The sequence below is a fragment of the Paralichthys olivaceus genome, chromosome 11 (genome assembly GCF_024713975.1).
Source record: "Paralichthys olivaceus isolate ysfri-2021 chromosome 11, ASM2471397v2, whole genome shotgun sequence".
Classification (NCBI taxonomy): Eukaryota; Metazoa; Chordata; class Actinopteri; order Pleuronectiformes; family Paralichthyidae; genus Paralichthys; species Paralichthys olivaceus.
The window spans coordinates 21,856,960-21,909,002 of record NC_091103.1 but is presented as its reverse complement, the minus strand read 5'-3'; the positions used below and the strand labels follow the sequence as shown (position 1 = coordinate 21,909,002).

The window sequence follows — 52,043 nt, the reverse complement described above, 5'->3', positions numbered from 1 at the left end:
TATGAGACAACCAGTCGTGTGTTGAGAGCAGTGATTTAAAGTAGAGGAATAAATCAGAAATCTGCAGCGGATCAGGGTCAGAATGGAGCAGTGAAAATAATCACAACCCACCAGGGCTGATTCTCTGTGACTCTCCAACGTGCAGACAGACCACCTTCTGCATGACCTTCTGCTTCCAGACGTATAGACAGAGAGGCCTGGCATTAGTCAGCCTGCGAAGCACCATCACACCTGTTGGCATCAGACATTTTTAATTATTGGATAATTAAATAGCTTGAGATTTTAATCATGCCTTTTGGTAGAGAACTGCATAACACATTATTCTGTCATTTGCCAAATCATCATAGAAATAGGGTCAGACAGGGATCATTTTTTATTTGAATAACTTATTAAGGATAAGCAAACATAGATGGCCATTTGATGGAAACATCCAGATTTCCTCATCTATCTTTCCTGCTTTTCTTCTTTGTGAATGTGATTGTGTAGGGATATTATTCCAAAAACAAGTGTACTTTTTAATCAAAGAAAAGGATTCTCTGCTGCACAATGTTTTGATTCAGTAATTTTAGGCTCTAGGCATCAATCCTTCCAAACAGCTCGGGGATATTTAATAAATAAAATAGTCTGCAGAGCATTGTGCATTTGTATATTATGATAAAAATGGGGAAAGATGCTGTTAATTCTTTCCCACCACATCCCCCCCTGAGATTCAGCATGTTTCAGTGCATTATTCTCTGTGCCTGTACACGGTAAAGCGGAGGAATGAGCTTAGTTGAGGTGAGGAAATGAAAGGAGAGGAGAGGAATTTGGACACCGCTATTTGGAGAGAAAGAAAATGAAACATTGGAGGAAGGTCAAAAAGAACATAAGAAAGGAGCAGTGGGGAATGAAAGAGCAGGAGACGGAGAGAGGAGGGAGATAGAGAGAGTGAGACAGAGAGGATGAGAAAGTGAAACTATGTTGTCATGGAAACTGGCATGGATCTGAAGAGCAAAACAAGAATGTAAATTGGTTTACCCTCAGGGAATGTGATGGTGCTACAGGGGAGAAATAAGCAGGGAGATGTATTTAAGGGAGGATCTTCCATTACAATTAAATCCAAATGAAGAGATTTGAAGCAAAAATAAATGTATAATTGCAATGATAATACAATAAGCATGGATCTGTGAATATAGAGGCTTAGTGCACAGATTCCCAGCATCTCTTGGATAAAGACAGTTGCAGCAGCCCCTCTGAACAGTTAAATGCATCCCTTTGAGAGGCGCAGAGGTCAGTCTGAGTGGGTGAATTACTTATATGGATAAACAACTTATGGCTCGGCTACCGCTGCATGCAAGGGATGTCATTTTATCTCAAAAGGCTGACATTTGGTGATGGAGATGCGTGTCAGACCTCTCACGCTCAGCATTCAAGAATATTACACATGACAGGATGCAAACCCACAGATCGGCAGCTGCAAGAACTCAGGAAAAGAGAAGTTTTGATGATATTTTCCCCCTAAACTGTATGTTTTTACTTCACACTGCTGAAGTATTTGTCACCACTTTGCTCGCTAATATTCCTCTTTTCACTCAACTGCTGGAATCCCATCATTAGAGTCGAATATAGAGCCGGCTGGGGATGATATGAATGTTGCCAAGAAACTAATGGTTTCCGTGGTGACAAACGCTGCTCCTGTCATTGGGTGTCGCTATGCAGGAAGTCAAGTCTTTCACCTTCAATCTCTATCAGTGCTTTCAGAGAAGAAACAGAGCACATCAAATACTCAACAGACAATAGCATGTGCTCTAAAGCGTGTGTGCATGTGCAACAGTATCATACATCTTCAGCTTGTTTTTCTAATATTACTTACACATTAAAGAGACTGTTTTACAAATTCAATGCATAACCTACAATAATGCAGTGCGTGTCAAAAACAGGAATTTTCCGAGTCCGACAGACCACAATGAAACACTGCAGCAATGGAGATTGACCAAAGGAAGAATTCAATGAATCACAAAACAAGTGATTCCTCGGTGGCTGACACTGATAAATAGATGTTGCCACGCACAGGTTTCTTTCTTTGTTCAGTCTGATGTTGGTGTGTGTGTATGTTTTAGGTGAGGAGGGTAATTGCGGTTGCCGTGGCATCTGGTGCAGGTGCTGATGCACATGCAGGACCGGTATCTCAAACAGGTGGATCCCCAGATGGGCAAAGTCAGCAACTCTCATGTTTTCCTTCTGCCCGTACTTTGAAATCATGCAGGCTCTTTGATAAAGTGCGGCCAGCAGACAGAGAAATGACAGACTGCTCAGAGGTGGAGGTAAATCAAACCGTGATGGATGCTGAGTGGAATTGTCCCGGACAAGGATTTGGACCAAAATTTGCTGTGACATGTTAGAGCAGCAGGAAGATTCTCTCAGTCTGACTGGAAATAAAACCTGAGGGTTTTGATGTATTTGACTCTAGCGTGTGCACAAGGTATTGACATTGATTACCAGGGAAAGATGAGCATATGGGATCCTGTGGAAGCCAATCTGATCTCCACAGTCTTGTTTGTGTTATGATCAAGGCTGTTGGCACACCTGAATACCCATGAGGCCAATGCTCTGCTGTAGATGTCCAACTTGTTTTTCTGGAAGAAGTCCAGGAGGAAGGTGAATTAAGGTGATGTTCAGATGATTAGTTTAAGTTTTCATTAAAACAGTTTAATACAAAGGCTCAGTAGGAGGATTTTACACAAACATAAATAGAACAAATATAATCACACAAATAACTTCTGTTCTAATTGATTAATAAAAGACTGAATGGTACTCAGAGAGATCATTCCTCCACCAGCAGTCCCCTTATGAAACTACATTTAAATTCAAGATCCAGAGTTTTATTTGGATGTCACACAATGATAAATATCAGTCGCCTGAACATGTGTGATTTTTTTGCATCGAGATCCATGGATTATTCTTTGAGATATCAACAAAGATATAAAGGTCAAGATAAACCTAACCTTAAGTAAAAGACATCTTCTTCTAACATGATTATTCCCAGGAATATGACCACTGGGGATTATTGAGCGGATCAGTCAGTTGAGGGATAAAGGAACTAAAGAAAACTCATCACCGTGTCTCTGATGAGCTAAAAACTTCTGTCCCCTGGACAAAAAATACTCCGCAAATACACAGGAGCATGAAAAAGCTTGGCGGCAAATCCAAAATGAGTGAGATGAAGCCGAAATCAGAGCATTAACACAGAAGTTAGTGGAAGCTCAGGTTGACAACATCACTCAGAGGTTGATCAGACCTGATTTCAGGTTTACTGAAAAATTACATGGACAAAACCAACTGCTCCAGACTCTCTATTATCATCAGAGTTAAAAACAAAATCAATAATTTAGACCATTCAGCTTCTATTCTTATATAATACTGACGTCCACAGGAACTTAGCAGGGAACTTGGACTTGTCGCTGTGGACAACAGCAGCAGACAGTAGATGGCAGTAGCGTTTCTATGATGACTTTTAATCACATCAGCAGTCATTCATCATTTCCCTCCATCAGTGACACAAGCACAGGTATGACTCAGAGCAGAGGAAGTAAAAAATAATGAAGTTAGATTCCAAGAATATTCACACGAAGCTCCAGATGTGTTACACAAGCTGCAAAATCCAGATGTTTTTGGTATAATGATGAATTCCCAATCCTCTGCAATGCAGCTTGAACTGCACAAAAGTTTTCACTCTCAAGTTAACGGCAGATTTATGTCTGTCCCATGTCCACAAAAAATTAAAAACGTTTGATTTATTAATCTTAAATAGTCTTCAAAGTATTTCAGTGGAAAGTTGGAAAAAGTGAAGTTATCGGAAACCATCATTAACATGCATGGATACAAATATTCAAAACAAAAGTCTGTCCTCCAATGTAGTATCAGCACTAATCGTTAGTCCAGAAAAACATGAAATATTTGATAAACTAATATTAGATAGTTTAAAAAAAACTTAAGTGCAAAGGTAAAACAAAAAGTGCAGGTATCATAAACTAATAATTAGGATGTAAAGAAACAAATATTTAAAAGAAAAAGTAAAAAGTAGCTTATAATATATAATACATTTATAATATAAAAGTTAGCCTGTTCTTCAATGTAATATCAACACTGGTGCAAGACAGTAAAAAAGATAAATCTGATTAATTGCAGACTAATGGAAAGGTGTCATTTTGTTTAATATGAACTCTAATTGCTTTAATAAATAATACTTTTATTTGACTAATCCCATCCTGCATGTACAAATGAACATGTCGCTGCACAGTGATGTTGCAGCCGGCGTGTGTATTTACATTAGTTTGGGTAATGGGAGACACAGAGCAGGCCGAGCCCGTGAAGTTTAACGGGGCCACATGAGGTGAGGTCCTGCACTATATGTGAATTGAAGCATGACCCTAAAAAAGGTTATGGGGACTGGAGGTGTTGCTGTGACCTTTTGTGATGCTGTGAATGCCTGTCGCTGCCCGCTCAGGTCTCCAACACACACACACACACACTACCACACTGAGTGTAAATGTGCACATGGCAGCGTCTCCCGTTGAAACAGAGAGAGCTCCAAACAGTCTGGATCCTATTAAACCTTTTGTCTTTCTCCCATTCTCCCCTCCTGTCTGTTTTTACTTTGGGTTATTCATATTCATTCCACTACGACCCTCCTCCCCCCATGTCTCAAGCATCCCACAATGCATTTCGTGGACTGCTTGGCAGATGTTCTCGTGCCGCTGGAGTATATGAATTCTGGGGGAAAGCAATGTTAAAGCTGGCAAATAATCCTTAAAACTGAATCAAATATTTGCATGAGATTGGTGTATATGCCACAAAAGCTGTAAAAAAGACCACCAGCTTATTCTATTGATCCTCGCAGAAATTCCCTGCCCCAACCCACATGACAGTGCAGCTGGCTGAGAGCGGCCTCATCTGGAACTGCCATCAGTCGCTTGTTAAATGCAGTGTGCGAGCGGGGCGGGAACATGGCAGCATGCGGTCCCAGCCAATCCTTAACCAGACACTGGGAACCGTGTGCACAAGCTACAGGTCGCAGAGTAGTTTGTTTAGTGTGTGTGTGTTTGTGCTGCTACCCTGGACCAGGCCATGATACAGAATCTGCGCCCCCCCCCCTCTCTCTCCCTCTCTTTGAATCCTGTCTGTGTAATTGATCCCAGCCTGGACATTTGAGTTGCCAGGAGCGATTCATATCGTTTTTATCTTTAAGACAAACCCTGCACTGCTTCCAGATGGGGAAGGAACTCTGGGGTTCAAGTTAAGTAAAGCTTTAATGTCTTTACCTTGCAAAAAAACATGCAGCGGGAAGAGAAAGCTACAGGAGTGTAATGCAGCCTGTCCCAGATTTATGTCCCTCGGTGAAACTCACTGACCGTGCATCCGCAGATTATTTCTATTTCACATTTGATGGTGTTGTTTTCATGGCGGCTCAACGTGTGAATGGGAGCACATCACTGCACAAACACTGTGGAGAAGCCATGTGTGTGACAGGGAGTAGGCTGCAGCTTCATGTTGTCACACTTGTCCAGATTTGATTTTATTACCTCATCCATGGAGGTCACAACCGATTCTGCCGTTCAGTAGTTTGTGTGTCTAAATAACACACAAACAAAGCAAGGCAGAACAAAAACCTCCTTTGGGGTAACTACAAACATCTGGTACATAGAGAGCTATACATCTATGAGCAGGTGTGGATCTGGATCATGTGGATTTTTTTATGATATATATATATATATATATATATATATATATATATATATATATATATATATATAAATATACATATACAAATATACATGTATATAAGTGTCTGTCCACTAAAATCTGTTCAAAGGTTGTGAGCCAACCTCGGGAGAAAATCTATGAATCAGCCTACTCCACAGTAACAGACCAAGATAGGCCAACAAAATAGTTTCTTCTCAAATTCTGATGTTGTCCATAAATCTTTCTTATGTTTCACAAAAAAACGTTACTTCACAGAAATAAAAGAATCTACCCAGAGTTCCTTTTCCGACTGTGACATACACGTCTGGTTCTACTCATAAATAACGACAGGAGAACAAAAGCAACTGTTACTTGGTTAAATTACTGAGCATTTTACCGTCACCTTTCCCACCCGCACAGCTCTAGTGGCCTCCTTTATAGAACTATCAGGAACCACTTCACTGTGAGCGAGGATCTTTTTTAGAAGCTTGTAAAGTAGTCGAGGAGAACGGGAAGTCTCTCGCTAATGGTGGATTTTTACATTTACTTCTCGGACATAGAAAACATCTGTGCAGAAGTTACACTGAGGTGTTTGAGATGCAAGAAAATGTCCAGCTGAGTCATACAAACACTGATCTGTGCAAATGCCACCATGATACTTGTTGCTCATTAAAATTCTTATTATTTTAACAGAAAAAGTCTATAAAAAGCTTTATATAATGCAAATCTATTATAGTCCAGTGGTGACAATTACTATCTATCTACCACTATCCATCCATCCATCCATCCATCCATCCATCCATCCATCTATCTATCTATCTATCTATCTATCTATCTATCTATCTATCTATCTATCTATCTATCTATCTATCTATCTATCTAACTATCTATCTATCTATCTATCTATCTATCTATCTATCTATCTATCTATCCATCCTCCATGCATGCATCCATCCATCTAACTATATGTAACTAATCAGGTTTAACTTATCTAACTGTACAATACTTACTTTCTATCTGTGCAAATTCAATATCTTGCATGTGTAATCCTGTTACACTCTATATATACAGTTTATATTGTATATATATTGTATAAATATGTTTTTATTGTATTTTTATATACTTATTACTGATACAGCACATTTCCCCAAATAAAATATTGTATTATTATATCAAAAAATCTGTGTTTAATGTTACATTTTGTTGTGAATTTAGTTTTTCAAGAGAGTGGCTGAAGTAAATGACTTTATGCATTTTAAACTTTATTTTTATTGCAACATAAACTAAACTCAGACCTTACATAGCATCCTGACTTAGTAACTCTGCTGTGAGGAATCAGACTTCTCCTGCTGCTCTTGAATCAGCGAGGACACTCACACTCTATTTTTTTCCTAGACGATGAAGGAGTTAAACCGTGTTTGACAACGGCGTTACACCACTGGAAACAAAATAGTAATTTCACTGTCATGTTTGAAGCCTTTTTGAAGCTCATTTTTGGTTTAATGGAAACGTCCCAACATTTAAATTGTCGACATACAGTGGTGCTGCAGCTTCAGTTGAGAGAGTCTGGTAATTTACTGTCGTACATCTGGTGATAAATTGGATAATAATGCTAAATGTTTCTCAAACGCCCCTGCAGTATAAACAGTTTGAACAAGGAAACAGGAGTCACAGCGACACTGAAATGTGTTGTTTGACACTGGACCAAAAAAGTGCATCTGCATGTTTTGCCTACACATCACAAACTGTGCACTTGACATTACTGCTTATCACATCTAAAAAAAACATCAGACATCAGCAAAAAAAATAAATGCATTACATTAATTATTAACTCTCATGTCATTCTCAATCCGTGCATGTTTTCATGAATTATGGGAATAGATGCTGCATGAGACAAAAGATCTCGACTTCGCTGCATGAACTCTTTAAAATTATGTTTGTAAAATCAATAAGTGCGTAAACTAACAGAATATTTCAACATTTTGGAAAATACAGTTTCAGTTTCTGAGTTAGATGAAAAGATTGATTCCACTCATAAAATCTCCACGGAGTTTCTAGCGACCTGACGATCACAGGACGACTCCACGTGGTTGCTGCAGTCTAGAAACAGTCTGGTACATCTCTCCTGTAAAACCACAATATCATGTTCAAACAAACAAAAAATGATTACAGAGCTTTACAAAAACTGGAATGCAGATTTTCATGTGCACATCGGAAATGATTGAGAGGAGTGAGGAAAATATTGACAGGGCTATAATAAATAAAAAGAAAACTGTATGCATGAAGGCTTGATCTGTTTTGAACATGCAAGAACTCTGCTGTAATCACCACTTTCCAGACACTTCTCTCTCAAGGTGCTTGACCATAAAAGCAACACTATGAAGAATGGCACTCTGTAGAGATCCAACCTCCACATCTCATTTGGATTTGCACCACATTGCACACACTTATAGATATCAGTCTCCTAAATATGCATGTTCCCTGAAAAATTTGTGAAAATGTCCAAAAATGCTGTTTCTCACAATTTCAAAGAAAGTACATATTTTTTCACTCCCTAAAGTTCACCAAAGTTGAACTTAATGCGCCATGCTGCAATTTGCCAAAGCACAGGAAACAATTGTTTTATTCGCCTTTTCAGTCGCACAGATTGGCAGTGAATGGTTGGCAAGGGTTCACCGGACCGGCTCCTTCTGACAAACCAAAACAAACCAACAGACCGGGGTGAAAACATTACCACCTTGAAAGAGGTAGTAAAGGTTTCTTGTCTGTGGATCTAAACTAAGATTTAGATTTGTAACCAGTTTAATGCTTTATGCATGTTCTGGTTCAGCACCAACACATTAAATTAGGACAAAGTTGAGAGTTAAACTGAAAGTCATCAAAATCTATTCATCTAAACTTTGCTCTTGTCTGATTTTTAAGCATCTTGTGAACCTGCACATGTTTGGTTTCTGATATGTAACCTCACAACCACCGAAACCCCTGAAATTACAGTTACACTCAAAGACTGTAAAGATCAAGAGGACTCAGTTACGTCGTTAACAATAAACACACATGATTTTGTTGTAGTAATGTCATAGCAGAGCTTACTTCAGTCACATGAGCCTGCAGAGACTTTATAAAACACATGAATACACTCTTCTGTGTGAAAAAACACTAACTGCAATATCCATTGAGCTGTTTTGACCTCATCTGACTTCATGACTTCATGACCTAACAAATCAAACCAGAAAAAGAAAATAAAAAGCAACCTAAAGTGCTGGATTATTATGCGTTCCTCTGGTTCTGTGCCCTCAGACTGGAGAACAAAGGGGCCTGTGACGGACCACCTGCTCCCAGGGGACGGTGGGTATGAGCTACTGTTCGCTTAACAGCTGAACCCGGAGTAGGGAGGGTGGGGGGGCACTGGACGAGGTGGTCATGTGAAATAGTTGCATGGGGCATATCTGAATACTAATGGACAGTGGTCAAGCTCAGTACATAAATACTCCATGCTACATTAACCACCAAAGCCTTTCCACATGTTGTTTGCAGAAGGCCTCTGTGGTGCTTGAAGCCCCTGGTCCCCATCTGGCTCTTTCCAGGTCATCTCTTCCACACGTTCCCTGACACGGACCCTCTGCTGAGCGGAGAGTGCCAGGCTGCAGATTTACATGCCCAACCTAGCATGTCGCAGGTTTAATCCACTTACTCGGACCAGCGCACTGTAAAAAAATTGAGCCCGGTCAGAACCTGATGAGCATCAAATTGAGTCTTAACAATACATTCTTTGAAAACTAAAAATAAAACCTCTGTGAGGGTGCTCAGATTGTGTTTGATCCCTGTGTGTGTGCTTCTGATACAGGACTCTGTGAGTGTAAACGTCTCTAAACAAGCAGAACACAAGCTGTTTTAACTGGGAAAAAGTTAAGTAATCAAACATTTCTTCTTCTTGTTTTGTGAAAATCAACAGTAAACTCGCTATGATGTAATTTGTACACCAGTTTGGCTGTGACTAAAAATTCATCCAGAACCTTTAAACGCCAGTTAAGATAATTCAGAAGTGCAGGGCCAGTTAGCATCATTCATCTTATTGATTCTTTTGCTTATGATTTAATATGAAGACGCTCACGTCCATCAGACAGTCACCCCACAAGGAGCGACAGTGGCTCAGTAGGACGAGCGGATCGTCCATTAACCAGAGGCTTGAATTGGATTTGTGTCATTGGGCTAGACATTGAACCCTGAATTGAACCTAAGTAAAATGGAGGAGGCAGGGTTTATAACCTACACTGCAGCCAGCCACCAGCGGGCGATCCAGATGATTTGTCTTCACTCTGGTGGATCTCTCATGTCGTCTATCTTTACAAATGAATGGTGTCTCAATTCAGAGGCCACATCCTTCAGAGGACTCAGTCTATGGTTGCGTAGACCAAGTTGGTCGAACCGAAATGAGAAGGTCTGGTCTTCCCATTGTGTCACCAGCTTGTTAAGCCCTTACAGCTGTCACCTAGCAACAGAGCTTTGGACGAAAATGTTCTTCGGTCCATTAAAAACATTGAATAGAACACGTGTACCTATAGCTGTTTGGTTGAGTACTGACATTTAGAAATAAATTCTTCTGACTTTTTCGTCTCACTTTTTGCCACCATCATTTGAAAGGTTTGTCAAGTTTGTCACTGAAGCGCAATGATTCATGGGATATGCTGGGCCAGGAAGGATCCACCCAGTGTAGCCTCTGTTGCTTAAAGGGGGTTTGGACGCATTTGTCAGAGTCTTCGAATCGGGACAGTCGCTGTGACGTAATTGAGACTCCCGAAGGATGCAGCCCCGGAACTGAGACACAGTCTATGTTGTAGCACCAGATGCAGAGCTGCCGGAGGTCATCCATAGCTTTTCTGTAAAACAACATTTTGTGTATTGTGTTCTCCTGGGGCTCAGATATATAGACGAGAGAGGCCCCTTCCTGCTGCCCTTGTCCCAAGGCCAGTCAGCTGTGGCTGTGCTCTGCTTCAGGTAGAGGCCCAGCGGGGGGGGCGAGGTCTGAGGCTGCGAGATGAGAAGTGGTTCAGGAGGGAAAATCAAGGTCGGGGGGGGGGGGGGACTGCATGTGCTTTACGATCACAAGTCTCTGCACAGCCTCGCTCACCTCCACTCTCCCTGCCTGGCACATAAACGACGACGGAGTTGAAATATATGATGGGCCGGCTAATATATGTTAGCCTGTCGAGCAGAGTAGTACAACAGACTCGCTCTGCCTCCTCGATGTGTGGTCCCTGTCAACTGAAGATAAAGCAACGAGGAGGAGGAGGAGGAAGCCTCGCAGCTGCAGCCAGCATGAGGTGTTTGGGACTCGAATCTGACGACGGCAGGGTACAGAGACAATCTCACAAATGAGAGGAAGTCAAAACCAGAGGTGAACGCTGATAAAGCTCAAGTTAGAAAAGTAAACACGGTGGCTGCAGTCGAAAAGGGAAACTAAAGAATCTCATCAGACGATAAGTGGAAACACATCCTCGCTTATTTTTCTCATCCACAGACTGAATCATCTGCTGTGAAGATTCGGGAACACATTCCAATACAGGTGGTCCTCTGAAATGAGCGGTTGGCTGTGCAACAATGTCAGTGGTAATGATTGATCTAATCACAGGGGACGCTCAAGGAACCCACCTGCTCTGCCAGCTTTTAACTCGCAGCGTTGCCAAGCTCTCACTGTCTGGGCGGGTGGCACATGTTGGGGTGGTTAATGTGTTACCCAGATCCCCGTATAGTCGCAGCTATCTGGGTCTGATCCTCTTCTCTTATCTGCTGCCAAGAACAAAAAGAAAACGGGTCCAGATAAGATGCCACTCTGATTTTGTCGCTAACTCACCCAATGGCCAAAAGGCCAAGCCATTTTCTCCACGACTCACAGTTTCCAGTCGCACGGTCCTCTTCCTTCCCATTTGATTTTTCTTTTTTCAAAGCTACAAGCAGCCAGGCAGCAAATCAGGCAGGAGGCCAGCAGATGTGGCAGGACGTGCTTCACCAGTAAAGAATTTGTTCAGCTTTTACTCCAGCAGAAAAGGACTTACTGGTCCCATTAATGACAAATCACACTCCCTCTCTCCTTTGTCATAGCGGGAACATTATCGCCTGATGTAGCAGCTGCAAGACGGTTGTTTCAGCCGCGTAGCTGCACTGGCATGAACTTAGATTTTTACTGTGCAGGGAATGAATGCATTTTATTGAGGATAATTTATCTATACAATATAAATTCACTTCTGAAATGTGGGATGCAAATGCAAAAACGTACTTCTTTCCTCATTCGGGATCAACTGATTTTCCGCTCAGACCCTTTCACATCAACACAGAAATCTCCGGAGTGTGGTGGAAAAGGCAGAGGCAGGACGTAACGTATTAATGCTGCTGCAGGGATCGTGTGTGTTATTTACAGCGTTGATTCTTTTCACAAAATCTCTCTTGACATCTTTGCCGGTGTCTTCCTGAGATATTTACGTCTTTTTCAGTTTTGCATCTGTCCCGTGTTAGAAACATCTTAAACTCGCTCGCACCAGAGAATCTCCTGCTGTGTTGGACTCATTGGAAATTATCTGTTTTTAATAAACTTAAGTCCAGAGCCTCTCACTTGAACATTTTCGTTCTTGCATCTACAGCCCCTGTGGAGATTCAGTGCATGTCTGAAAGCAGCTTTGGTTTAAATGCTAAACAATCTTGTTTAAACATATTCTATTTTTGCTCTGTTTTACAAATCGGAGACGTTCAAATAGATTCCTGGCCGACTGTTAGCTGAGATACCTGATCCTGCCTCTCACAGTGAGTAACACATGTTGCTGTTACTGAACTGGCTCAGTGGAGAGCAAATAACATGAAACCGACTTCCAACAAGTTGTTTCTTTCCAAAATGTTTCTTTCCCACATTTGTTTATTCCTTGTAAAGTGGTCGTTATTTGCAGTTTTTACAAACTCTTGCATGTTGCACGCTCTTTGCATGACCACACCACAATCCTCGCTACATTTTCATCTTTCCCACAAAATCTTAAGATCTATATTTTCCTGTGTGATATACTCCTCTGCACTTTTATCTAAAACACCTCTGTGCAATGTGCTTCTCAGACACATCTTCGACTTCATCAGTTGCTCCACACTCAGAAGCCATGTTGTTTTATATCACATTTTTACTACATCTGTCTGTCCTCCAGCAGCTTTCTAAATATAGTCTTGCTCTTACCCCCCAAAGGAGCTGAGCACTCAGTCCCTACTAATTAGAGCCTTCTCCTCAGTCTGGGGTTGCCTCCAGTATAAGAGCATGTTTATGGGCTGCGTTCAGCTTCGGCCTGTTTCGCTGCAGCTAACAGGCCCAAACATTAACCGAAGCTTCTGGGAAACAGAGTTTTTACTGCTGCATGACTACAACTAATGATGCTCACTGTTTGTCTCTCCCTAAATGTCTTGTTTGTATTTTTACTACAGCTGTGTCCTACTTTACAAGCATTTATTGGAAATAATACCCATGAATAAATTATGTACACATGTATTTCTGGGCATCTACATGCACTGCTCCCACGATTCACATCGGCACAAGCTTGAAGATGACGCAATACTGTCAAGTGAGTGATGAGAGAACCAGTTATCAGTAGATGACATGAAGCCGAGGTGAATTTATTCCAGCTTCATGCATCACAGGGTAAATAATAGCTTGTGGGTGTTTGCGTGGGAGCCTCAGCGCCGCATTTCCAACCTTCGCCGGCCTCTGTTTTCATTTCACGTTGGAGGTGATGGAATTTCTAAAAAGGCTATCTCCACCGCTTCATTCAATAATATATGAGGCGATGGCATCATCCTGACACCCTACACCCCTCACTCTCAGGTCCAGCCATTAGCCCAGTCATGAGCGGGGAGCTGGAGAGAGACAGGCAAAACAGAGCGACAGCGGGGAGGTGGAAACATTGATGAATAATTTACAGTGATTTCAGTGTATTTTGAAAGAATTCTCCCCGTCAGTCCTGCAGCCTCACTCACTCTCAGTGTGGACTGGAGAGGAGACACACGGCCTGAGGATGATTCCTAATTTCTGCCTGCTCCTCTGCTGGCTGGCTCTTCCTCTACAAGGTAAGATCTCATTGTGCTTTAGCTCAGATAAATTAGAATTTATCACAAACTTCTGATTGTTGCTCGCAGCGAGGAGGCCATAAAATCTCATCTGTGCCGGAGACTTAAACTGTGAGTGTAATTAATGAGGTTTGTTCATCTTCAAGAGCTGACACAGCCGATTCCTAGTGAACTGTGAGGTCTTGTAAAAGTTTCCTGAAGACACTTGCAAATAAATCTGTTAACACGTCACCTGAAGAAGTTTTTGTCGATGTTCAGAAAGCAACACGTGAGCTTTTCTTCCCATCCAGTTATTGAAACTGACTCCTGCTTTCTTGTGTTACAGGTCTGGAGATATTCGACCCAGAGGAGGTGGAGTACATCCGCTCTCATGCCACAGCAGCAGTGGGAGGCTCGGTCACGTTGGACTGTGGCTCCACCATGCCCAACATCTTCATCTGGGGCTTCACCAAACCAGGAACTGATAGCAACATGGCAGTGGCGTACAACTACGGTCAAGGCCCAAAGCTGCAGTCTCAGACCGGCAGCCTGGGCCGCATGCAGGTGCCGGTCAACACTTCAGCTCTGGTCATTGAGGAGCTGCAGAGGGAGGCGGAGGGGATGTACACCTGCCAGGCTCTGTATGACACGGACGAAGGGGCCAGGGTAACGTTCTACTTCACCCGGCTCGATGTGGAGGACGACTGATGGCGACATCAAATGTCTGCTGCATTACTTTCTGTCTACTTTTCAAAAAACTTCAGCCCATGACCATTGTGTGCATAAAGTGATTCATCCAAATGTCCAAAAACATATTCTCGAATGTATTTTTAGTTGGTTTCAAGCCATGCAGATAATTTTGGAACTATTTACACAGGAGTCCAGGTATCTGTCTTAAACTTTGTCAAGTTATAGGTTCTCGGACTTTCACTCAGAGAAACAAAAGTTTGAAAAGTTTGAAAACAAGAAAGTGGAAAGAGGGGGATTTCTACCAAGCACAGATATAACAACTGCAATATATTTAAAACTTAAAAATATTTAAGTATTAAAAGTAAAAGTACTTGCAGAGTGTAGCCTTTTCCCTAATGCAACTGTCTAAGACATCATTACCTGGGCCTATTTGTTCTGTTTAATCGTGAAGAAAACAGACTATGTCATATTAATAAAGCTGCAGATTAATCTACTGAAAACACGTTGACATATTAATTAATGGCTGAGTCTCAGCGGAGGAGGCGGGGTTTAATGGAACCTGCCAACTCTTATTGGATCAATGAACCAATTGTTTTCTAATTATTAAAAGTAAAAAGTAGCTGAAAACAAATCTACTTAAGTGAAGTACAGAAATAAAGTAAATATACTTATGGGAATGCAAAACAAAAGTGTAGTCATCTAAAAACTTTTCCATGATTTGGTGAATCACAGGTTTGCTATGTCTTAAAAGAACAATGAAATGAAGCTGTGTGTATTTTTCAGATAAACTTCATCATTGGCTCAAGACAAACACGCAGCAGCTGTTTTTGTTAAATGTAGTTTGTGGATGAATAAGATTCTATTCAGCTCCATTTTTTTAGAGTCAAAAGAAAAACGATCTACATGACTAAAACCATTTGGGGTAAATAAGAGGATAAATATTTCTGTATATATAACTGATCCTTTAACACCAGACTGGACAGAAACACTTGTCTCCTACATCTTTGTAGATGTATAAACTTACAAAGCGTGACACTGTGTAGACCTGAAGTTTTGGTTTCAATTTCAAACACTTTGCCTTTGTGTATTGATTATTGAAACCATCTGGATTTGTGGGTTCATCAAACAACACTATATTTTTTGTGTTTGTTTTTCTTGAAATATTTTCTTCATTACGGTTTCTGCTTATTTCTAATAACCACCCTGCTGTGTTGTTTTTCCTTCTTTAAGTGCGTTTTTCTTTCTTTAAGTGGGACCGGCACATCTCGACATCTTCAAGCTCGCTCACGGCCACAAACTCTCATTCCTGAATAATTTCCAGGGGGAGTGGGGGGGGGGGGCATTTCAGCCCCTTTGAACCGACAGACACCTTGATGTAAAACGAATGTTCTCTGAAATAATTCATGCATGTTTGAATCAACACACCATTCTACATGTCTGTGCAGAGATATCCTATATGCTGGCTGAATAAATATGACTGCATGGATTATCTTTCTCAGGTTCTCAGAGTTTCTCCTGATTGCGTCGATTTCCCTCATCTCAGCAGCTCCACCCTGACTTGTCATCAATACATTCATTATTGATCTGGAGCCAGGCGACGATGCTGGAATTGTGAAGTCTGTTGACAGGGGGGAAATGGAAGCAGCTGGGATGAAGATGAGGCTGTGTTTGTGTTTTTCTTCCTGATTAAATCCAACAGGTGCAATCGATAAATGCAACGGTATCACCACCGCGACAACAAGAAGCATCAGCACCTACATGCACCAAGACCTGAGCCTGATTACAAATAAATAGCAGATATCCTGGAGGGAGGGAGGATATAGGTTATTAGTCTTGTTTTGCGTATGAGCTCATCATCTTGCAGGGACCCACAGGAACGCTCTTGGAGTTCGTCCAACGGCAACATGCTCCACTTGGGGTTTGTGACATCTCAAGGATAAAACCGCCCGGGGGCCGAATCAAGCGAGTTAACAACACACTGCCCGATTCATAAGAAGTGCATCCATTCAGGGTGTGCTGGAGAGAGGAGAGAGGAAGAATGGTGGGCGGAGGGGAGAGGGACCAGCGTTAACAGGTCGGCTCTGCAGCAAGGGGCAGAAATTCCAGGGCGGACAATGAGCTTTCTTGTTCCCATGGGCTCCTTAATGAAGGGGTGTAGCTGCGTGGGTAGAGGGTGCAGGGCCGGGCCGAGGGAGGGTGCCGACTGACAGACGTGGGAGATGGAGAACAGGTCATTTGGAGACAACCCTGCCCTTATCTTCCCCTCATCGGCCCAGCCTGCATCTGTCAGCATCATCTCTCTCTCCTCGGACCATTTCTCTTTCATTTCCAGCTTCATTTCCTTACCCCATTGTTTTGTTCCCTTTGCTTTTCAAGACTCCAATAAGCTGCTGCACAGAAATAAAACATTAGTTCGGAAAAAATAACAATGAGACTGTGAAACCAAAATCCTTGTCTTTCCATCACAATCGGCCTGGAGCCACTTTTAGTTTTGGATTCACTCCTCAAAAGCAACATCTGAAATAGTGGAGAGTTTCAAGCCTGAGAAACTGTTCCTGGGAAAGAAGTGAGTTTAAGTCAACTGGGCCGACGCCACCAGCCTCAGCAGCACAACAGCCTCCATCCAGACTAAAAATAACAGCCGGAAGACGCTGTGCCACGCCTCAGCAGCAGGCGAGTAAATCCATGTGCCAGGAATAACCCGTATACCAACAGAGAGATGCCAGGCGAGCCAGGGCCTGAGGACTGGCAGCCAACTCTGGCACTAACTCGGAGCAGACAGGCACCAGGCATGGGAAGCCTTCGCCGCAGTCATCCGTCAGTGAAGCACGGCCAGCTCTGTCATCTGCCCGCTGCAATCCTATCACGTCCAATCAGCTAGCACACCACGGAGATTATTTTAAAACCAATGAAGGGTTTAAGCCTTGAGAAAACAGGGGTTGACTAACTCAGGCTGAAACCTGAGGAGTTACAAGTGTTTTATGAATGAGTTATCTACAGCAGGAGGATCACAGCAGAGAGGCAACGCACCTCCTTCTATTTCTAATAAAACACATGTTCTTGACACAGCTTTGCATGTTGGCAGCTCAAATCGTTATTTAAAAAATGAATCCACAGAAATCATGAAGAGGCCTGACCAGTTCTTGATTGTTTTAAAGGCTCACTTCATCCAAAACACTATGGCAAGATCCACAATACTGTTTTCATTTAAAAATGCATCAACTCATTAGTTTTAGAGCCTTGTTAGTAAAAGCTGCTGGCTTAGTTTTAGTTTGAAAACTGCAGGGCTGCTTTTTACTCTGGATGGAAAGAAACAAAGACGGGCTGACGAGTGAACATGGATTAGGATTAAAACTGATACGGAGCCAAAATGTGTGTACTACGTAAACGTATATCGCATCTTACAAACCATGCAGCCAATTATGGCTTCATGCATCTTGGTTTTTTACCCTCTTAAGATTTCAGCCTCTGAAACACGGTGGAGGTGAAAAAAAATGTGTTTGTGCTGCATGAATCTCTGAAGATATTTTGCTTCTCAAACACAATGTCCCTTTTACTCTGGGTGATCAAAAACATCCACATTCAATGATTCAATGGACACAATTTCTTCTCCTTTCTCAGAGCACTGACACAAATCTATAAAGACAAGGGTTTTACCTGAAGGGAGCTGATGTATTGTTTGTCTGCCTGATATTTAGCAGGATTACACAGAAACTAGTGGATGGATCACCACAAAAATTGGTGGAAGGATGTAATATATTAATCAGGGAAGCAGTCATAAAATGTTGATGCAGATCTAAACCAGGGAGTGATTTCAGGAATTTTGTTTCACTTTTGTGAGATAGTTAATTTTTTCATTTTTGTTTATTTCTCAGGGAATAATTGGATCACGATGGAAAAACAAACATCATGTTTAGTGGGCTGATATTTATGAATGTGTGCAAGTAGCTGCAGATCCAAATAAAAATCTTGCACTCTTGAATTTCAAGGTAACGTGTGTAGAATTTTGTGATATCTAGTGTTGAAGTTGCATGTTGCAGCTAAACATCCCTCTCCTCACCCTCTCCTTCCAAACATGAAAAAGAACCTGTGGTAGCTTCAGTTGTCATAAAAACTCAAAAGGTGTTTAGTTTGTCCAGTCTGGACTACTGTAAAAAACATGGTGGCCTCTGTAGAGAGAGTCCCCTCGATGTAAATATAAAGTATATGAATATAAAGGGTCTTTGCTGGGGTAAAGAAAACTACAATTCATACAATTTAGATAAAACAAGCTAGTGAAAACATCATGAGGATTATTCTACATAAGATTTCTGCCAATAGTTCCCTTTCACCTGAATCTTACACACTGGACCTTTAAATGTGGTTTCATAAGCTGACATTTTGGCGGAGGTATGCCCTCTCTAATAAAACTTCTTCGTGGCAACTGGAGAATTTCCTCTGTGAGTAGTCTGCAAAATTAGTAATAATAATAAATATTCTGCATTTGGAGCAGTTTTTAAAATGCATATGTGTGTGTGTGTGTGAGAAAGCTGCTCACGCTTAACAACTCTGTTTAAGTGTAACTAGCCCACTGCTCCGGCAGATTGGGGCCAGTAGGTCAACAGTCCTCTCAAAGCAACGGTGCATTTTGTGTAAAGTGATGAGCTATCAAGTATTCACTGAGGCAAAGAGCAGTCGCCTTAATCTGAGCAGCGAGGGGAATGTTCACCCTGTTCAGGGGTCAGCGCAGGGGAACAGCCCATCACTGAGCCACATCAAAGAGCTGCCACAAATATGGATGGGGCTGGGAAACTCACTGTGGCAATCATTCATCAGGCTCTACACATGAAGGTGGGGAGGAAAGACATCAAAGTAGGTTGTCGTTTACTCTTCCATATCTTCTCTTTATATTATTACAAAACTTTACATGGACAATTGCTAATCTCCACGCTCGGGTGGAACAACAAAGGGACAAAACGACAAAAATAAAAAGTATTTCTCATCCAAATGGCATAAATAATATAAAAGACAAACTTTTTTCTTTAAAACAGATACATTCATATGAAATAATATTTTACTACTACAAAAAATAAATAAGTCATCTAAAGAGTTTTTTTTATCTGAGAGTCTTCCCTCCAGTGGGACACAGTCCTTTTCTCTGTAGGCCTCTTTGTCTGGCTTCGCTGTCCGTCCTCTTGTCATCGCTCTCCTTTCCCATGTCGCTCAGTCCGTCAACAGTTTTCTGTCCTTGTCACCGTAACACACAGTGTCTCTGACTGTCCCAACGTTGCTCCTTTCACTCTCCTCTGAGACATTTCCCACAGCTCTCTCTTTCCGTCTGGTTTCTCTGAACCCTCCACACTGCAGGAGAGTGTGTTTGTGTGTGGGCTGCGTTCAGACCTCCTGTGGGCCAGGCTGGATCAGCTCTCCTGCCAGGCTGCTGCTGGAGATCCACCCAGGCTTTTCGTCACAGTCCAAGTCTGGCAGGCCCAGACTCTCCCAGCACAGCACAGGCCCGTCCATGTCCTCGCACTCCAGCTCCTCCTCCGCTGCACAGAGAGAGAGAGAGTGTTGGGTTTATACTTTGTATTAAAAAAAGACGAGGACATATTCAGCAGAAGCCCACAGTGTAATTTGTGGTGATGCAACATAGTTTGTCTGCATTTAACATGAGGACTGGTAATTATATAAAAACTTGCTAGTTTGGCACTTAAAAGAACCGTCAGAGTTGGATTTCACAACTGTGCTGAACCATGTCAGCCAGGAAATAAATGTTTTCACTTAAACTTTGAGACAGAGGCTGAAAAGAGGAGCTGCAGCAATGGACACTATGAGGAAAGCAATGTATTTACAGAGAATTAGAGCATGTGAACCTTTTCCAGTAATAACACTTATTAAAAATATGAACCAGAAAATGTGCTTCTCCTTGGAAGGAATCAAGCAGAATTGGTTTTTATGTTTGATTATGTTGTGTATTTTAGAAGTGCTATACGAATAAAATGTGTTTTATTATGATCACAAGGGGATAAGGTCATTCAAACCTCTGCAGTTTTTATAAAGTCTATTTTCTATCATAATTATAATCACTATTTGCAACCTTTTAAATATTCAAATCTAATTAAATCCCATAAGCAGGGCTAAGACATACAGTACTTTGAGTCACTCACCAGTATTGTCTGCCGGACAGTTTTCATTGTTCCCAACCAGACAGCAGGAATGCTGCGAGGGCGAGGACTCCCTGTGCTCGTCCGGCTGGTACCCGTCATCAGCCTCCTGGTTGCCGGAGTTCATCTGGCTGTTGGGGTCGTGACACTGCGATGAGACCTGGCCCAGAGGCAACATCTCCAACCCGTCCTGCTGGCACGGCGCCACGCGATGCATTAGAGGCAGAGTGCCACTGGAGAAAGTGCCATTGGTCTTGTTGTAACATCTGCTCAGACGCAGGAGACAGAAGATGGAAAGAAACATTCGTTTACGAGGTGTCGGTGCGTAGCTAAGTGCTCAGCCATGGCGCTCAGCGGTGCTTCACATGGCATCTCACCCCTTCCTCTCTGTGGATATCTGCGGCTTTTCCACCAGACACAGCAAACTCTAGTGCTAATACTCCTGACAGCATGCAAAACAATGACAGCCCTAACACAACTGGAGCAGTCATGCACAGCTGCAAAAAGCATTGAAGAGTTGAACCAGAGATTAAAGGTCCGGTCTCTTTGCCTCTAAATAACTGTGACACATTGTGGTTTCGCTCTCGGGTGAAGTTCCCAAATGCAGACAGTTGCACGCAGCGATCTTCACCACGTTTCCCTAAACTCAGCTTCACTCTAACGGTACATGATTGGACGGCGACCACACCCCCTCTTTTCCCAGCAGCCAGAGGTAAATAAACACTGGGCTCATTAGGGCTGCTGGCTGGGTGCACACAGGGTAAACTGTGATGCTGGGGACCCTTAAGTACATAAACAGGACTAGCGGGAGGGCAAATCGATGTGTGTGTGTGTGTGTGTGTGTGTGTGTGTGTGTGTGTGTGTGTGTGTGTGTGTGTGTGTGTGTGTGTGTGCATGTGTGTGTGTGCATGTTTGAGAGATAGAGAGTGTTTGGGGCTGACAGGGGTCACAAGTAAAGTAGGACACTTTCGCTCAACTGCAGCCTATGAAATACGAGCAATATTAATTTACTTTTGTGATATCCTCAGAGACTTTGACAAAACAGATTCTTTTTTGTACTGTATGAATTTTGTTCCCTTACAATCAAAAGTCAAAAAATCAAAATCAAAAATAATCTGAAATAATGTCAACATCAAAGCAACTGTAAACATTGTCTATATTTACATGGACAGCACAAATCTGACTATTGATCTTATTCAGAATAAGAGATTATTTGGATTATGGTGTTTACACGAGTAACTAATAGAATATTCCATTCAAAGTCTGACTTAATTCTGCCAACCTGAAATACTTGTTTTCTTTCTAATTTTACAAAAACTATAACTCCTTTTTTATTTTTCCATCTTAATTACCCAGGGCATGTGTCATGAAGTCATACACTGATGTTATAAAATGCTGCAAAAAAGTCCAATAGGACGTTATAATGCAATTAAGTCATGTACATGGACTTCTTCTCTTACCTGTTGTTATTGCAGAGGTTCTGACAGCTCATACAATCAGAAGACTCTGTTTGGGGAAGAGCTGTGTACATGCCTCCACCCTGACGAGAGGAAACAAACAACACCTTTAGCCCGTGAATTAAACTTAATCTAATACTTGTACAGCTTGGATAAGGTATCAGGTATCCAGTGTCTAGGTTTGAGGTACTTTGAGGTATCTGAACTGTGACACTCACATTATGGTGGTGGTGCGGGTGCGAGTGCTCGCAGTCTCTGGTGCCGTGGGGCAAGGTGCCATCGTGGCCGTGTGGGTGGCCAGGTGAGAACAGGCCACCGGAGCCGTTGAGCAGCGCCAGGCCATTGGGGAGTTTGTGGTGGAGGTGGTGGCAACCTTGGGGCATCACAGGGCCGCTGTGTCCGTAGCCACCATGGACGCCCCCATTGATGCGGCTCGTGCCGGGCAGCGTGGTGTACTCAAGAACGTGGCCGTTCATCTCCGCTGGCTGGTACAGGTATCCAGGAGGGTCATACTCTTCAGCAGAGAAAGAGACAGGAGTTTAAGCTTTTATAGTCATAAAAGTGTACCGTTTGGTTTCTTTTATGCCATGAGAGACAAAGCTGTGTGTATATTATTGCAGAAATTAGCATCTGTCCATAAACTAAGGGGACATGTTGCCAAAAACGAAAACCTGTGACTCAGTCTTTGCTCTTTCTCCCAAATCTTTAAGCTATAAAATCTCAAGTATTTACTGATCCAAACGGTCTGGTAAAGAGTCCATCCAATAATGGCAAAGAGCTTTGCAAGTGCTGTGGGAACCATATCTGTGTTTTGAACACTTGGAATATTCTGCATGAGCTGTGTTGTGGCCAAATATCTTGAAATATGAGAGAACTGGGATGGAGTTAACTCTTAAGCAGTTTTCAGACATGAACTCCGGAGAACGTCCACATAGTCAGGTCCAGACGTTCTCCGGAGGTTGCACGAACAATGCAGCAGGAGATTCTGTACTCAGATGCGTTAGAACAGCATCGGTTTTTATCACCAAAAGTTCCTTCGTCTGTGTTTTCTTCCGTATGATAGAAGATATTGGTTTTCTTTTTAAATTTTTGCTTCTAATATGTGTTAGAAATGTCATCATCTTGCTTGTGGTGAATCCTCCAGACAGAGGAGCTTCTGCTGTGTCCTAACATGAGCTTATTCTTGAGATTTTACAAGGCGGCCGACCAGAGAAACTCTCACTCATTCTCACATACTGCCCCTCTGGAGAACGTCAGGAGATGATCCTGAGTTTAGTGCAATTCTGAAAGAAGGTTAAGTTTCTTTTCTGCTTTCAGCAAAATCATGCAGTGCAGGGAACAACTCTCCCTTTTATCCATAAACTCACTGTGCATATTGTTCTGCTGACGATTCCTCCACAGGCACATGGCGATAAAAGCCAGCAGGATGAGCACCATCACTACCAAGACGCAGCCCACAATCAGGTACAGCAGTCCGCCAGGGGGGCTGGGCGTCTCCTGCGGAGGAGGCCCAGGTGGGGTGATGGGGTGCTGGCTGTGCGACCCTGGGGACTGGCGTGCTGCAGCAGAGCGGAATGAGAAGATGCATTTACCCGGCAGCAACAAAAAAAATGACACAGTACCAAACTATAAAATACAGGCCATTGTTGTTGGTCTCCTAAAACTCACAAGTCCATTTATGTTGTGTGATTATGGCGATCGTACCCGTCATTTAAGACTGCACTGAAACATGCCTGGACTTTTGATGAAGCATAGTTCTGGTTGCCACAAGTCGTTTCTCATGCGGTAAAGTTTGTGTTTTCTCACCTTTGGTCTCGCAGATCATGACGTTGCTGTATTCGCTCTCTCCGCCGTTGTTAAAGCACTGCATCTTGATATCGTAGGACGTCTCGGCTTGGAGGTGTCCAATCATGTGCCAGTGTTTTACACCTGAGAGGGCAGGAGAGACGGAGGAGGAAGGAAAAAAGGAGGACAAAGGTAAGACGCCACCTCCTCTGCGAGACAGTGTTGACTCACTTTGCCTGTGTAAACTCACAATCAGTATTTCCTGCCTTCTCCTCCTTCTCTTCATATCTCACACTTTCATGGAGGTCATGTTCTTTCACGCTCTCCGTGTCTTTGTCTCCCCCTCCTCTCTCTTTGCTTCACCCCTCTCTCTTACTCCATCAGTCCCACGAGGGCCCAGACAGTTGTTTTACTCAAGATGAGCTCCATATATGGCAGCTCGGTGTTTGTCCTGGCTGGCCTCCAGTATTCCCATTACACACACACACACACACACACACACACACACACACAAACACACACAAACACACACAAACACACACACACACCGACTGCTGCCTTACCACACATAATCACACAACTACATGCTCTGAAATCACAGATGAGACGACAATCTCTAACGTGGAAATGCTACATTTCCCACAAATGGGGCTGAAATAAGCTGCCGTGTTTTGCTCGTAGAAAACGACTGCACGTGTGTGTTACTTCTGCCCTGAGCTGGATTTTAACTCTTGCGAGTGGGGACAATAAAAGAGACCTGCTACCGAGGTGAAATCGATCCGCGCTGTAAATCACAATCAATACAGAAGCGAAAGTTAATTCATATATAAACTTCGCCGTTTACCATATCATGTTGACAGATTCCCGAAAGAATAAGCACTGATTTGGTCATTTGAATAAAAAGACACTCTACATCATTGTCAAGTCTGTGTGTTTAGTTAAAAGGAAGACAACAATGTTAAAATCGGTGCAGTATATGTGCTGAATCTGCCACATTGACATTTTGGAGAAGTTTTTAGATGTAGATCTAGACAGATATAAGTTACATCTGTTTTTCAACAGCATTTAAATAACTATACCAGTGGAAGCAGGTTATAACTACACACTGAAATACAATCATTGAAACTCTGTGGAAACAGTACGCGGAGCCCAGTGGTGATTGTTTGACAAAGAATTTGCCTCTGAGGGTAACGGTCAATATTTCGGGGCTTCCAGAGTAGACAGCAAACATCTGGGCAAAGACTCCTATACTTTTTGTAGGTTATTCAGGTCCAGATGACAACAGCTATCTGTATATGAATTCAGATAAATTAAAAAGCTGACGCATGGTGGTCCAAGTGTTTCACCTCTTTTGTTCTCTACATGGACTCTTTACCTGCAGGCAACCAAAACTGCTCAAATGAAATGACCGTAGTCAAACTACAAACACAAACCAAAATCTACAGATTCTGCATATTGACATGAAGAATCTGTCTATAGAGATTATACAGTACCTAAACAAATACCTAAACTTTGTTTTACTCTGCTCAGTTTGATCTTCAACATAAACTCTACGCTCATTTGTCCCAGACAGTGAGGAGACGATGGCAGGCCAAACATTCAGATGTTAAAATGCTGGGCGGAGTAAAACGCCATCCCTCCTTCCCTTCCTGTACCAGGCTCCTCTGTTAGCATTCCACCAGCAACCTGAGCCCCTCTCCTCTGGCCGGGCTCGTATTTCAGCTCTGGCCCATTAGTTGGCAACCATTTATTAAAAACAGATTTCAGAAAGCCCTGCTGCCCAGGGACAGCACTCTCTATAAATCAAACAGCGGTATCGCCCCTCTTCAGTACACCCCACTCTTAACGGAGAGTATCCATTACCCCTCCAGCTCCCAGTTTATCTGCACAGCGTGGGCCTGACGTCCGGCACCGGATGAGCCCGTCAACAAACACTCCACACCAGCTACACACTCATGAAACACACACACAAGCAGTTTTTTTCCACTTACCTTCCACCACATCTCTTTTGTAGTCGCTGTCATTGTCGCTGTCAGTGGGTCGGTAGTAAATGTAGAAACCTTGGATTGGAGTGTTGTTGTTACTCGTGGGGCTATACTGCAGGGGGAATGGAAAAAAGATCACGTTAGACTACAGCAATCTGCTGGGCAATTATTAAACGAGAGGAAATTTTCCAGCAACTAATGGCTGAGCTTGTTATCAACAGATGTACGGGGCTGCGAGTGAGGCTGTGATTGTCTGTCTGAAGTTCAGGACATAATGACGCTGTCTGAGGTTAAGTAAATGTGGGGGGAAATATCTACATCCATCTGCCGCGCAAACTGCTGCGAGGAGGAGAAACGGCTTTGAAGAATAAAAACGCAGACGAACAGGGCCTCTTAATCTGTGTTCGAGCAGAGTCCTAATCAGCACAGTCGCTCTGATGGAGACTCAGCTGCCAGAGAAGCACCAGAAGCTCAGACGCAGGTTAGACAGCTGGAAAAGACACTACACACAGTGGTTACCGAATTATACGGCCACTGGATGGTTTGGCAAAAAATCTAAACTTTTTTATTGTTAAAATATTTTAACTTTGTCATTTTATACTACTTATACTTTTATTCTACACTTAATTTGGGCTCGAGAATGTCACTAAGAAGAGCGCATTCCTCCACCAAGGCCCAACACACTCATAAAGATAACAGTTACCCAGATCCACGAATTATTCGCAGGGAAAACTGTGAAAATACTGAAAAAGATCTCACAATGTAAAAAAAAGGGAAAAATTATTCCTGGATCCGACCTCTGAACCCGATTTGCACCAAAATGTTCACATCCTTCCACCATCTGAACAGGGTTGAAAACATAACCATGGTGGAGGTAAAAAGTAGAACTTGATAGCTGATAACTATAGGATGTGACATATATGAGACTTCTCAGAGACAATGGATGCTCAGGAAAATATGCCACATTTTACAAGACTAAAAAGATTTTTGATGCCTCATTACCCTCAAGGCACAAAGAGGACTAAGAACCCTGAGCAGTATGAACACAACCCATAGGTTTTAAACAAGCTGACTTGAAATTCTACCAATAATCCCCCACCAAAACTGTGCATAATTACGGAAAGTAAAATAGGTCACATCTGTACCAACAGTGTGTGTTTGCCTTTGTTTTGGTTTAAAACCTTTATGATCTTTTTTTTGTATGATCTTGTCTGATTTAGCAACGCTGCTTGTTTCACCAAATTAAGGAATTTAACTTTGTGAATTAAATCTCGTTATCAGAATCAGGGTGAGAATTAGGATTGTGAATTAAGCTCATAAAATTATCTATGGTACCGTGTGCATAGTGTATGTCAGTTGTGTACGCACAGTCCAGCGCAGCATGATCTGTGTGTCACTGATGGCGTCCGTGGAGGAGATGTGAGGTCCGACCACGGGGCGATCTGCCATGCGTGGGCTGGCTTGTGGCACCTGGTAGGGCTTGGAGGGGATGCTGTGGGGGCTCTCGCCGTACATGTTCATGGCGGCAACGCGAAACTTGTAGGTGGAGCCTGAGAAGAGGATGCAAGGAGGAGGTTTTGTTAGAGGACAGTGGTTCCGTGGAACAATTTAATAGCATCAATGGGCATCGATCAATAAATCGTATCAGGCCCGATAAGTTGTAATTGTAGTTTTATGTATAAAATCATATTGTCTTATTAGTTTATGTAAGTATTAGGATAAACCCCTTGAGATGTACCATGTCACGCATCACTGGACTGAGGAGAAAAGTTTTGTGAAAGCTCACCAGGCTCCAGATTGCGAACTTCCACAGACAGCTTGAGAGGTGAGATGTTATCTGCAGCCACGACCCACTCTGCCACGCGGCCGCGCCTGTATTCCACCCGGAAAGCCGTGATTGGAGAGCCGCCGTTTGCTCTCGGGACCCAGGTGACATACACCGAGCTTTCAGTTGCCATGGAGATGGTGGGGCGATCGGGGGCCTCGGGCACTGGGATATGCAGGAAAAAAAAACTTTAAATTGTGCAGAGGAATAAGAAATGGCACCACAGCATCACATCTCACATGAGAACAGAACAAGTTCACAGAGAGAGAAGAAGGAAAGATACACATCACAGTGACGTGTCGTGGAGGAATGTGTACTTACTGCCTGGGCTCTTAGCCACAAAGTTAGAGAGTGCAGGAGGAAGAGAGAGAGAATAGAGGGTTAGTGAAAAGACTAATGTGAGTTAAAGCAACATAGGCTTGTAATACGAGTAAAGCATGCACACAAACACACACACACAAACACACACACACACACATCAGGTCTGACCCTGAAGCCGTGTGAATGCTCACAGCTTTCTGGTCAGACATCCTTCATCAAAAAGGTCATTACAGGTTTCAACTGTAATTTTACTGCTTTTACTCACGGAAACAATGCAGCTCACGGCTAAACATTAAGCTAAGGCTACGTTTTTGTTTGAAAATGCATAAAATCGGCTGCTAGGGATACGCATGGCGTCCACACTACTGCTGAGTATTAGAGCTGCTAATACGAAACTGATAACTGTGCTTGTCCCGTTCTAGTTTAAATACTCTGGGCGAGACGTGTTTTGAAACGATGTGGTAGACACTCAATGCTGCCTGTTGATTGGGTCTTTAGGAAGTAGACTTTGCAGATTTGTCAGGCTCCTGTCACATGACCCCAAGCGGTATTACCCTCAGCTACCAGTATAGAATGCAACTTGCATAATCAAACACAAGTGCTGCTGACCCTGTTGTCTTTGCTAACAACTGCTATCAACATTTGTAGCTGAGCTCTTTCTGCAACTAACAACCAAATGCTTCCTGTGTGCACAGGCAGGTTCATGCCCAGCATACATGAGAGGTCACGTGATGTGCAGTTTTAGTATGGATGGGAATAATAGCTGATACGGAGCCAAAACACAGATTTAGTTTTAGTTTGAAAATTATTCTTTAAATCAAGACATTGTGGGATGGATGTGTGTGGATGTGGCCTCTGAGATCTATTCAACACATTTTAGTCATGAACCCCATAATAACTATCAGCATGAGAGAAAAGCCTTGTTACGTCATGAGGAACATCCCACAATCCACATCTGGACACGTTCAACATCTGTACACAGTCCAGCAGCTGCAGCAGCCAAACACTGTTAACACCGATTGTGTTCACATTTACCTCTGTCGTGTATGATGACTCCAAAGTGTGTGTTTGAGGTTTTGTCTTCCTGCACTTTGGGGGGCATCGGGACGACGGGAGGTTTGGATGGATTCTTGTTGGAGGTGGTGCTTTTCTCTGAGGGAGGGAGAAAAAGAAAAGAAAGGAAAAGCTGGGAGTGAGAAAACAAGGCCCAACAGGTCTTCAGGGCTATCGGTTCCACCACACGCACATGGAACAGCTCCGGATGTTGGCTCTGAAATCTAAGACTTCCTCCTGCTTCTCAGAGCTGCTCTGGTTTTATCAGGGTGGGTTTCACGTTTACATATGGCAACTCTGCCGCCTCGACTTAACCGTGTAGCTGCTTGAAGGAGTGTGTGATATGATTGTGTATCCAACACACACAGAGGTAACATGAAACATCATGATTTCATTCAATTTATTCCTAAGAAACGATACAAAATCTTGTTTATATATTCAAACAAGGTCGAAACTATGACTGAGGAGGCAAAGGAAAACATTTCAGTGGCATTAGAAAAGATTTAGATTCTCCATTTACACAAAATTTGATGAAAAAGAATCATCAAGATATTTTCGCACCTCATATTTTTCGAATTTGGATTTAAGATGAGATAAGAGATTATTTTATTGATCCCATTGGGTGAAATTCAGGTTCAACAGCAGGTACAAAATAAATACGAAAAAGATGGATTAAAACTGTATTAGTGAGTTACTGAGTATTTCTTCATCAGAGGGATATTTCTGGAAATGAGGAAGAGCTTGTGGGAGCATCATGATCATCTTTACATAAAAATATCACCAAACAGGTAATTGAAAATATAGGTAAACTGAGCAGTGAGCATGTAAATTAACTTATTAATTCAAGTATATTAAGAGTACAATTTAGCCTTAAAAGTTCAGTCGAGTTTGTCGGGTGGATAAGTTGAGTTTGAATCCACATCTGGACACAAGAGCCTGGTTTTTGACTGGTTGGCATTTTTTTGGTTGAGAAACTTTTGTAAAAAAAAAATAAACGCTCCCAGGGGATATGATCATATCCATGGTTTTTGGCAACATTTGACATATTTCTGACCAGAGAACATTTCTTTCAGAGCCGCTGTGGTATTACATTATTGTTGCAGTTGTCCTTATTTTTATTTGGCTCAAAGAACTCACTAAAACCTTTATTTTTATGATTCTTAGAATTATAACTGAAAAATGTGATGGAGGAAGATATTTAAAGGAATAATCAACTCTAAGATACAACATAAGGCTGTGTACAATACATTTGTATTGGTCTGGCTGTTATGACGATGTGTGTAAAATATTCGATTTGGTGGATCTGCTTCTCCTCAACTTGTCTCATCATCTGCTTCTATTTCATTTATTGGTTTTCTTCGATTCACTAAAAGTGGGCTTAATAGAAAATTGTGTTTCTTCTTATATTAATTGCAAAACAACCTGATTCTGTGGGTTTGCTCTGAAGGTAGAAACACAAATATCAGCCTTAAATAGCCATAGTCGATTCTCTGACAAACTCAACTTGAAAACAGCGCGATTTGCATATTTTCCGACTTGTTGAACGTCAGTGCAAAAAAAAACGCTGAGACAGGAAATGTCCAGATGCTCTGTAACTCAGAGGATGTGACACCAAAACCTGACATTTACTGTTGATGTTTTAGGCAGCTGAACATTTTCTTAATCCTCCAGTGGTTTTATTGAAAAATGGGGAAAGTGTTGTCTTCCAGTGGTCAGCAGTTCCCATGAATATGACAAGAAACACCGAAGCACACAGGAAGTAGAGTTTCGTGGCTAATAACAGTTATTTTCACAGAGTTTGAGAGTTTTCAGCCAGGGGTTGGACCGACCTTTGCCCGTGCGGAAGGTGAGCATGGCGGGCTGGCCCTCGCCCGCTGAGCTCCGAGCCACCATCAGCACCTCGTAGAGACTGGACGACTCCAGCTCTGACAGCCGCAGGGTCTTTTCGCTGCCAGGGACGCGAACCGTGTGCCAGCTCCCCACCACTGTTCCCATTTCATCGACCTGACGCAGACACAAACACACGGCCACACACAGACAAATACAAACACATGAGTCAAAATGACAAATAAAAAGCATCTGTCGCTCTACAATTCTCCACAGTTCAGTCTCTTTCCGAGTAACAACAGGGAACAGCCTCGGAAACGACGCCTGCGAGATTTCTGTCACAATTTCCAGCTCCAGCAAAACCGAGTCCTGCTGCCAACAAAGTCTTAACTAGTTTCACTGCTGTTTTATGGTCAGAGTGAGATTGTGACTGAGTCAAATGTAGGACATTAAAGAGGAAATTATCAACTTTCAGTCAGTCTAGGCCCTGGCTCTATACCTTCTCTACTTAATGAAGAAATTGCATTCGCCCATTCTCAGATGGTTTAGTCTATAACACTTCAGTGAAAGGTCGTGGCTTTGTGGTAAAACTGAAATCTGACTTTAAGAAGTGAAATGTAGTACTCACTTTGCGGTATTTGACAAAATAGGCAACAATTGGACTGCCTCCATCACGCCCCGCCCTCCACTCCAGATCGTAGATGTCAGGCTTGTGAGTCTGCGGCGGGCTGATGATGATCGGCGCCTCAGGAGTGGGGCGGTTGCTGCTCCGGTCAGCCGGCAGGTTGAACGTGTCTTCGTCGCGGCCCTCGTCGCTTTGCATAGGATGGAGAGAGGGTGAAACCTCCGGCTGCAAGGTGGCGGTGGAGCCCGGCTGTGGATCTATCAATGAGAACAAGCTAAACGTTATTGAGGTCTCAATGATACAAGATCATGGTTCAGTCTGATGCACGGTAGATTTAGTAAAACTGGGAACTGGAAAACCTAAATTGGTATCGGCCTTTAATATCCAGGCTCTATTTATCATCATCAGGGTGTTGTTATGTTTTACCTGCTGATTTATCCCTTCTGCAATGGCACTTACACACATGCCTTCTATGTAGTTGATCTTTCTATCCCCCTTCATAACTTTTTTATTGTTATTTACTTTGTTATTTATTTTGATATCACATTATTGGGTATACCTATACTCATGAATGCTTTTATTGTGAATATTTCATTTCTTGGCTATGCTGAGTTTTAAACATCCATCACAGAAATAAAGCACAGAGTAATAAAAGCTTGCCAGTGACGAACAGAGGTGGCCCTGCATGTCCACAGAGGACAAGTAGCGCTGGAAAGTTTTCCATTTGGAACAAACCTTTTAATCTACATAAAATAACTGGAATCTCTGCAGCTCTACATAATCACGCTTTGTTTGTTTTTTTCATTAAAGCTTCGCCTGAGCCAGAGAAGTCCACCTGGGCAAATCATGAGCACTGGGAGCCTTATTACAGCTGACACCGGTTTGGCAGAGCCCGGATGGAATTTTTCACAGAAGCTTGGAGGACACCGAGCGCTGCCCACAAGAGCAGGGACCTCTCGGCTCGGAGCCGCACGGCCGAGGTCAAAGAGCGACATAATTCAATATTAAAAGCTAAACAAGTGAGTAAGTAGGTTAAAGCAGCGAGGTTTGCCACAGGGGGCACGCTGCAGGGGCCTGGGTCCGGTATTGGGGAGTTTTAGGTGTGTGCGGCATCGGTTCACTCTGTAAAACAAACAGGCCCGGAGCTGGTAACACTAGACTTGATCCCGGGACTGTGGCCAGCTGCCACACATTCCACACGCCAACCATTAAAATACCGGGGAGAATCAGACCCCGGCACTACGCTCAGTCCTGCACACTCTCCTGCTCATAACGCTCACGCCTCTCCTTAGCTCTGACTCATAGCTCAACCACAGATGGAGCTCCTCCTCTGACACACTGATACAGGAGGAGGCATTTAAGGCCACGGTGGAGAGCAGGAGTATCGCTCATCCTTCCCAGAAAAAAAAGGTCAGTCCATTAGAGGAGAGCACACCTGGGAGTAAATGTGATAGTAAATCATGGAGGATTACCAGCAGGTGATAAGAGCCTCAGACCGGACAGAGCTCAACTTATTAGAGGACAAGTTGATGGATCTTTTTTAATTCCCTCTTCCAAGGAGGTTATGTTTTCACCCCTGTCTGTTTAAACTACATCAATTTCATTTTACATTTTGTGGAGGGGTGCAGTATGAACCAAGGAGGAACCCAGAAAAGTTGGGTGCCAATCTGGATCAGAGGTTCGGAGCACACACCACCGCCAGATCCATGAATTATTACCTGAGAAAACGAAAATTTTAAGCAAAATTCCTGGACTTGCCAAAGTTGTCAAAATTCTCCAATTTTGTGAAAATCGGTTCAGTATTTTTTCCGTAATCCTGCTGAGGAACAAACAAATAAACCATCAGACAGGGGTGAAAACCTCCTCGCTGAAGGTAACAATCAGATAATAGTGAAAAAAGGAGAATCCAAGGTTGGACTTTAAAACTGTTTTGTCCAACAAGTCTAAAAAGAAACAAATATACGAATACAGAAAGAAGCTCAGATTCTTCCATTTCAGCAGGTAAAAAACAGTGGGTATTGGAAATGTATGCTTTATAAACACACTTATTGATCGATTATCCAAAACTGATGATTAATTTTCTGTCAATCATCTTGTCTTTTTTAGTTCTGCAAGCATTTTCTTTTGGGAGGAGTGATGGAAATGAAGGACACCACATCTCCCCTGTGGTACATTGCACTCAGAGGATGAGAGCAGGGAGTTGTCATGGCGATGGAAACACCAAACATTAAACCAAACATATTTCAGTTTGCTGCATGTGATGAATTACAATTACATCGACTACACACACCGGTGACACCGATCACTCTGAATGAAAAGTGCATTCCATAAGCTGCGGTGCCTGGTGCCTACAAGCCGACCTCGGAGTGTTTACCTCAGCTGGACACGTCTCTGTTTTTGAATCTGATCTGCAGCCACAGATATTAAAGCTTATTCTTCTTCCTGCAGCAACTGTTTCCCAGCAAACCTCCTTCTTTTCGACTCGTCCTCCCTAACGTACCACATGCGTCTGTAATAATCACGCAGATACCGGGGCAAGCTGAGGAATGGGGCCTTGGCGTGGAGGCATGGTGGGGTGGGGGGTTCACTCAGGGGAGAGAGCAGTGGAGGGAGGGGAGGGTTGTGATGTGTTAATAAATAAAAGGCAGTTGTGTATGATGTTGACAGCTGGGTGGTCTGGTCCTCGTCATAACCCTCCATGGCTACTCCTTACATTCCAGCGTCCGGGGGCTTATCCCCGACGGCGTGCACAAAGCTCACTCTCACGCTCGGTTCAAGGCTCAGGAGGAGGGCGGCCTTGGCCAAACCTTTCCTACCAGCCTCACTCTCACACACACACATACACACACAGCAAGGACTCCCTGCAGATACTGTACGTGCAGGCCCACAGAGAACCTGCCTGCTATGATGCCTTTACTATTTGTAACACCAGCAAGAAATCAAGGATTTTATAGAACTGTTTCCTTTAGTATCAGCAGCAGTATCTTCAGACCACAACCATTCAGCTATTGTGTCTCCAATATTCAAGCATATTCAGCAAAAAAAAAAAAATAGAAAAACAGAGATAGCTCCAATAGAACAACTCAGTATAAGATAACTCATGGATATTTACCTGATTGTGTTGTAAGCATTCCGTGTGACTGTGCCGACCCGATCCCGTTGTCCAACAGACACTGGAAAACGCCTACATCCTGTGGTGTCACGTCTGTAATAACGAGTGAGGATCCAGAGATCTGAAAGTGGCGTGATGGCATGATGGGATCAGCGTTGAACAGCCAGGTGATGTTTGGAGAGGGGTTTCCCTTCGCCGTGCAGGTAAAATAAGCATTGGAGCCAGGAGAGACAAGCTGGTCTGTCAGACCCTTGACGACAGACACAGGCTCTGTGGAGGAGAGGACGAGACGTTAACCTCTGTAACCACTTGTTGAAACAAGTCTCCACATAGAAACTCTCTTCTCTTTGTCTCACCAAGGACATTCACAGTGTAGTTGGCGCTGACCACGTTCCCCTGCTCGCTCTCAGCAACGCAGGTGTACCTCCCTTCGTCGCTCCTCGTCACCATCACAAATGCCAGGTTGTTGTGCTGTTGTTGGCGATGAGGACCCGGTGTGACCTCCTTACCATTCTTGAACCATTTGGCTGCCCGTGCAGGACGACCAGACACGACACACTCCAGTGTCAGAGGCTGCGACTGCTCCACCACAACCGTCATAGGGGCAGTGGGGTAAACTATCTGCACTGAGGAGGAGGGGGTGTCTACATCTAAAAGTACAAATGTCCCACGTTAGTAGACAATAACAGAAAATACAGCTGATAAATAAAGGCCTCTGAGTCTTAATGAAATACCATCTGACTTACGTTTCACTGATAACTTGGTACCATGAGGCTGCAAGACGGTTTCCCCGGTGACAGGGTTTAATGCACCACATTTGTACATCCCCTGGTGCTGGACTGAAGCGGAGATAATCTGAAGGTTTCCAGATGGAAGAACTAAATAAATACCTGGAAAGAGAAGGATAAAGTATTTTCAATAATAACACAGACAACTTGTACACACAGATTCAAGATACTGGGCCTCATGCACGAACATATTCTTAAATGTCTCCTACGTTTGATGGTGTGGTGAGTTCATATGAACATGAAGAGTCAGATTCAACATATGCTTTTATCTTCAGTGCGAATGATGTGTGTAAACATGATGAATGCCATCGGTGCATATTTGAAAAATCACGCACTGCAGTGCATGCTAATTAGCATAACCAACGCCCCAAATTCATGAAAAGATTCGACCAAAAACATTATCTTGTTTCATACAAACCTGTTGACGCTTCCATCCACTCTCCTTGAACTTTCAGTCTGGGGCGTGCTGCAGGGACGCTGTGCGGTAAAGGACACTCTAGGAGAACCGTGCTGCCTTCCTGCACTGATAACGACCGTCGTCTGCCAGCTTCATATTCTGATATTTCTGCATGTTCAAAGAAAAAGATGATTTCTTTAGTCAAACTTGGTTTTCTGCAGAATGTGAAACATTCAATCTGAGCTGAGCTGCAGCGCAGTGCAGAGTGAAGGCCGACAGTGCTTCTCGGGCTGTTTGTGTTGGATCACTGGGTTTGTGTATTGTTGCACTGAGTGATTCTATTTAGCTTCATACAGTTGTAGATCAGGGTCAACCCCTGAGTGTTGTGTCCAACAGCAAGCGGCATCCCAGCAGGAACATAACACACCACACAGGAAAGCCCAAGGCTCATTAAGGATACCGGTCAAGAGGCATCTGGATGGGTGCCCGAGTAAAAACTCCTTCTGCTTCCTTCCCCTCCACCACTCAGCAGCAGGCAGGCAGAAAGGCATTCCTTCTGAGTGTTCAACACTTACAAAATGGCCTTCCCTTTCTCAAGGCAGCTTCCTTGCTTTCTTCACCACACTGCTTTGAAGTGAGCACAAGTATGCACAGAGGGGTAATTCTCTGTATCCGTACCTGCTATGTCAACACGCGCGAGGCGACTGGCGATGGCCGGCCCGTGGTCGAAGCGTGCCACACACTGATAGATGCCAGCGTGGCTTGGCTTAAGGAAGGGAATGGTGAGGGAGCCTCCATTGAGCTCCACATCAGGCAGGGTGTCCTGATCCAGGGGACGGCCTCTGAAGCGCCAGGATACTGTGGCTGACGGAGGATTTACTGAGCAGTGCAGACGAGCTACGGAGCCTCGACTCTGAACCAAGGAGGCAGGCTCATAGCTAAAGGATGGGTACTGAGCTGGTGTGGAGACAAGAACAAAGAAAAACAACAGGTTTTTTTAGTTATAGTTATAAATCAATAATTTTGTTATAAATGGTCAAATAGTTTAAATTACAAACATTAATTGTTTTTTGCCCCAATACAGGATTATCAAATGGCACGTTATCACATTACAACTCCCCAAAAGTGAAGCCAAAACATCTGGATTGCCCCCTTGTGGCCACCCCACAAACCAGTACATGTCAAAAATAATATTCCCGAAGAGGTTTTCTGTCGTTTGAAGAGACTCTTATCACTCTGATGTTTGTTCAAATGTTAATTTTCCTGATACTATTGATTTTAATCAGTTATTTGATAGGCTGAGACATCATGATTGACAGCTGAGATTGACTCAGGTGTATTGGTATTTGATACCATGGCTTTATTCTACAAACACTATTTCTAAAAGTGTGAACACTTGTCCTGTTTATATACATTCATATACAAGTTATATATAAAGATAAGACAGCAACTTACATGAGCAGCTGATGAGCAGAGACTGGCTGAGACACAGCACAGTGGACAGGAGGACCCTTAGGCCACTGTCCATGGTGTACTTTGACCCCTGTCAGCAGCCGTGTTGTCCAGCACGTACGTCTCCGTCTGTTCTGCAAACCTGCGATGAACAGAAGAGATGAGAAACACATCAAACTAGAGCTCGGCCTGGAGGCATGACAGCATGTGCACGAGACAGAAATAAACTTTGAAACATGTGAGCAGGGGGAAAAATCCAGTCGGTTCCAAATGAATTCTATACGACAATCTCTCTGATCTTCACAACACATCCTCTTTACACACTCCTTGATCTCCAGCTCCCTCCCTGTCCTGTGACCCGTCCTCTCACCCACTTCACTGTCTCCATGGAGGCCTCTCGGCCCCCCTGCCCCTCTCACGCTGGGCTGCTAAGATCTCGCGCTAATGGAGTGGCTCTGGAGAGACTGTCGCCTCGCTCTTAATATCACTCTCTTGTCACACTGTGTTGCTCCCTCACAGGTTCACTGTAGCCTGAAGTGCAGGCCCAGACACACACGGGCAGACAAGAGAAGAGCCGGTGTGAGAGACAGAAAAGGAGTGGAGGGGACGTAATTAGGAGCATTCCTCGATCCTTTTCAACCCGACCCCCTCCGAACTGTGGCACCTCCTCCCTTCTTTTGCTAAGAGTAATCCGGGCCAGCTTTGATCCCAGGTTACTGGTTGATGCAGGGTTTGAGCCTGAGGCCAGAGGGACAATGGCCGTCCAGCTGTGATATTCACACTGGTGCTTCGACGACTCGCAGACGATAGCGAAAAGGCTGAGGGGTGGGTCAAATTAAAAGGATGATATCTGCGTGGGATCACTGAAGCTGTGCAGGTTTCTACCACCTAAACCAAGTTTAATCTGGGCAACAATCAAACAGGTCAAGATGTTTAGCCTCCTCTGCAGGTTTGAGTAGGTGAAAAAACTGCCCAGATTCTTTAAAAAGGCTTTGAAAACTCAAAAATATTAGAGAAGATATCCAATTTGCGATTATGAAAAATACAAAAGATGGAAATCTGGACAATCTGGAAGAAAACACGTTTTAAATTTTGCTTGATAAATGACCTCAATGATCCATCAATTGTCCAAAGATTCACCGCTGGCTGTGAGTGATGCAGGGCAGACACTCGCTCCTCTGTGATCCAGCCAATGAGACACAGATGCTTTATTCACACACTCGTTCTCACTCTCTTCATCTTGCTCCCTCGCTCTCTCTCAGAGGGCAACATGAGAAGAGGAGGAGAGAAGAGGCAGGAAATAATAAACTCTCCCAGCTCCTGGCCCACGCCCCCTTCTCACCCAGAGGTCAAAGGTCAGGGAGGAGCAGAGAGAGAGAGAGAGAGAGAGAGAGAGAGAGAGAGAGGGTGAACCAGCGGGTGTCTGGTGGCCCTGGACCAGCCCCCAGAGGTCACCTCCACACACACACACACACACACACACACACACACACAAAAGTGCTTTAAAGCTACCAAGCTGTCAACAACAATCAAACTCAATCTTCAATTTTGAGTTCGAACTGCTACAATAACAGCCTGTACCTTTGACTGTAGGGCTGAACATACAACATTATGTTTGTAATGTGTCCTCATGTGTTTCAGGCTCCAGTTTAAGTGTGTGCATTCTCATTCAGGCAGATCAAACCCACATCTCTCAGGCTAGCGTTTCTGCATGCCACAAGTTGCAACAGGCCCTGCACGCTGCCCCCATGTCATCAATGGAAACTATCTTTCTCTCTGTGCCGGAATAATGATATATAATTACAATAATTAGCAACAGTGCTATAAAAATGCACAGCCAAGTGCAGGCACATTGGTAAATGGTACGATGAGGACCAAGACCGATTTTGTAACTCTGCCTCTCTGTATCTAAGTTTTTCTCTCTCCGTCTTATTTTGACCATTCACTTCCTCCCAGTGGGCGTAGCAGTTGGGCGATACAGCTCCGACTGAGTGCCCTCGTGTAAACACACACACAGCTGCCTATCTGGCCCATTGATCTGGCACAACGAGGAAACACAGGGGCATCATTCCTGCTCCTTATCTGTTTGGCTTTCCCTCTGATATCCGCCACCATGAAGCCGCCTCAGTGGAGACAGACACTGAGAGGATATCTTGTATCCCTCATCACAGAGAGTCGTCCCAATGCTGGCAGCACCGGCTGCGTGGAAAGGCAAGTCCTGCTTCCTCCTGAGCAGTTGCCCAGACAAGGGCTGGAGTGGCCCTTTGACAAGGGGGAAGTCCTTGTCAAATGAAGTCTGATCAGCCTGAGAGCCAACTTCTCTGGTCCGGCGTTGATCTTCAGCCAGCCTATATAAACGTAAAAAAAGAATCCTGCCTTCCAAATTTCCTGCTCCTGTCCCAACTCTGATCTTGTGTTACTATCTGTTTTTGCACTTATATATTGTGAATGCATGACCATTCTCAACGCGGGGTCGACCGGCTATAAATTGAAGAGACATCCTGCGTACTAAACAGACGCTGTTGAAAGCTGATATACAGACACATGTGACAGTTTATGAAAATAAAGGAGGTTAGTGTCAGTGAGTTCAAGTGGAAAAGTTCCTATTTTTTTTCGGGTGTGGGGGTTGACCCATGTATGTTTGGGAAATGTTTGACTGACACCTGGCTTAAGTGTGTGAAAGCAACAGAACAAAACAACAGTCTCCTCAGACAGCCTGAATCTTCTCTCTGGCTTTGAAACTCTAATTTTATCTGTCATTCTCCCTTCCAGATGAACCCACTGTAGAGACACACTGTAGTGTTAAGACGCAGAAGCTTTATCCATCCATCTTGGTAATAACACAAAACTCACAGTACCATCTATCCCCTTGTGGGATGAGAGGGATCCCTGGTGATGACACAGGAAAAAATAAACACACTGACAGGCTGCCTTCAGGGAAGGGAAAGGGTTTTGAGTTTGGGGGGTAGGTGGGCGATGGGGATGGTGGTGGTGGGGGTTAGCACCTGCACTTCTTTTTAGGCCTCCTCTCTGCAGGAACTACTTAAAGCCCCATTTGGCCCCATGTGGGGCTGGCCCATATCCCTGTCATATTGGGTAAACAGGGACAAAAGCAACACGGCGGAGCATCAAAGACCTGGAGGGCAGAGGAAGAACAGGTCACAACTGGTGCTGCTGACTGAGGCAGGGGCCTGCAGGCCTCCTCTCTGCTTCACACGACTGCACAGCTGAAGGAGAGCCAACGACGAACAACACGGAGCAGCTCCAACACTGATTGGATAACAGGGGGCCGATCCTGGCTGCCACGACAATCAATATACCAGAGTGGTACAAATCCAATAAATCAGAAAGGTTTATCTTCAAAAAAAAGAGGGAGGGAGAATTGTAACAAGTGGCCATTAAGCCAGAGTTGGAGATAAAGACTTTAAGGGCGAGGAAGCAGTGGGGTGTAAGAGAAAGAGCAAGTCTTTTCTGGTATGATGGTCTAATCTGACATGTGTGCTGAAGCCGATTCACATGCTATACCCCAAACCTGTCTGCACTCGCCCCACATCTTACTGACAGAGGATCTGCAGCACACACATTCCTCAGCTCCACAGAGAGAGAGACAGAGAGAGAGAGAGAGACAGAAAGAGAGTGAGAAACACACTCACACAGAAGAGATGGGAGATAAATTCAAAAGAAGAAGATGAGAGGCATTGGGCGGGGGGGGCATACGAGAGAAACTGAAGAGAAAAGCTCTCTGGGAGGGGAGTAAAAGGAGATGGGACTGCAAAGAGGTGAAACCTTCTCTGTGAGGTGAAAATTTGCAAAGCCCAGACTCTTCTCCTCCCTCTTTATTTGGCCCGGAGATAGAGACGCATAGATAATAGATGCATTCGCATCCACAGCTGCCAAATCCAACTGATGATTCAGCCCAACTACATTGAGCTCGGCCGGGAAATTTGGGAAGAGCCTCCAGAGAGAAGAGACTCTATGTAGGCCATTATTAGTTTCTTCTATTGGTTCTGGGTGAGGCAGCATGGGGCCATGGAGGAAACTAATGAGTGGTATGGCCTAACTCTTTCTGATTAAAGACCGAGACATTATTAAAAAGTGGGACAGACTTAGAAAAGGAAGGAGAGCTAAAGAAAGGGAGATAAAGAGGGTGAAAAAAGAAAAAGAAATGATTTGGAATCAACCAGAGATAACATTTGAAGGGTTTAGCCGACCCATAAAACAAAAAAGGACTGCCCTCGTCTGAACCTGATATTCTGCAGAAAGTTGAGTCAAGACTCTTCAATAAATCATTCAAACTAAGTGGGACTGCAGGAGACAAATCAGATACATCTTCAAGGACAGTCTGCTTTTCAGACACTGCTGTCTGTGTGTCTGCAGGCGGACGGAGCCTTAGCAGTCCAGGAGGCACGGGGTGACGGCGGGGCCAAGCGGGTCCCAGAACTCGGCGACGCCGCAGCCCTGACGACACCAGCGTGGTGTGGGATCAGATGCGAGGAGGAATGAAAGGAGAGGCCCCCGGGGATCAGACAGTCACATCCCACAAAGCCCTGTTTACCAAGGACACACATACCCTTCCCCTCCCTTCCTCCCCCAACGCCTCTGTTCACCAAAGCCCAACCCTCCCAAAGTGCCAGGGCCGGGACCTGGGAGACAGCGCTAATTCTATCCCGAGGCCTGTTGGCCGAGGACACAAACAGTGGGCTGAGAGGGGAGAGAAATGGGGGGGGGGGGGGGACACAGAAAGACTGAGACGCTGGGGGAGAGAGTGGGGACTGAATGGTACAGTATGTAAGACCCATCTTAATTGGAGATTGTCCTGCAATGTCTTGTTTTTCCTGGGAATTTGTGAGGAGGAAGGACAGGAGGGTGGGGTGACATGGTTGTTTCCCAAGGTCCTGAACAGCGGGATTAACCACAGGGGCGAAACTCAATAGTGGCCTCGGACACTGGAAACAGATCCACGGGTATCGCCACCATACAAGTCCACCTCGAGACCTTTTGCAAAGCGCATGTAACTAACAACCCTTCCCCATTGTCAAAGCTCTCTAGGCCCTTCCGGCTGATTTCACAGGCCTTTCAGCCCACAGGGGAACGTCTGTTCAGACGAAAAGGTAATTCTGATGGAAAGGAGGAATGCACAAGAAGGCCTTCTTGCCTGCAGGGTGTGTTATAACACTGATCTCCAACATGTGCCAAGAGTCTAATTCATCACGCCAGGCGAGAGGGGAGCTGGGATTGTGCAGCCGTGGCACCAGGGCAGAGGAGGCCACAGATTCACATTCCTCAGTATCAGCCGTGATTAGAGAGATGAGAGAAAAAACACATTGATGCAGGGGAGGAAAAATTATGGAGTTTGCCAAATGTCCACCTTCTCCGGGGGAGTCAAGACGCTCTCTGTGTGTTTAAATGCTCTTGTGTAGGCTGTGAACTATGGGCATGCAGTGATCTGATCCAGCTGCCCCCGCCCCTCCTCCCCTCGGTGCAGTCTCCCATCCCTCCCCAGCTCTCCTGGATTCCATCACTCCCTGTGTCTCTACGGCAACAAGCAGCAAAGACGCAGACAACAGTTTCTGTTCAGTCTCCTCCTGATGGGTCCCTGGCCACCGACCAAAAGCACTTTCAAACTAAAACATATATCAAATAATGTAATTTCAAACATATGCAACAAAAACAAATGGGCAGGGTGTCCAAACAGATACTAACAAGTAACTCTGTTTTACAAAGTCGTTCTTAAAACCAGCCAAAAATAAAACTGAATTTGGTTTCTTACAGGGTGTTTTCCTTTGTTTGTCACTTGAGAGGCGTGAGAAAGACAGTACACACGGAGTACTTTCATTTCTCAGGATGATGAATTGACTCTGCAAATATAATGGAGCGATGGTCATGTATTCACAGGAAGGGGGAGGAGGGGGGGAACTGAAAAGGTCTGAACTCCACAGCGAGTCAACTGAACAAAAACAAACACATTTAAAAAAACTTTCAAATATAATTAGTCTTCACCAATTTGACAAATCTCTTGCAAAAACCCAAACAAGCAAACCGGCTCCCTTGTATGCACAAGTGTGAGGACGCAAAGATAAATATTCAGACCCATACAGCACGTGTAAATGCTTTATAGTTTGTCTAAATGTTTATCCGTCTCGCCATGTAACACTCCAAGCTTGTTGTGCGGCAATCAAGTGATCGCAAAACAAACTCGGTGGTGATGTATCAACACACACACACATCATCTGAGTTTCCACTTCTGGCTCTTGGTCAACTCATAAAAACATGTTTGGGGTCCAGGCTGCTGAACGCTGCCGCAGCACTGGAGGTGCGAAGAGCTTTTGGTGAAATGATATTGTGTTCTGATGTTGCCAAGAGAAACACCACAGCATGACAACAGCAAAACACAGTAATAATACAGAAACCGTGGCGTTTGTTCGCTCGATGTATTCTTTTTATGGGGTTGTTTGTGTTTGCTACTGTGTACGAGCACCACAAAGAAATAACTTTATATTTACTTGATAAAAGTCAGTCAGACCATAAATGCATAAATCAACAGGCGGAGACAACACTCCACTGCAGGACATTGGGTAATGGCTCCATCTCGAAAGATTCCCAAAACAATGCAGATGGCTGCACCAACCATATGTTTTATCCATCTGACTCAAATTCCTCAAATAAGGGGTTCCATCACTCCCCAAGGGGCCACATCTTGGTGGAGGGAAGGCCCAAAATGGCACCCATAACCACAAGCCTGGAGGCAGGCAGCAGCAGCAGTACCCACACTGCCTCACAGAAAAACAGCCCTTCAAACAAGTAGCCTGTTTGTCAGCCAGAGGGGAGTGCCAGCCACTAGTTTTGCCTTAATATAGTCTTGCTGATCCTTGTGCTGGCTTTTCAACAGCGCACACAGTCTGGTTCACGAAAAAACCCCATGTCAGATGTGACTTATTGGTTCAACATTTGAAATAGAAAGTTGTGGTTTAAAAAGTTTCAAGAAGGAAAGACTTAACTCTTGAGGCCTGCGCTGAAGCGACAGACTTAGTCAGGCTTATTTAGTCGGGTCAGTTGCAGGAAGGGAAAAAGAAACGGAGCTGGCAAACAGGAAGACGCTGAGGATGCAAAAAAAAAAAAAAGAACCCCTCGCATGTTCTGAAATACTTTGCAATGAGAGCTGTCAGCAAGGGTCCGGTTCAGAAGTTCACTCCCTGAAATCCTCCCCGGGGCTGAGGAATCATTTAAAGAACTGTAAAAGACAAGGGGTCTCGTCGTGCATTCTATTGAAAATTATGAGGAAAATTGTTGTTTTTGGAAAGAGAAGGCGAACGCTGTGTAAAAATGCCACGTCGAACCCTCCGGGAGAAGCTTTTGTTCTCTCTCATACATGCGGTGTCCTGCATCATGTACATTACAGCTACACAAGCCAAAAAGCACTCCCTTGAATGATAATGAGCATATAATAAAAAGGCATCTACAGAAACTAACAAACGTCAAACCATGTGGCAAAAAAAGACTTGTGCTTCAAAGCAGTTCAGGTCCGTCTTAGCCTTTTGGTCTTTTCATCAAACCAACCAGCTGTGTATAAGATTTGATCTGAGCCAAGAGAACAAAACTTTTTCCGACGGTAAAAAAATTCATAGTTTCTATCAACGTGTGTCTTTTTGTGTGAGATGGGCTGCTTATGCCCATCTGCTATTGAGGTATTTTCATTATCTATCACCACCAGGATGCCATGCTTGCGGTTTTGCTTTACATTCCCTTATCATATTGAAAACACAGACATATATATTTAGTCTTAGCCTGCATTTCAGTCACAGTAACAGAAAACAAAACATCTTCCGAGAAGAAGCAGACCTCCTCGCTCTGTTACGGCGTCGTCCCGCTGCTTTTCCAGTGGCTGGCTGGAACATCTGTTTCTGCTGCTCCCAAAAACTGTTTGTTTGTCTTAACAATTACGCCCCGATGTTTCTCATTTCATTTCTCAAATCTCTCGAAAGTCATTATCCAGTTTCAGATCCTTCCAGGTTCTGAATTTTTAAGAAACCTAACACGACCTTCTGTTGAAAGGTGGCGTATACATCGGGCTACAGTCGGCTCACCTTTGACATTTCAGAGGAGCTGTGACGGACGAAGCATGCAGCCTATCTGTAACCTCCTGGAGTAACATGCTTGCATAGTACAGCGAGTCAGTGCGGGCTGTTTGGATCATCTGTCAGACTTGGGGGACATGGAAGAAAGTGGTGGGGTGGGGGGGTCCCACCAAGAGACGTACGTGTTGTGTGGTTAAAGTAATGACGGTGTGAGCTCGGAGCAGATAAGAAGTGCCGCTAATGACAGCTCCACGTAAACACAGGTGACACTTTCAGCTACTGCGTTTGCCTTCACAGCTTCAATTTATGACTCTACTCACAGCTTGTCCTCAGAATAAATTTAGGGGGAGAAAGCGAGGGTGGAAAGTCTTTTTTTTTTTTTTTTTGCGCTGCAGCTGCAGGGTGCACTCACCAGCCCAGCAGTCACAAGAACTCAAACCCGTTCTCTGACTTGCCCATCTTTCCCATCAACCCCTCGCTCATGGCTGCTGGGTGTTGTCAATCAGCACCCCCCCGGCTCCTTGAACATTGGACTGTTTGGCTGTCTGCCCAAAACTCCCCACTGTCCATCTAATGGGGCCTGAGCTCTGCGCCGGTCCTTGACGAATGAGAGGTGAAGCTCACAGAGTAAAGGCCAGCATTAGAAAATGGGAAAAGAAACGCTGCAGTATGACTCAATCTCTGAGAAATGAGAGTAAAAGGATGGCAATGTGTCAAGAGTTCAAAACAAGCCAGGTTTTAGTTTGGGAGAAGTGAGGGGTCAAACGTCAACCAAACAACGCCTCACTAAATTCTTTATTGTACTAAGAAGCTGACATGGATTAGCTGTCAGAGATTTGGAGCAAGACTTAATTCCGTCGGTCAAAATATTTGTGAGGATGATGAAAAATAAGGTGGCTGCTTGAAATTTACATTTCCCCCCCGAGGTTTATGACTCTCCGAACATTTTTTCTCGGCTAAAGGTTGATCTTTTGCAGTGAAAATATGACAGATCACAGCGCAAAACCAAATAAACAACCAAGCCACACTGTGATTTAGGGTTTGAATTCACTTGCATTCGCTTAAGGCCAGAGCTGAGGTTTGCTCGCTGGCCTCAAATCTGTACGGCCTGGAGAGCAGGAGAATGTGGGAGGTGCCCAAAATATACTTTAGTCACCCATGTGGACACACCCTCTCCCACCACACTCACCTCAGATAGGCATTCATCCACTTATCTCTGCCATGTGAAGCTGTAACGAGCTTTTTATATAAACCAATTAATTGTTTAGTCTATAAAATATCAGCAAACATTATCTTAAACCTTAATTTCTCTGAACAAATTGTCCAAAAATCAAACATATTTGAAGCACAACAATATGAAACAAAGAAAACTTGAAAACACTCGTCTAAGAGGCTGAGAGCAGTTTGACATTTACGCTTGAAAAATGTCAAACTATGAATCTTTCCTCTGCTTTGTCGTCAGTTAATTGACGATCCGCTAATCGACTAATTGTGTACAAGCTCGCTTCCTGGTTTTGCCTTCGTTCAACAAACGCTTGTCACTGTGGTTGCGTGATTAAAATGCTGCTCAAAAATCAAGAGAGCCATTAAGAGAGCAGAGGCTGGTATCATTACACATGCTTACATTCAAATTGCCCCACTTAACATAGTTCTTCTCCTACAGCAACATGTGTTTATCATTAGCCAGAATCCTAATGGCTCAAACATTATTCAAACTCGCCTAATGGCATAGTTGGGCTGTGTTCGAGTCCGTCTGATAAGAGCTGTGGAACTAATGGTTTAATAATTTCCCTGCGAGTCAATAAAACACACTGACGAAACTTTAAAAAAATAATTCTGAGGTGCTGTTTCTCTGATTCAATCATGTTCTCAATACATAATTACTGTGGGGAAAATCCCACATATTAACAACATGGTAATAAAAAATACTCCACAGCTCTTAAAATACAGCAGCTATTGGTCATGCAGCTTGCACTTCTGGGTTTATTTTCTCATTCACAAGAGAAATGTTTTCTTTCTCTTTGAGCATGATGCCATTCTGAAATAGTTCCAGCGTGCAACAAAGGGCAACTGACAGCAAAAGCATAAATCTGCAATCTAAAACATATGTAAACATCACTCAAAATATATAAATGTAAGAACTATTTTCTATATTCCATTGCTATAACTGCACCAGTGTCAAACAACCAAGTTACAGGGAGAAACCCAGAGATGAAGTTTGTCCACACGCTGACCCTAAAATACTGCAGCCACAGGACACATTGTGGTCAGAGTGAGGGAACGAGGTATTAAAGGAAATCATGGAGTCTATTAAGTTAAAACGAGGCAGGCTGGGGGAAGGTGGCCACAAAAGAATAACACCACAACACCTTTTTAAAGAAAACATTCATAGATTCAGTATCAGAACCCGAGGCAGGCTCTCTGGTTTTAAAGTGAACGCCGTCGCCAGCTTCCACATCTGAACACAAAGAGCAAATCTCTCTCTGCCCCCTGTCAAAAGCTCACCCAATATCTGCGGAGCACTGAGAGGATTTGAAAGCCATCGGAAGTGTCTTCTTGTCCCCCACGGACGCAACAATGCACAAGCAACTGTTTGAACTTGAAAGTGTTTTATGTGCGAGCAGCCATGTGTGTCCCACTGACTGGATGTCATGCATTCGAGAGGGATTCTGGACTTTGTTCTCGACAACTTTTAAGTGTTCAACTTTTCTAAGGGTTGCCCCCATGTAACAAAAGTCCCTGTGAGGCTCTGATGATAGGGGAGAGCAGCAGACGCAGGAAATTACTTGAGGGAGGAGGTGAAAAAAAAGTGACTTCAACTTGTCATTACAATCGCTTTAACTCTGTCACCGTTTTCTTGTAAATGCACTAAAGACAGTATTTACAGTCCTCAACACTTGTTGCACCTAATATTTATATCTACATTGTGCATGTTGGTTTTTACCAATTTATCTACCTATTACCAAATATTCTCCATATAGCCTTCATGTATTTAAATACAAGAATTGTCATAAATCTTATATTTTGTATAAAAAATAAATCCATTTATATGGTGTAGCTGAGCAGATCACAACCTAACAAAGTGTGGAATAAACTCTTGCACACAACTTCAAAATCAGAGATATTTTCAAATCGAAATACACAGAAACATTAAATTGAATTAAAGGAGAAGCTGTCGATCGTTTTTAAAGATGAATAATTTGTCTCCGTTGTTTATTGTGCTAATAATTTATCCCAAATCCTAAATAAGTTAAATAAACATGTTCTCAGGGAGTAAACAATGACAATGTCATTCCAGCAGGCAGGTACAGTCCATTTTGTTCAGCTGTGCCCAGTGATTTGTGCACTTGCCAAATATTAACAGGGATTTACCAAACCAACATTTATGACATCCCCTCAGGCGATTCATCTGAAACAATAAAGGCTCTCTGTCTGTGGAGAGCGAGGAAGAAATGTTCAAATATTGGTCTAAGCCACAATGTTCCTGCACAGTGGTATATGTGTCAGTTTGCTCCTGAGCCGGATCCATAATAGAAAAATACAGCTTTAGAACAAAGACACGCTTCATGTATTTCAGTCTATTTCCACCTTTTATGACTCTGACACCAAACAAGGGACATATTTGAGATTTCTAAAAACACTCAACCGTTCAGAGCAGGAGTGCAGCCCATCTGCTTCCAACCGGGGATGTTCCAGTGAGGTGTCCTGAGCCTCCAGAGCTGTTTACCAAACAAACATTCAGACCTTTTCTTCTGTTTCTCTCATCAGATCTGAGCTGAGAGAGACGAACAGGTCACCGCTGAATAATCAGGACGTGTTGGAGGCTTCTGTTGTGCAAATACAAAAGAAATGCATGAGGGTTTTCTCTTTTTTTCTGTCTGCAGATTGTAATCTATAAGGAAAGATGAAGCCTGCAGGGCATGGAAATCAAAACTATGGAGATATCTTCTCATTGCAAAGGAGGGAAATTGGTTTTTTAAAGAATATGTGTAGGCTGTAGGGTATAAGTAGTATTTTAGAGTCGATCTAGAGTAGATGCATATTAATATCCGTACACGGGCGCCCCCAGTTTTCCAGACAGGCGCATGTACACTCTTCTCTCCCCTTTCACCAAGTTAAGAAATCATGGTGATATTTGGGAAACAACTTGAACCTCCACCTTTTACTCTGTGCTTCCCACCGGAGCTCAGTTTGTCCCCCGGTGCGCACATACACCGCCGCCCACCCCTGTAGCTCCTCCACCCGGTCAACTAGGCACCCAGGCCGGCCCGGGACTCCCCGGTCTGCCCGCTCCCGGTCCTTACCTCTCTCGCTGGGTTGCAAAAGCTGCGAGCCGTCGGCGGAATCAGGAGCAAGACGCATTCTTCTGGTGGCAAATCCGCACGGGGCCCTCCATTAGACACGGGCCGAGAGTGAGAGACGACGGTGGGAACATGAAAACAGTCGGAGGTAGAGGCGGCGAGGGGAGTTTTCACAGCCGCGAAGCAGCGCAGGCTTCTGGGGAACGAAGGTGCGACGACTCCCCCTGGTCGAGCGGAGGTGAAAAAGTTTGGATAGAAGCGTTAGGTCCCGGTGTGTTCCTCCTCACAGTCTCTTCCTGTGTCCGTCCCGTTACTGCGGCTCCTCCACGGCTCCTCCGTCTCTCCACACTCGCATCTTTGAACCAGTGTCGAGTTGCTCAGCGAATCGTGGCGGCGGCGGAGCTGCTCGTCAAACCAGGAATGTCCCGAGTCCCAGCCCCGCAGCTCCTGCAGAGAGGGAGGGAGGTAGAGGGGGAGACAGAGGGGGAGGCACCGTGTTCACTCGTGAACAACTTTTACAGTCCGACCAGAGAGAAACTTCCTCTGCGCTGACTCACCTGGTTTACTTCAGAATAAACTCACCTGGTTAACTTCAGAATAAACTCACCTGGTTAACTTAACTTCAGATTAAACTCACCTGGTTAACTTCAAATTAAACTCACCTGGTTAACTTCAGATTAAACTCACTTGGTTAATTTAATTTCAGATTCAATTCACCTGGTTAACTTAACCTCTGTGTAAACTCACTTGGTTAATTTATCTTCAGATTAAACTCACTTGGTTAATTTAACTTCAGAATAAACCCACCTGGTTAACTTAACTTTGAATTAAACTCACCTGGTTAACTTCAGATTAAACTCACTTGGTTAATTTATCTTCAGATTAAACTCACCTGGTTAACCTCTGTGTAAACTCACCTGGTTAATTTATCTTCAGATTAAATTCACCTGGTTAATTTATCTTCAGATTAAATTCACCTGGTTAATTTATCTTCAGATTAAACTCACCTGGTTAATTTATCTTCAGATTAAATTCACCTGGTTAATTTATTTTCAGATTAAACTCACTTGGTTAACTTAATTTCAGATTAAACTCACCTGGTTAACTTCAGATTAAACTCACTTGGTTAACTTAACTTCAGATTAAACTCACCTGGTTAACTTCAGATTAAACTCACTTGGTTAACTTAACTTCAGATTAAACTCACCTGGTTAACTTAACTTCAGATGAAACTCACCTGGTTACCTTCTATTTAAACTCACCTGGGTTGTTGCAAACCTTTATTGTTTCACTTGTTATTACTTATTGTAGTTTCTAGCCGTTACCTGTCTCAGGCAGGCAGGTGATTATAAAGTTTAAAGTGTCACCCATGTAAACAAATCAAATTATATTTTCACATACAGAGGTTTAATGTCAGTCGTGACATTAGGATAAAGGATTTGTGTCATGATCACCTGAATCGAGGAGAATTTCATACTAGAATCTAAAATGTGACCCATTCTGCTACAACAATAACAGTAATACTTATATATAATTTAATTAAATGAAACAATGGGTGATAAAATAATAATAGATTACTGTAGTTTGTACTTTTATGCAGAGATGCAGGATGGTTCAGGTGATGATAATAATTTTTAAATATCACCCATTTCAGATATAGTCTTTTAATCTTCAACCTGATGTCTGTGGTTTCAATTGAAAAGTAAAGATTTATAGTAAAGATGATCATTTGAACCAATCAGCTACAATAGTGAGTCCTATTTACATTTAGTGTTACTTTGTCAAGAAGGTAGACTTTTTTCCTTAGCTGTTTTATTAATATGAACATGTACTAAGGTTTCTCTAAACCTTCACTGACCAAGTCTTTCCCTCTGTTTGAGACTATGAGTTTCATCCACTGCACAAACAGCCTAAATCCCAATGCAGCCTCACAGCCATAAGGTCATGTTTCTTCTTTTTTTTTGCAGTGGAATACACTGTTCCTTAATCCAGTGCTCACTAGGTCCATTGAATTAAATCAAAGTTATGTGGGAGGAGGCTGTTTGAACAGCTAATAGCTACGGGTCATTCCTGGCATCAGACGCGTTGCTTGGATCGTCTGAATGTTGGTTGGCTGCAGCCGTTTCCTCATCACTCGGTGAAATGCCTTCACAGAGAGGCGGGGGAGCAGCGACTGAGAAACAGTCATCTGTTGTGCGTATGGGCATGAGTAAACAGCATAATCATCTTGGAGGCAGTAATTATGTGCTCCAGCGTTGGCTGGGTGGTGGCGGTGGCGGCGGCGGGCCCACCCTGCTTCAGACAGCAGGTGCAGCTCGCCATCTGACAGCTGACTTCGATGGAAGGTGTGATCCAATCCTCCTGAGGCCAGGTCAAGCAAGCGAGAGCCTTCAGGCAGTGACGGGCCAAAGCTAAC

General features: G+C 43.6%; 2 protein-coding genes across 2 annotated transcripts; one reads left to right on the top strand and one right to left on the bottom strand.

Annotated features, from left to right (window-relative positions):
- Positions 1-13,629: 13,629 nt before the first annotated feature.
- LOC138412034 (uncharacterized) lies at positions 13,630-14,631 on the top strand. Its single transcript, XM_069534488.1, has 2 exons — positions 13,630-13,812; positions 14,138-14,631. The coding sequence occupies exons 1-2, from the start codon at positions 13,761-13,763 to the stop codon at positions 14,497-14,499; spliced, it is 414 nt and encodes a 137-aa protein (XP_069390589.1). The 5' UTR covers positions 13,630-13,760; the 3' UTR covers positions 14,500-14,631.
- Positions 14,632-19,343: 4,712 nt separating this feature from the next.
- Positions 19,344-50,049, bottom strand: cdon (cell adhesion associated, oncogene regulated). Its single transcript, XM_069534487.1, has 19 exons — positions 49,631-50,049; positions 37,255-37,393; positions 36,478-36,756; positions 35,821-35,967; positions 35,361-35,504; positions 34,971-35,264; positions 34,615-34,884; positions 31,506-31,759; positions 30,880-31,054; positions 29,033-29,149; positions 27,638-27,841; positions 27,220-27,401; positions 25,858-25,963; positions 23,888-24,010; positions 23,449-23,640; positions 22,300-22,595; positions 22,085-22,164; positions 20,628-20,890; positions 19,344-20,009 (listed from the first exon to the last, which is right to left on the bottom strand). Exons 2-19 carry the CDS (start codon positions 37,325-37,327, stop codon positions 19,855-19,857), a joined length of 3,354 nt encoding a protein of 1,117 aa, XP_069390588.1. The 5' UTR covers positions 37,328-37,393; positions 49,631-50,049; the 3' UTR covers positions 19,344-19,854.
- Between the last annotated feature and the right edge of the window lie 1,994 nt (positions 50,050-52,043).

Bases quoted from the DNA above. Each gene is read 5' to 3' on its own strand.
- cdon (XM_069534487.1), bottom strand. From the start codon at position 37,327: ATGGACAGTGGCCTAAGGGTCCTCCTGTCCACTGTGCTGTGTCTCAGC. The intron at 35,968-36,477 runs GTACGGATACAG...TTGAACATGCAG, and splicing joins CGCGCGTGTTGACATAGCAG to AAATATCAGAATATGAAGCT. The intron at 20,010-20,627 runs GTGAGTGACTCA...CTCTCTGTGCAG, and splicing joins CTGTCCGGCAGACAATACTG to CGGAGGAGGAGCTGGAGTGC.
- LOC138412034 (XM_069534488.1), top strand. From the start codon at position 13,761: ATGATTCCTAATTTCTGCCTGCTCCTCTGCTGGCTGGCTCTTCCTCTA. The intron at 13,813-14,137 runs GTAAGATCTCAT...CTTGTGTTACAG, and splicing joins GCTGGCTCTTCCTCTACAAG to GTCTGGAGATATTCGACCCA.